Here is a 72,089-nt window from a genome sequence, read left to right as displayed (position 1 = left end):
CAAGACTTCCACTCTATTAACATTACTACTTTTATAAAACAAACAAATAATAACAACAAATAGCATGATGACTTCTCTCATTTAAAATCTATAAATGCACAAACTGCAAATGAGCACTGAGGAGCAAGGGGTTAAAACTGTTGGCATGTATTGTGTTGCTTCCTTGGGAAGGTGGGGAAACTCCTTTGAGGCAAGGGAAGAAAAGAGAACATGCATCTAGGCTAATATCCTTGTCAACTGCACTTCCAGGAAAGTAAATCGAGGGTATTTATTAGAAGGAAGGACATATCTATAGGATGTTCCCTGCCTAAAGTATATCTTATACTAAATAAACCTGAGACATGGCTCACTGGATAAAGTCATGTAAGCTATGCAATTGTCTATAATATAAAACAGATATGTTCCATTACGTAAATTCTGCCTGCTGTGTGAGGTGACATGCAGACCTCATTAGAGACTTCATTTATTATTCTGGGCCAGAGAGGGCATGTCTCGTACAGGAATATAGGACCAACATAGCTGTCCTCAACATCCTAGCTCTCTCACTAATTCTTCAGCCCTTCTTAACTGACTAATTACTTGAAATTATTAGCAAATCTTGATCTCTGATTCATGTAATTCTGGTTATGTGTCCTCTGATTTGGCTCATACACTTAATGTTTTACAGGAATCTTCCTTCACGTTAGTGAGTATATTTACTTCTGTACTTTCCAAAACAACCATTTTGCGTCCTCTCTTCCCTCTTTAAACGTCTAACCCACCAAAGGAAGCTTAAGGCTTTACTCTACACTAGTTTCAGAACAGGGATGTAATCAAGTGAGAATTCCATAATCCTCCATATTCAAATTTACCAACCCACCGGCAGCAGCAATTAAACCTTCTCCTTTTCCTCTTCCTAAAATGAAGAACACATTTCTGCATTTGTCTAAGCCTAACTCCTCTTTGTGCCCTAGATTCAATATATTCTAATCACTTTAGCATTTTGCTCTGACAAGTTTTCTTTCTTTTCTACATCATCAAATTAACTCTACTTGTTCATTTTCATTACCTAACAACGTGGTCTATTATTTTCTTAAGGTGTTCTTACATTTTCTATATGACCTCTTCATTTGCTACTAACCAGGTTTCTGCTCTTGTTCTAGATGACCCACTGAAAGAGTTGTCCCAACCAGCTCCCTGTAATCCCCTACCCCGAAGTCTCCCCTTAATCCGGAGCAACCAGACCTCTTACCTCATCATTCCACATCAATCCCTGAAATCTGTGTTGCAAACTATCCTCTATGCTCTTGATGCTTTCCTGTTTAATAGCTTCTCATTGAAGTAATCTTTCACATGTCTTTGAAAAACTTGTTTCATTTCACTTCTGTGACAATACAATCTGTTTTCTGTCTAGACCAGGCTGTCCCTTTTTTATTTCTTTTACTGAATATATTTTCTGTTTAATCTTATAATTTTGAGTACCCCAAGCCTTGTGCCTGTGCCTCCTTCTTTTCTGTGCTTTCTTCTCCAGATCCTTTCATTCAGTGCCGTCAACAAAATTCACATCACACATACGAAGATGATTTTGCTCCTAAGCTCTACACCTATATTTCAATTGCTGATTCATTTCCACTGGAATATCTGTTAAGATATTATACACTTAACCTGTCCAAGATCAAATTATTGTACTTGATTCCCAACTGGTTCCTCTCTCTTCCCAGTAATCCTTACCAGTACTAATCAACTGCTCAAGCTAGCATCTTTAATCTCTCTCTCTCTTATCAAGCCCTTTACTCTTGTAGTTCTCTCTGCTTTGAAATCTAACCACCTCCAACAACCCTAATTTCTTAACTCATATGTTAACGCTGTTGAGTGTTTCTCCTGTTAACTCTATTTTACTGTAAGCCTCCTTTCTCGTTACAATTTCTTAAATGATCTCATTTTGTTTTCTTTAGATAATTATCATTGTTGAAATTATCTTGTGTTTATTACCATGTTTATTTTCTCTCTCTCCTTACTAGAATATGTGAAGCAGCAGAGAAGGGGCCTTGTCTGTTTTGTTCAGGGATATTATATAGCACATATCTAGCATATGAAAATCACTTACTTAGGAATGAATTGATACATTTCCAGAAAATCTAAGTTTGACTCACAGATCCACCAATCGGTAGGTTCATGACCTTTTAAGGTTACTTAAGCACTGTGAACTTGTTTCCTTATCTGTCAAAATAAAGGTATTAATACAGCTTTGCTGCTTACTTACAGAATGCACGATATAGTACCAAGCACAGTGTCTTATACCTAGGATTAACACACATATTTTCATTTCCTTCCCATTCTTCTTAGGCAAAGTATACATAATGTAAACCGCCTAGTTGAAATATGGATATGGGTAATTCAAATTATTAGCTTATATGTAGAGATCTTTTAACATACTAGTCACTGTTCTAAGTGCTTTTCGCATATTAACACATATATTTTCATATAATAACCCTACAATATAAATCCTACTGTTATCCCCATTTTATAGACTAGGAAAATTGTGAGGTTTGATATTATCAAAGTTGACTTAGCTATTAAGGGATAGGTTTCCATTTGAGCAGTCTAGCTCTACAGAAGGTAGAGCTTACATTCAGGATATACTCTTTCCACTTAGAAATGAAGTGTTCATGCATCTTCATGCTCAGTGTGTGTGTGTATGTGTGTTTGCAAATGTGTGTTTGTTTGTAAGAGAGAGATGATAAATAAGATTGAAAATTACCAGATTTGTGTTTCATAAATTTTAAACACATGATTTAGTATTTTTTTGCTCCTTTAAATTTTCCAGAAACAAAAATGGTCATTGTTCTATGACCCCTCTTATTTGCAAAGGAAATAGAGAAGTGGTGGAAATAATAAAATTTCCAGTACTGTCAATCAGGAATCACCTGACCAGGTCTTGATATTAGCTGCTATATTCTTATTTAAATGTTCATGTCATTAAACTACACTTCTTCATTTTACTGCATGAGATGAAATTAAGTGGTGCCAAAACTTAGTCACAACGTCCAATTATGTGGGGCATTCTTTCTTTAAAACGTTATTCAACTGTTTTAGACTGTGCTTTTTTGGTAAAAATTAAGACTTTTTAAAATAGCAATTTTTTTTTTCTTATTGAAACAAAATAATACCTAAGTTGCCTAAGCAGTTTTATAGACATAAGTAGATGTGCAAAGGGCTTTCTGGGGGTGGAACTGTATGATCCCCATTACAGTCAGTGGAGATCATTGACTTTAACGGGAATCATGTAGCGAGAGGCTCATGCAACACATCACAAAATTTGAATTAGGGCCGTTTGATTTAAAAAAAAAAAGGAGCCATATTGTACTTTCAAAAATATACTTGGATTTTTTGTATTTTTATGTATTCATTTCCTGTATTACATCTTTAGAAAATTTTTAAATGAAGGAAAATACAAAACAATTAATTATGTCCCTTTTTTATAAGTGTATGTCTTTATAATCAGTAAAGATAACAGTGTTGTAAAATCAATTCCTATTGCAGCTGATTAGATATCTTTGTAAAAAATAGCACAATAGTATACTTTCTTCCCTGAAAGCAGTCACCCAATACAATAAAATAAACAAAAAGTTAATATAACTACTTAATGAAACAAAAGGTACAACATTTCATGAGAGGAAGCTAAATCAGAATATATATACATATGTGTATGCACACACCCAGCTCTGTGCTAATTGTTTTAATTGCCATAGAAACTAGGGTGTTTTTTAATACATTTTTGCAGTGGAAGAAACAGGAATTTACACAACTAGTTTCATATTACACCAAGTCTTCAGTTGTGCTCTCCAGAAACAGGCTCTGGGATGAAGATTCCTGTGCCAGGGTTTCTAAGTGGTTACAGGGAGAATCAATCAGAAAATGTGCAGAAGAAACAGGACAGGAAAGGGAGAGCACCGAGGTAAGGGTGAGATCTCAGGCAAAGTCCCACAGAAAGACATTTCAGCTTGATTCCTCCATTCTCTCTAGTCATTAATTTGGGACCCGGGAGGCTACAAATTCCCAGTAATGTCTGGGTCTCTCTGGATATGGGCAATGCAGGCTCAAGTTGCTTAAGAGCTGCAGTCTGACTGTTAGAACAAGAAAGCATACTGAAGTGTGTGCTCGAGGGGGAGAGGGAGAGACAGAAAATGGTAATAGGGATCTAGGAAGATCTGATCAGAATACCAATACTGTAAGCCAGGCATAGCCAATAAGCAGCAGAGCCAGGTTCTTAACCCAGGAATTCCATTCTTAGAGCCCAAAGCCTGATTTAAAAAATTAGAAGTGCTAAACTAGCCTTTTAATAATGCAGACAGAGGTTGTGTTCAGGCAACAGAAAAATCTGTGGGACTTTTTCCACACTTCAGAATGGCTGAGGAGGTAGTTGTAATTAACATACATGCCAGTGCTCCATCTTTGCAACAAGTCCACATTATTTTATGTAAATGTATTTCTGGTTGCTGGTCAAAGGGCACAAACTTTCAGTTATTAAATAAACAAATTCTGGGACCTAATGTACAGCATAGTGATTATAGTTAATACTGTATTGTGTACTTGAAATTTGCTAAGAAAGTGGATCTTAAGTGTTCTCACCACACAAAAGTAATTATATGCGGTGATAGATATATTAGTAACTTATTAAATGATAATGGTAATCATTTCATAACATATATGTCTATTAAGTCATCACATTTTTACACCTTAAAAAATCACATGTACAATCTAAGTATATATACAATCTTTTTTGTCAATCATATTTCAATAAAGCTGGAAAAATAAATAATAACAAACAAAAAAGTAAATATATTTTTGGAATCTTTATATTTCCTTTATTTACATGATTATTCTTGTGCTAATGACACTTTTAAAATTACTAAAGTCTCACAATACATCTTTATATCAGGTGGACCTACTTAGTCTCATTTGCTCTCAATAACATTGGCTATTCTTGGTCTTGTGAAATTGTGTACAAAAATTAGAATTGACCTTTTCAATTCTATACACATACATATTAAAATTTTTTCCACAAGATTTTTATCGGGATAACTTTGAATCTAAGGATCTGCTTGGAAATAATGGACATCATGATGGTATTTAATTTCCCAAACCATTAGTATATTGTATTACTACATTTATTTAGTGAATTCCCTATAATTTTTCTATTAATTATTCATTCTTTATGTTTTCCTCTGGACAATATTCCCAATAATTAATTATTTTTCTACCTGTATCTCTCCATTACAGTCATTTTTTGAGTTCTTAATTTTGCTTATTTTATATTTCAGGATTAGAATTTCACTTGATTTTCTTTTATCACGTTTCTCTTTTATAGCACCCATTTCTTTATAGCATCTGTTTCTCTATCTTGCCTTTTAATTCTTTGAACATAGCAAGCAGATATACTACAGTTTATTTAAAGAATTCCAATAACTGGACCCCTCGTTTTCTGTTTCTGTGGTCAGTTTCTTCCCTTACTTTTCATTCATGCTATATTATCTTCTTATATGCCTGGAATTTTTTATTGTGTGCTAGATACTGGGTTTGCAAAATTCTTTCAGTAAATAATTTGACGGCTAGGGTAAGTTTCTCTTCGTCCAGAAAGAATTCTATGTTTGTTTATGGATCTTACTTACCTTGAGGGTGAAGCACTTCAGGATTCCAACCAGGGTGTCAGGTTCTACTGAGCTCCCCCTGCAAATGCTTACCTCTCTGCGCCGTTGTTTGTACCTGGAACCTTGGGCAATGATTTTTTATATAGTTTTATTTCTTACACATCTTCAGTCAAAATATTAGTATTTATTCATTTTGTGTAGTGATCCTCAATGGTAAATTTTAGATAAAATTGAAAAAGAAAATGTGCTATTTTGAATCCTTGAGAAAAAATGGTGTTGGATCAACAAGCTGTATATTGACAAAAAACTTTTAAGGGATATTATTAAAAAATTAAAAATGATGTTATTTCCCACCTGTATTCAACATCTATTTCAAATGGAGCATAGATTTATATTCAGTTATAAAAATTTAAACCTGAAATGTTTTAGAAGAATACAAGAGTGATACAAAGCTAAAATCCCCCACTAAAAAATCAAATATTTATAAATTTCACTATATACAAATTAAAATCTTTCATATGATTAAAATATAAAGCTAAAAATCACTGGAGAAAATATTTGCAAGACATATTAAGAAATACAACATTACCAGCACCCACTCAATCATGGAAAAAGATATTCCATGAAAATGTAAACCAAAAGAAAGCTGGAGTAGCAATTCTCATATCAGACGAAATAGACTTTAAAATAAAGACTATTAGAAGAGACAAAGAAGGACACTACATAATAATCAAGGGATCGATCCAAGAAGAAGATATAACAATTGTAAATATTTATGCACCCAACATAGGAGCACCTCAATACATAAGGCAAATACTAACAGCCATAATAGGGGAAATTGACAGTAACACATACATAGTAGGGGACTTTAACACCCCACTTTCACGAATGGACAGATCAACCAAAATGAAAATCAATAAGGAAACACAAGCTTTAAATGATACATTAAACAAGATGGATTTAATTGATATTTATAGGACATTCCATCCAAAAACAACAGAATACACATTTTTCTCAAGTGCTCATGGAACATTCTCCAGGATAGATCATATCTTGGGTCACAAATGAAGCCTTGGTAAATTTAAGAAAATTGAAATTGTATCAAGTATCTTTTCCGACCACAACGCTATGAGACTAGATATCAATTACAGGGAAAGATCTGTAAAAAATAAAAACACATGGAGGCTAAACAATACACTACTTAATAACGAAGTGATCACTGAAGAAATCAGAGAGGAAATCAAAAAATACCTAGAAAAAAATGACAGTGGAGACACGACGACCCAAAACCTATGGGATGAAGCAAAAGCAGTTCTAAGAGTCAAGTTTATAGCAATACAAGCCTACCTTAAGAAACAGGGAACATCTCGAATAAACAACCTAACGTTGCACCTCAAGCAATTAGAGAAAGAAGAACAAAAAAACCCCATAGTTAGCAGAAGGAAAGAAATCATAAACATCAGATCAGAAATAAATGAAAAAGAAATAAAGGAAATGATAGCAAAGATCAATAAAACTAAAAGGTGGTTCTTTGAGAAGATAAACAAAATTGATAAACCATTAGCCAGACACATCAAGAAAAAAAAGGAGAAGACTCAAATCAATAGAATTAGAAATGAAAAAGAAGAAGTAACAACTGGCACTTCAGAACTACAAAAGATCATGAGAGATTACTACAAGCAACTCTATGCCAATAAAATGGACAACCTGGAAGAAATGGACAAATTCTTAGAAATGCACAACCTGCCAAGACTGAATCAGGAAGAAATAGAAAATATGAACAGACCGATCACAAGCCCTGAAATTGAAACTGTGATTAAAAATCTTCCAACAAACAAAAGCCCAGGACCAGATGGCTTCACAGGCAAATTCTATCAAACATTTAGAGAAGAGCTAACACCTATCCTTCTCAAACTCTTCCAAAATATAGCAGAGGGAGGAACACTCCCAGACTCATTCTACGAGGCCACCATCACCCTGATACCAAAACCAGACAAGGATGTCACAAAGAAAGAAAACTACAGGCCAATATCACTGATGAACATAGATGCAAAAATCCTCAACAAAATACTAGCAAACAGAATCCAACGGCACATTAAAAGGATCATACACCATGATCAAGTGGGTTTTATTCCAGGATGCAAGATTTCTTCAATATACGCAAATCAATCAACGTAATACACCATATTAACAAATTGAAGGAGAAAAAACATATGATCTTCTCAATAGATGCAGAGAAAGCTTTTGACAAAAATCAACACCCATTTATGATAAAAACTTTCACAAAAGTAGGCATAGAGGGAACTTTCCTCAACATAATAAAGGCCATATATGACAAACCCACAGCCAGCATCGTCCTGAATGGTGAAAAACTGAAAGCATTTCTACTAAGATCAGGAACAAGATAAGTTTGCCCACTCTCACCACTCTTATTCAACATAGTTTTGGAAGTTTTACCCACAGCAATCAGAGAAGAAAAGGAAATAAAAGGAATCCAAATCAGAAAAGAAGAAGTAAAGCTGTCACTGTTTGCAGATGACATGATACTATACATAGAGAATCCTAAGGAGGCTACCAGAAAACTACTAGAGCTAATCAATGAATTTGGTAAAGTAGCAGGATACAAAATTAATGCACAGAAATCTCTTGCATTCCTATACACTAATGATGAAAAATCTGAAAATGAAATCAAGAAAACACTCCCATTTACCATTGCAACAAAAATAATAAAATATCTAGGAATGAACCAATCAAAGGAGACACAAGACCTGTATGCAGAAAATTATAAGACACTGATGAAAGAAATTAAAGATGATACAAATAGATGGAGAGATATACCATGTTCTTGGATTGGAAGAATCAACATTGTGAAAATGACTCTACTACCCAAAGCAATCTACAGATTCAATGCAATCCCTATCAAACTACCACTGGCATTTTTCACAGAACTAGAACAAAAAATTTTACAATTTGTACAGAAACACAAAAGACCCCGAATAGCCAAAGCAATCTTGAGAACGAAAAATGGAGCTGGAGGAATCAGGCTCCCTGACTTCAGACTATACTACAAAGCTACAGTAATCAAGACAGTATGGTACTGGCACCAAAACAGAAAGATAGATCAATGGAACAGGATAGAAAGCCCAGAGTTAAACCCATGCACATATGTTCACCTTATCTTTGATAAAGGTGGCAGGAATGTACAGTGGAGAAAGGACAGCCTCTTCAATAAGTGGTGCTGGAAAACAGGACCAGTACATGTGAAGTATGAGATTAGATCACTCCCTAACACCATACACAAAAATAAGCTCAAAATGGATTAAAGACCTAAATGTAAGGCCAGAAACTTTCAAACTCTTAGAGGAAAACATAGGCAGAACACTCTATGACATAAATCACAGCAAGATCCTTTTTGACCCACCAGCTAGAGAAATGGAAATAAAAACAAAAATAAACAAATGGGACCTAATGAAACTTAAAAGCTTTTGCACAGCAAAGGAAACCATAAACAAGACCAAAAGACAACGCTCAGAATGGGAGAAAATATTTGCAAATGAAGCAACTGACAAAGGATTAATCTCCAAAATTTACAAGCAGCTCATGCAGCTCAATAACAAAAAAACAAACAACCCAATCTGAAAATGGGCAGAAGACCTACATAGACATTTCTCCAAAGAAGATATACAGATTGCCAACAAACACATGAAAGAATGCTCAACATCATTAATCATTAGAGAAATGCAAATCAAAACTACAATGAGATATCATCTCACACCAGTCAGAATGGCCATCATCAAAAAATCTAGAAACAATAAATTCTGGAGAGGGTATGGAGAAAAGGGAACACTCTTGCACTGCTGGTGGGAATGTGAGTTGGTACAGCCACTATGGAGAACAGTATGGAGGTTCCTTAAAAAACTACAAATAGAACTACCATATGACCCAGCAATCGTACTACTGGGCATATACCCTGAGAAAACCATAATTCAAAAAGAGTCATGTACCAAAATGTTCATTGCAGCTCTATTTACAATAGCCCGGAGATGGAAACAACCTAAGTGTCCATCATTAGGTGAATGGATAAAGAAGATGTGGCATATATAGACAATGGAATATTACTCAGCCATAAAATGATACGAAATTGAGCTATTTGTAATGAGGTGGATAGACCTAGAGTCTGTCCTACAGAGTGAAGTAAGTCAGAAAGAGAAAGACAAATGCCATATGCTAACACATATATATGGAATTTAAGAAAAAAAAAATGTCATGAAGAACTTAGGGGTAAGACAGGAATAAAGACACAGACCTACTAGAGAATGGACTTGAGGATATGGGGAGGGGGAAGGGTAAGCTGTGACAAAGCGAGAGAGTGGCATGGACATATATACACTACCAAACGTAAAATAGATAGCTAGTGGGAAGCAGCCGCATAGCACAGGGAGATCAGCTCGGTGCTTTGTGACCACCTAGAGGGGTGGGATAGTGAGGGTGTGAGGGAGGGAGATGCAAGAGGGAAGAGAGATGGGAACATATGTATATGTATAATTGATTCACTTTGCTATGAAGCAGAAACTAACATACCTTTGTAAAGACATTATACTCCAATAAACATGTAATAAATATATAAATAAATAAAATAAATTTGTATGGAAACACAAAGCTCCCCAAGGAGCCAAAACAATCTTGAGTAATAAGAATAGACTAGAGGAATCACACCTCTTGACTTCAGACTATATTACAAAACTACAGTAATCAAAACAGTATGGTATTGGCACAAAAACAGACACATAAATCAATGGAACAGAATAGAGAGCCCAGAAATAAACCCACACACTTATCGTCAATTAATCTACAGCAAAGGAGGCAAGAACTATACTTTCATAATACAGGAGATAACTCAGACTTACCCAGATATTACAGATTCTCTTCAGTGAGTGAACTAGAAAACACTTGTTCTTCAGAATTAACAGGGAATACTTAATTGACTGCTTTATCTTGGCTCTAGGTAGAAGGCAAGAAGTATAAGTTCAACAAAAAAGAACAAAATTTCCCTCTGGCCATTCCTAAATAAAGGACACTTTTCCATGAGTTTAAGCTATATTTAATGATATCTTTGCAGTTAAAATATAAACAATAATAAAAAATATCAACAACCATAAAAACAATAATAAAAATATCAACAACCTAGCAACCTAGAAATTTGACTTAAAGTTTAATGTGAAGCCTCAGTGCCTGGCAGAAACAGAAAGCAAATCTCTCTGGAGGAAAACAGTTTAAAGTTATTCCTCAAAAATCTGCCACATGTAATATTAGAGATAGTATGAGCAAATAATTTAAAAATATTACTAAAGACAAAGAGAAACATTGAAGGTTTAATAATATTTGAAATATAACCTCTATATTGTATCTACATATTGAAATTATTAAATAAAAATATAAATGACACATTTCATATGTTCTAAGGAATAAAAGGAGATGAGTGAAGTATAACAAAGGTAAAAGAAACTAACAAATAAAGCAATGTTGGAAAATAATCAATTGGAACTTGAAATATGATATATGACAATAAAAATTAGCACCTCAATGAACAGTGAGGAAAGACTTAGTAAATTGGAGGATAGAGCTGAAGATATTATCCTAAATTCAACAAAGAATATCATAGAACTAGAAAATATAGAAGTAAGTTTAGGAAAAATGGAGAAGAATGTAAAGCCCAACATTGGCCTAATTAGAGTTCCAGGAAAAATACTTTGAAGAACAAAGAAAATGTAATCATTCACAAAATAATAACAAATACATTTCCAGAATTAATCAGTGATACCTATTAAAAGATTCAGATAGTCCAAACTTTTCCAAATAGTAAGGTACAACACATACACACACACACGAACACATACACAACACTCATCTGGGTTATGAAGAGATCTATTTGAAATTATCTACTCATAGTTCAAACAGTGTTCCTTAGGAATATCTTCTCTAAACCTCGATGTCAGAGCAGTTCTCACTGCTTTAAATTTGATATCATCACATAGCACTTTCGTAATGCTTGCTGCAATTGTATATGCATGTTTATATTATTTGTTGTTTATTTCTTTTTCTAAACTTTGAGCTACATGAGAACAGACACTGGTTTTATCATCCTTATCATTTTATTCCCAGTGCTTAGCACAGAGCCTGATACATAGTAGGTAATAAAAAACATATGATTAATTAAAAATTGATAAGAAAGATTCTTTGAAAAAATGAGTAATACCTGAAATATTTTAATACTTTTATTACTGCTGTATTTGACACGAAATATGTCCCTACTATGAAACAATCACATGCCCCTGTCATTTAATGCTCTTGAATTAAGTATTATTATCCACATCACATGTATGAGGAAACTCAGAGTTTAAGAACCTTCCAGAACATTAAATAGCCAATATGTGAAAGAAAGATGGCATTTGAACACAGACAAAGCTTGTGCCACCACAGGGTGAACACTAACCTCAGGGGCACCGTACATTATCTGGATGCTGGCTTGTCCACCCAAGGGGGCCATATGTGAACACTGCTCCTGCTGTGTACCTTTAGCTTGCTTTCAGATCTGTCAGCTTGGTAGACTTGGTTCAGCTGGACCTCATATCTGATAGTTTTACTAATAAACTCTCAATATAAGCATACCCTTGATTCAGCTCTTCCACTATGGGAACCTAGCCAAAGGAAATAACTACTAGCAAATAATTAGAAAATCTCTCAATGACCAAAAATGGAGGACTGACTTCATATGCAATCACTGAAATGTGCTGACTGACATGAAAAGATAGTCACAATATATAGTGAAAAAAGGTTAGAAAAGTGTATGATATGAACAAATTCTATTTAAAAGATCACAATTACATCTGCAGATTTGGAAGAATGTACACCAGATGCTTAATTTGGGCTGTCTCTGTGCACATGAAATTTGGGGTGTTTGGTTTTTAGCTTATACATGTTTTCTGAGTCTCCTATTATTTCTGTCAGTTATTTACTGCCACAATGTGAAAGAAACAACAACAAGAACAAAACTCGTGGTTATACAAATATTGGATTGGCCAAAAAGTTCCTTCAGCTTTTAAGTAAAAATAAAAGACACATTTTTCATTTTCACGAACTTTATTGAAGAACTTATTCACCGTTTTGTTCCACTGCCTTCTGCCATTTTTCAGGCAACTTCATAATTCGATCTTCCCAAAACTTTTAGCCTTTTTGAACAAAGAACTGCATTTTACAGTCTTCTAGGGAATTGAAATTTTTTCCACTAAGAGAATTTTGTAAAGACCTAAATAAATGGAAATCAAAGGTGCAATGTTTTGTGAATACGGCAGATGAATGAGAACTTCCCAGCCAAGCTGTAACAGTTTTTGCCTGGTCATCAAAGAAACATGCGGCCTTGCATCATCCTGATGGAAGATTATGTGTTTTCTGTTGACTAATTCCGGACACTTTTTATGGAGTGCTGCTTTCAGTTGGTCTAATTGGGAGCAGTACTTGTTGTAATTAATCGTTTCGTTTTCCAGGAGGAGCTCGTAATAGAGAACTTCCTTCCAATCTCACCATATACACATCACCTTCTTTGGATCAAGACCAGCATTTGATGTGGTTGGTGGTAGTTCGTTTTGCTTGCCCCACAATCTCTTCCGTTCCACATTATCGTACAGTATCCATGTTTCATCGCCTGTCACAATTTGTTTTAAAAACGGAACGTTTTTGTTATGTTTAAGTAGAAAATCGCATGAGGAGATACAGTCAAGAAGGTTTTTTTTGCTAACTTATGTGGAACCCAAACATCAAAGCAATGAACATAACCAAGCTGGTGCAAATGATTTTCAGTGCTTGATTTGGATATTTTGAGTATCTCCCGCGTGATATAATGTTGATTGTTCTCAATTAAGATCACTGTCAACTTCAACTGGTCTACCCGACAGTGGAGCATTATCCAGCGAGAAATCTCCAGCACGAAACTTCACAAACCATTTTGGACATGTTCAATCAGTCAAAGCACCGTCTCCATACACTGCACAAATCTTTTGCATTTCAGTTGTGTTTTTACCTTTCTTGAAATAAGTAAGTATAGTATGCCAAAAATGTTGCTTTTTTTCATCTTCAGTATTAAAATGGCTACACAAGTATTCACCAATTTTGATAATTTTTTTTTTAATGCACGCTGATATGACAGCTGTCACAATACAATCTAACAAAATTGTTTTGAATGAAGTTAAAACAAATGAGCGCTACTAGAGCCATCTTATGGAAAAAACCAAACGAACCTTTTGGCCAATCCAATATAAGCATTTATCTAGCTCTTGTTACCATGGATGGACTGAAAGTCAGCTGATCCAGGATTGGGACATCTGTGGATTGTGCTGATCATAGCTAAATTTGCTCATGCTTTAGGCTAGGAGTGGGCTACTCTTCGGGGTCACCTGGGCATAAGGGCTCTGCTCTATTTATTATCCTCTTTTGAGAACACTGGACTAGTCTAGGTATGTCTTTTTATGATCGTGGCAGAAGCACAAAGCAGCTGAAGGGTAGCAGAATATGCCACCACAAAATATGCTTCTTTGGCATAAAGATTATTTCGAGAAACAGCAGACATAGGAGAAGCTTTGAAAACAGAGTAGAAATTACTCTTTTCTAAGAGACATTTACATTTACAAGGAAAATCTCCATTTGTGAGGGTGTCTCCATCTCTGTACCAGGAAGAGGAGGATGACCAAATCTCTAGAAACTCTTATCAAAGAAGATGGTACCGACTTAAATCTGCATAATAGCAAAATATCCTTGTTTACTGTGTTTTTCCTGTAACCTCCTGAAATCCTTCCCCCCCTCCCAACATCCTCTTATTATCTTTACCTGGAGATGGAATTAAGGTGGAGGCTTGGGCCATTTGGGGGAGTTACTCAGTTTTCCTGGGTATTTTCCATATAAACAGGAGGTATACAAGTTATTAAACTTCTATTTGTTTTTCTCCTGTTAATCTCTCTTTTATTACAGGAGAGTCTTATCCAAGAACCTAGAAGGGTAGGGGGAAAATTATTTTTCCTCTACAATTGTTTTCCAAAGACATTTAGAGTTTGTATTCCAAATTAGGGAATGCTTTCCCCCTTTACTAAGTTTAGTTTTATTTATCTACCATATAGTTTCAAGTTTATAATAATTTACATTCAGAGAAATCTAGATTCTCTAAATATAGAAATAGAACCTGTCTACTTCTCTCTGTTTCCTCCCTCTTATAAATTGAGAGGTGAAACCTTAAATTTGAATGGAATAATGGTCAAAATATGAATGCACAGTTTGATTAAAAGAAATACCAATAGCCTTAAATGTATAAAAGATGCTCAACCCCTTGCTCCTAATAAAATAAATAAAAAATCAGCATATACTGAGATACCATTTCTCACCTATCAGATTGATTAAAATTTAAAACATATTCTGTTGGTGAAGTTTGGAGAAATTGGAACTCTTATATCTTGCTTGTGAAGAGACAGAATGATACAAACTCTAGAAAGAGGAATTTGGCAATATCCATTTATCTACCTATTTATCTACCTGCCTACCTTCCTACGTATATACATTACTAAGCATAAATAATATGGAATATATTACAAAAATAGAAAATAATATATGTAAACTGTATTAACTGTGACATACATCTTGCTGATTCATGATTTTGAGCAAATATAAACCCCTAGACACTTTATGAATTTTTAAGGAATTTTAAGAGTCATGGGCTGTTCAGGTTCTGACATTATGTTCTTATCTAAATTAAATATTAGTTAATTATTAACCACATTATTAATTACATTCTCTTTCAATAAGTATATACTTTTGGAAAGACATATAACTCATAATGACAGATGAATGAACAATAAAACCAAATGAAACAAAAAACTAATTATAAAAACTGTTTCAATTAAAATAATCTTTGAAAAATAACATATATAAAGGAAAAGGAGGGTAAAATGTCATATTTTATTCTTATTGATGCAATATCAACTGGCTTCATGGTATCTCTGTATTACATGATTTTTGGTTACTGTTTGGATTATATAAGAATAGTAATTAATAAATCTTCAGTTGTCTTTAGATATTTTTTAGTTTTATCTCTCTAAAAATCATCAAAATATTAAAAAGCAAAATTATATATGTGTGTGTCTATATGTGTATGTATACATGTGTGTACAGTACCTATAAACTTATAATAACTTAAAAACAGACATAGTTAACTGAGAAAGTAATACTAAGTCAGAAAATAATCAGTAAGATTGAGATCATATTGTGTTTCTATGTTATTATTGTAAGAATATTGAGGTATTGAGTTCTATTAGTTTGAAATGGATGCCCTAACAAATACCACAGACTGGGTGGTGAATAGAAGAAGAATTTTTCTCACAGTTGTAGAGGCTAGTAGTCAAGGTGTTTGGTTTCTTCTGAGCCCTCTTTCCTTGACTTACAGATGGCTGACTTCTTGCTGTGTCCTCATATGGTCGCTCTCTGTTATTTGTGTCCTGATATCCTTTTTCTGATAAGGACACCAGTCCTATTGGATTAGGGCCCACCCAAATGACCTCATTTTACCTTAATTATCTCTTTAAAGGCCCCATCTCCAAATACAGTCACATTCTGAGGTACTGAGGGTTAGAACTTCTTCATATGAATTTGGGGGGAACACTGTTCAGTCCATGATGTAAATAAGTATTTTTCTCAAAAACACAATTTCTAGAATTTTTTGCTTTCCCACAAAGGTTAATAAAATTGTGTTTATGAAAGGAACTGTGCTTGTTTATTAAATTAAAATTAACTCAAATACTTGAAACAAATGGACTTTAGAAAGAGTTAAAGCTGTTAGATAAAATGAAGAAACATAGCTGATTTCCTTATTAGTGTATACTTAAATTTATCCCTGTTTTGTCTTTTAAAAGAAATGAGTTTTCAATGAGTGCATATAAAAAGTATAATCTAAATCAGGGGTCCCCAACCCCCAGGCTGTGGACCAGTACCAGTCCGCAGCCTGTTAGGAACCAGGCCGCACAGCAGGAGGTGAATCATCAGTCACCTCTGGTCCATGGAAAAATTGTCTTCCATGAAACCGGTCCCTGGTGCCAAAAAGGTTGGAGACTGCTGGTCTAAGTGAATGATATTGAAATTATAAATAATTTAAGCAGAGAGCACTATATTTTCATATAAAATTACATATTAATACAATGCTATTAGGCACATTTATTTCTCTTACATTTTGAAAAATATTTTACTTTATATATTACAATATCATTAGGTGTATTTATTTCTTTTACTTTAAATGGTTCTAAGACTATAAAATAAATTTAGATAACATAACTTCTGGTGTTTTTCTTTCCTTTCTGTGGATTCAAGTTACCATCTGACATCATTTCAACAATTTTTCCTTAAAAATTTCTTGTATGTAGGTCTGCTTGCAAATTCTCTCTCACTGTTGGTTTGTCTAGAAATGTCTTTATTTCACTTAATTTTTGAAGAATAGTTACAATGTATGAAGAATTTTTGTTTGACAGATTTTGTCTTTCAACATTTGAATATGTCATTCCATTGTTTTCTGGCTTCTGTTATTTCTGATGAAAGCTCAACCATTATTTGATTCATTGTTTTGTGTATGTGAGGTATCATTTTTCTCTTGCAGCATTCAATCTTTTCTCTTTAGCTTTGGCTTTATGCAGTGTTGTTATAATGTGTCTCCATGTGATTTCCTTTGGTTTGATTTTATTTGGAGTTGAATGGACTTCTTGGAGGTATAAGTTAATGTTTTTTCTCAAATTTGAGAAATTTATAGCCATTATTTATGCAGATCTTTTCTCATGAATCTTTATGCTTATTGTTGTCATCTGGATTCATTTAACATTCCTTCTGATCCTTATTATCTATTTAAATTGTGAAATCGGCTACTTTTCTCTTTTAAAATAAACTTTTTAAACTATGGATAACCATAAATGATTTTCTCTATGTGAGCAAATCTTTTCAATCATACTTCCACAATTATGATAAACTTTTTTTCTTTGCTTTAAAAATGAAATAAGGATAAAACTTACATTTAAAAAATGAGACATTGGATTCCTAAACATAGTTCTTAATATTTACCCCAGGATTCAAATAGTTAGGCTTACCATCTCTTTCCATTCTCTCTGTTCGAAACAAATAAAGACATATTTTGCCTAGAGTAAAAATGAAAGTGAAGCTTTTGCTGTAGAATGACAATTATTGTCTAGGATGAGTCATGTAGTTTAAACAGCAAATTCATCCTTTTGGCTGTAGGCATAAATAAACAAGATAATCACACACTATTAAAAGCAGTAAATTTTTCCTGTGTTCAAGTTGAAGGACAGTTTATTGTAAAATAGATGAAAAGGGAGTTAGAATTATATCGTGGGAAAAAAATCCATGATTTATAAAGTAAAGACATCAATGTAATGACTGATTTAGGTTAATAAATGTGGCTCAAATTTAAATACAAATATTGTGTTTATATTTGCCATGGGACTTAATATCATGAAGATATAATAAATTCTGTCATGGATCACAACTTTTCTGAGCAATTTACTAAGAAATCAGTTCTCTGTGTAGTTCATTTTTAGATATGTAAACAAATGATTAGTGAATATTCCAGTGTTAAAGACAGAACATAATTATAATTTTCATATTATAATCATTTTATGTATTTATTTAATGTCCATAAAAATCTATTTCATATTTATTATTATCATACCTTCATGATACAAATACTGAGTCACAGAGAAATTAAGTGACATAAAGAGAAGGTGTCAAGCTAGGATTTAAACTCAGCTTGTTTCCAGACCCTACACTCTCAGGCCTCTCTGCTTTAGTATACAAGAATTTTGAAAATTAATTGTAATATGAGCATGAAGATGTCTTCACAACAACATTAACTCTTGTTAATGCTAATAATGTGTATGATTTTTCATTTTTAATATCAACAACTTATATGTATTCACCAATTATATTTAATTGGTTAATGTAGTTGATAATTCTGTTTTAAAATTGTGAAATGCGAGGAGGACATTCAGGAATCATACATTCAAGCTCACTTTTCACTATTGAATTATTTAAATTTATTCATTTGCAAATGTATTGATTGTGCTAGTCACTGGAGATATAACAGTAATGAGGATTAAAAAATGTTGCCTTTATGAACCTTAAATTCTGATGGCAAAATCAGAATAAAACATGTAAACCTACATGTTTCTTCTACAAAGAAGAAAACTACAGATTCTAATAGAGTCTTTGCAGGATGATTAAAGGGTGATATGAAAGACCACACAGGGGGAGGATGCTAATTTCAACAGAGTAATTTACCTGTGAAATTTCAGCATACAGAAAAAGATCCCCCCTGATCCCCTAGGTTAAGTGTGGCAATAAGCATAGAAGGACATATACCAGTTAGAAGAAACAAGTGAAAAGCCCACAGCTGAGAAAATAGTTGCATATGGTTAAGAAACTGGGAGACCAGAATATCTGCAGAGTGGTGCGACTTGGAAACTATGATACAAAGGTGAGATAATAGTCAGAAAAAGACTCATGGATATGTATTAGAAGAAACCAGTATGTAATTGCTGGAAAAGTCTGCCGTATTCACAATAATGGCTTCCTCTCATATTCCTGATGTTGGACCTGGTCTCCCAGAACCAATTGATTGGTTCACCTTGAACATTCATATTTACCTTTCTAGGAATTAAGATTAAAAATACAGCGCACAACATTTGGGCATCACAGAGAGCTGAGCCATATCATCAGTGGCATCCATTCCATGAGCCTCTTCAGCTGAGAACCCTGGAACAGGTGGAAGTATGATTTTTGGATTTTAGGCATTAAAAGGAAGTTAGGAGGAAATAACATGATAATTAATTTCCCTCCCAAAGCCCTCACACTGAAAATATCAAGATAGTTTCCAGTTATATTTTTAAATGAGATTATAATAATCCATAAGGCATCTGAGAATGAGTATATTCTCCCCCTTAAGATTCTTTTTTGGTAACTTCCAGACGTATGGAATGGATGTCTTCTAGATATGATATATTTATGTAAATTAATAGCATTACTTTTACTCTTCTTATAATTTAACTATAATTTTTAGAGTGCTTATGATTCAGGTATTGGCTATTTTGCCATACAAATTATATTGATCACTACTTTTCATCTATTATTACCTTATAACTCATCTCATTTCTTTTACATCATTCTTGTATCACATCACATTTTTAAAAATCATTAGCTACACTCCTTAAACTTATTTCATAGAGTAAGAAGAAATTAATTTTCTACCTTAAGCTGACAACTTTTGTAAAGAACATTTTGTTTCTAAATATCTAGAGATAGAGCAAAGTTAGCTTTGGAGTTAGAATAGTTACACAGCAGGCAAGTTCCCAGGTTTTATACAATGCTTTATACAAGAAAATTTAAATAAAAGGAGGTAAGACCACTGGACTTGGGATAAATCCATTGCCTTCACGTTTTCATGCTCAGGATATATATTTTATTTGTTAATGATTCCAATCCTAAAGATTAGCACAAATGAACAGTCCTGGATAAGGATGATTGATTTTATGTTTGGTATTCTAATTATTATTTCCTTGCCTAGGCATTCAAACTCAATTAAAATATGCTCTTACAAAAAAATAACCAGAGCCCTGTGCATGCAATTATTTATATTAATCTTAAAATAAGAATTCCCAGTACATCAAATGGGCAGTGACTTTATATGTATAGAAAAACCACCATAAAAGTTAACGGTGCCTCATGAAATAATAATAGTACTTATTAAACTATAAACAGAGAATTACACATATTTATATAGTCATTTAAAGCTTTGCTTGTATCGTTGTTTTATTATGGCTGGAGAGAAAACTAAATGTTTTTTTTTTTTTAATTTTTAAACAGTGGCAAGTTTTACAACCTTTCATATTTTAAGTGCACAAATTATTTGACCACATCAATAGTGCAGAAACTATAAGATATACAGTAGCATTTACAATTAGAACTTCAGTCAAGAAATATTTCTTAAACTAGATATTATACTAGGCATGTGATATATAAAGAAAAATTTTAAAATAAGTAATCCTTTTCTCTAAGGAGTTTATTATACAACAGAAAGTGTGTGTGGGGGGGATGTATATCATACATAAAGCATATGTATATGATGATATACTTGTTTGATTCAACTCTGCTTAATTTTAAGCACTATTGTTTTCTTAAATAGACATATATGTATGTATACACACAATTATATATGCAAAAATGGCATCGAATTTTATTTTCTGAATCAGATAATTTAAGTACATTTCTTCATAGAAAAATTATAAGAAGGAAAATCCCTTTGAGCTGAAAATAGGAATTGATACTAATCATATTTAGCATATTTTTGTAGAATTTCTTCTAGACATAATGCATATTGAATACATGCAGGATGCAGGATTGTATAGTCTTCTTTAGGTGGGGCATAATGAAATATTTCTAACCATTCTGACATGCATAAATATTGTTCAAAGCAAGCCTCATAGTCATATCTGATTTGAGGGGAGTAAAGGAGTGTAATTCTACAATTGCAGAGAAAGAAGCCATAATTATTTAATTGAAACTCTGATGTATATAACATATACACAAGAAATAGAAATATAGGTAAGAAGGAAAAAAATGATCATTACTCATCAAAAAAATTATTTGATTTACTAAGCACAAAGCATAGGAAGATGAAAACCACTGGAAAATTCTGAGATTTAGTAAGGTGGTCAGTTGCACCAATAAATGTGAGAGAAGAAATATTTTTCTTAAATTTTAATAGCACATAGCAGTATAATTATTTTTAAATTCCCACTTACATTTTTAAAACATAAAATCTAGAAATATAAACTTCTTTAGAAATGTATAGAACTTATATAAATAAAATTATAAAAGTCTATTTTAAGACCTAGGATAAAATTGGTTTATTTTCAATTTTGTGAAGAATTTTAATGTCTCTAAATGTATCCATATATGTAGTGTAGTCACAATACAAATATTAGAACAATATTTTTTAGAGATGGAAAAATGCTCTAAAAGGTGTAATGAATATAGCTAGGAAATTTTATCTAGAGAAAAATTGAATAATTGTAAAGAATTGGTCTCGTGTACTATCCAAAATACATGGCTTGGGCTTTAGCGTTCTGAGTAGACACAGGAACTAAACCATAAAACTAGAGCAGAGTTCTGGACACTTCCTACCATGCTAAGTTTCAGTCCTCTAATTTTTGGGTCACAAGAAAATCTAGAGGTCCTGAGAGAGGAAAAGGGAGCATATCAGGACTTGGAGTAGTGACCAACCAGTATAGAAGTATTGAAATTCAACATTTACACAAGTGGTTTAGATGTACAAGACAATAGCTATATACCAGCCCTGACTGTGGTTTTGGTGCCATATCTAAAATACACAGGAGGAATTTGCTAAAACGTATAGAAACTCATCAAGTTATTTTAAGATGCATGACAAATATGACTTCTTATAATCAGATGGATTATGAAATAACCAACTTCCTAATCAAACCCCCCCATCATTATAGTAATAATCGTGAATTGCAAAGGGATCAAAGAATTACCTTGTTCATCAGCCACATACATTCAATCTATCATTTTAAATCTCTCTGTTGTACTCTCAGATTATATTTTTAACCTATGTTTTTAATCTAATTCACTTTCTTTTCACCTCCCCAATCAGCAAAATTCCAATCAACCACCCATGAAAGCAACTTTTCCCTGCTTATCTTCTGCTGGTTTCATACTCCCTTCTCCATTTAGCACAGAATGACTTTATTTTTAAAATTTTAAATCATATTTCCTTACAAAAAATCCAGTAGATTTTTCTTTCTCATACTTAAAAGTCTAAATTCCATACCATAGAGATAAGGATATTTATGATCTGATCCCTGTTGAGCTTTCCCCTTCACCTCATGCTAGTTTCTCATCATAATCTGGTCACACTGGTCTCTATAGTCCGTCTTTGCATAGTTTGTTCATTCTGCGTGGAAAACATTCCATCAAAGTGTAGCAAAGTGACTTTGTCTCATCTTCATATCTGTACTTAAATGTTACGCTCTCCAGGAGGCTGTCTCTGAACATTGCATGAAGGAGGGGCATACCTTTCATAATATTTGTGTATTTCCCCAATGGCATTCATCTCAATATGTACTTAACTTTCTTTTTTAGGGGATCGTTAATGGTTTAATGACTCTAATTTAAATTTTTCAATTGAGTTATAGATGACATGCAATAAACCATGTATATTTAAAATGCACAATTTGATAAATATTTGACATATGTACATGCCAGTGAAACCATTACCACAGTCAAGACAGTAAACATGCATATCTCCCTCAACAGTTCCACCACACCCCCTTGCAATCCCTCCCTCCTGCATCCGCCATCTCCGAGCAACTATGGCCTGCTGTCTGTGACTCCATCAGTTTGTGTTTTATAGAATTTTGTGCAACTGGAATTTTATAGTATATATATATTTTTTTTTCCAGTCTGGCTCAGCAACAAAGAGCCAGAGCTAGGGATTCACACAGCAACATGGAAGAGTCCCAAAATAAATATAGCGCTTACTTTATACGTTCATGTCTTTTGTATTTAGTTGTCTGTGTCTCAAACTGGAATACTAACTGTTGACTGGTAATAATATGTTTAGATTCAAATAAATGAACAAGATAGGGAATAGCTTGGTCAAAGATTGTTTACAGAAGGAAATGTCACCTATTCTGCTTGCTACCTTTTATGCTTAAAATTATGAAAGATTATAAAATGAGACCGTAACTATGAACTTATTCATCAATAATGTACCTGGGTGAAAAAATATGATCAGAAAATGAAATATTTGAGATTCCAGTATACTAAATGAGTTTGTATGTTTCCAGTATGAGTACTAGATGGTACACTGCTAAGCATTGCCATGTTTTATAATGAATATAAGTAGATACCTATATTTTTATATATATGCTCCAATTCAAGTTGAGAAACATGTGTAAACAGTTATGAGAAAAATAATTTCACATGACTGGTTTTGGATTCGACTCTAACTTTGATGACCATTATATACTGGACCAAAAAATAAAATGATTATTTGATGGAATTGGAATGACCTAAATCACACAGAATCTGGAAGAGTTCAGTCCTTGAAAGAAGTGAACTGCAGAGGGTGAAGTCCACATTTATGTGGCTTGGCCCCTAACACCACTCTCCAGTTGATTAGCAAGGGGTGGTAAGAGCTCTCTGGGAAATCTTCATTGTCACTGGCTTAAGGTGTCAGAGGGATTCAGAGCTGTCACTGGGGGGAGAAACCTGGAAAGGAAGGTGTCATATAATGTGAATACAAAAGCTCTGAGTATAAACCCCCTCACATCCTTGGCTGGATGTGCATGTGCACAAGATACTCCAGTGAGCCCAGGGTAGAACAGCTGAGGTCCCACTCCCTGTGCTTTGATCTGGGATTCTTCCAGGCAATAAACTGAGACAGACACTGGGCTCCACTTGCTTATTTTTGCTCTCTCAGTGATCAGTGCCTTGTGCTGCTTGTTACCTTGTTTCTAAAAACAATTTTTCCATATATTTTTCCTGGATTTTTAGTTATTTCAGGCAAGAATTGTTACTTCATTGTGGCTGGAAGTGGCAGTCCTCCACATTATGCCTTTAACATTGCATAAGAAAGAGTTTTAGGAAGTTTTTGAGTAAATTTCGTAATATTCTCCACCTATGTTACAGGTTATTTTAAAACTACATTCAACATATTATACACATACCAGGAGAGTTTATCATGTAAGCAAAGAAGATGCATACTTTTACAAGATCAAAAGTAAAGTGATTCCTTTTATTTCAAAGTTTTGTTAAAATATGAACTTTTGACTTTTTGGAAACTAGTTTGGGATCATTTCCTAAGTAACACTTTTATATTCTTTTTACTGGAGCCAAACAAATCAACAAGTGGTTATTGTGTAGCATGAAAATTTATCTCTAATTCCCTTCCAAATGACCTTGCTGAGGTTACGGACAAGAATTTACAGAGTACAAGCATATATGAAACTGGGACCATTGAATGGAAGACTGTCCGGTTAAATTACAAAAATATATACATAATAACCTGCCAAAAATGAGTCCAGTGATATTCTTGATGCCTAGGGGATACCTAAATTTTAACATTTTCTCAGCCCTCAAAGTGAAATAGATTAGAAGGGAAAAAGTCAGAAAAAAGATTATAACATATTCATCTACCACTGGAAATAGATGGAATGAATAGTGCCTCCCCAGGTAGCCTGGAAGGTTCCCCTTTTACCTTTGTTTCTGAGCTGTTTGGAAAGTCCTGACTACCCAGGCAGGCATGCCTTTTGTTCTTTCAGCGTCTTGAAGTGAAAGCTCTGGAAGACTCCCTTAGTTTCTATGGATTATCACAGAATTGAACGCCAAACATCAGAGACACTGGGGATGTGTTTAAGATACACATTTCAGCTTCTAAGGAATCAGTGATTTCACTTGCTCTAAGTAAAGAGTAAATCAAGGGCTTCACTATCACCTTCCAGGGATCAGCAATTCACAAGAGTCGTGGGCCTTGTCTCTCTCTGAAACATGCAGGAGTCGTTCAAAAATTAGTGAAAATAGACTGCATTGCCTCTGAGTTCCCTCTTCTGACAAACAACATTTATTGGCTCTCCAGACCAGTGTTCTAATTTTCTTTTGTTTTCTCTCCTTCTGGGAGGTTGTTTCACATCTTTCTTCCAATATTTCTACTAAGTATTAGTTACTGCCATCATACTTTTAACTTCCATTTTTTTTTTTGGTAAATAATTATTACAGCATTTTTTTCTTTTATTAGGGATACTCAAAAGGCTAAAAATATTACTGGTGATCTTTTAAGTTTGATTACTCCAGCTTTATCTAAGCTGTTTCCTTCAATTTACATTTGTTTCTTGTTTTTCTTTTGTTTCTGCATTTAATTTTAGATAATTTTCTTAAGATATTTTCCTTAGATTATTTTTTTCTTAAACGTGTGGTGATCCTTACGGGTCACTTTGTATTTGTGATAGAAAACTAAGAATCTGATTGAAAAAGACCACTCCCCATCAATTCAACATACACACACTCCATTAGAATATCTTTCTGAATTTTCTTTTGGGTTCATCACATTTCAGAGAGGAGACTATTCCAATATCATATATGGATTGTAAACCACCTGGTTACCAATTTTGTGCTTAGCACATGGGGAAAGTAAGTAGTGGTCTATACATTCTGTAAACATTCCTTTAATGTCCAGTCTGGGTCCTTCATTGTGCCTGATGTCCAGAAATATTTTCTCTCACCTTCTGCAGAGATTAAATCTCCAGACTTCTCCCAAGGGGTAGAGGAATATTGGGGTTCAACACAGGGTTGTAGAATTAACCTGGTAGATACATTGGTCTTTTTCTTAAAAGACTGCCACATAATCCTATCATGCTTATTCCTCCATCACATCTCCCCACTCATATCTTCTTCAATCTTCTGACGTATTTATGATATGAATTGGTTTTCTTTTTTTGTTTGTTTTGTTTAGATTAGAGATTTTGGTTCAGGTAAGCCCAGTTTCCATTCATCTAACGTCAAACCAGATCTCAAGATATATACTGCTGTTCTTTCCTTTGTTATGTCTTTGTGGGAAATACCTTTAAAAACTCCATTATGGTCATTTGGGGATTTGCAGACATAGTGGAACTTAATGTTCAATTCACTGATTTTAATCAGAAGTTTTACTTTTCTTAAGTACTTTTGATTTTCATGTTACACTAAGTAAAAATAATTCAAATGTGGTAAAAAAAAAAAGAAGTGTAACACTTTATAGCTATAGCATAACTACTACACATATGCATATAAAGGAATACATTATGAAAATGACTCTCAGACACACTATAAGCTCATCCAGCTATAAGAAGCCCGCTAAATGGAAGGTTAAATAGAAAATTTCTTTGTTATTCTTTTCATAGCATATTTTTAGCACAGTGGGTCAATCTGTAGTAGTATCTTACCAGCATAGATTTAAAAATAAAAAGAACAATGTGCAGGGCTTCCCTGGTGGCGCAGTGGTTTAGAGTCCGCCTGCCGATGCAGGGGACACGGGTTCGTGCCCCGGTCCGGGAAGATCCCACATACTGCGGAGCGGCTGGGCCCGTAAGCTATGGCCGCTGAGCCTGCGCGTCCGGAGCCTGTGCTCCGCAGCGGGAGAGGCCACAGCAGTGAGAGGCCCGCGTACTGCAAAAAAAAAAAAAAAAAAAAGAACAATGTGCTGAAATAGAAAATGGAGGTTCCCTATTTATTTTCCAACAATACACAGTAGAAAACTTATTTTAAATGTGTTGTTATATTTTCACTGTTATTATTCTGAGACAATCATTACAAAGAGCCAAAGGATATATATATATTTCTGGAAGTTTACATTTTCTTTGTAAAGAATTGCCCGATTTTATGCTTACCATTTACTAGACACAGGCACTATATCCTGACTCTAGAAGAGAGAACTAATTTATTATTAATAGAGCTTTATACAAACAAGCATTCATGACATCAGTTTGCCCTTTTTAAGTGTACCTCTGGGCACCACGTGAATCGTTTATGAGGTAGCTGTATGTCACACGATTGAAAAGATTGCAAATTTACAAAGTATACCACGGCATATACACACACACACACACACACACACACACACACACACATATTATGTGAATTCCTTTTCATGAGAAGCAGTTCCTCATTTGTATGAGAATAAGTATTGCCCTATTAATTAGGAAAGGTTTTCCCAGTTAAATAGATTTTAGCCTAATAGCAGGGAGATAATTATATTGAGACATCATGATTGGTTATAGATTGTATTAATGATAAAATACTATAAGAGGCTTAATCTTTAAAAACAAGAAGAATGCTAGCAAAATATCAGATTATCAGACCCGACTATCATATGTCATGGATATAATGGAAAAAATCTGGAAGTATTAAATCAGGCAAGCCATTCTTACCAAATTTAGAACACTAAAAAATACATCAGTGACTACTATCTTGCCTCACCACACAATGTTTATTACACCTGACATAGGAATGCACCTTGTGAAGGAACAGCCACATGTTAATTGTTATAAAAGTTGACTAAATATTAAGAACATATTTTATTTTAGAATTTTGTTTCTTTTTAATTCTATTCATGAACTTCAGATGTATATACAGAGCAAGGCATGTAACAGAATGAATCACACTGCTAGACTTCAGAACTCTGCTCAGCTAAGTCTTAACGTCCTATATTGTTCATAATGTAATCTGGCAAAGTACGATAATGGCAGTAGTAGATAACAGTAATTTAATACTCATTTCTGTCTGCTCTAAATGTGAGATATATTTGCTGTACATGAAAACAATAGTTGTTTAGATTGACTAAATATATAATTAAGTCAATCTACATATCCTATCTCCCTCAGAAACTTTTTAAAATGTAATTTATCATTGCCAGTAAAAATAAATTTTTCTCATTAGATGTTTGCTGTCTTGAGAGAATATTACAATAATCATTTTTCTAGTTCTTTAGCAGGAGAATAATTTTAATGGAGACATCACAATAAAATGTCTCATGAAAAAATAGAGTGCATTGAAAAAATTAACATTAATAATTCTTAAAATGAGCAAACAATGGCAGAACTATCTTCTAAATGATCCAATGTGAGGAACACTTTTTATGTCTAAGTATTTTCAGACAACTGCATGATACCGTTTATGCTCTAAGTATTCATTGATTTAGAATGTACTTAATTTAATGGAAACAATAGGAATTTACTTTGAAAAAAATGATTAATCACAGCTACCTCTACATATGAAAAATAGCAAAACAAATATCTGTAAGATTATTCAGAACATAGACAAAATTTTACAGTTATATAGCTTAAAAGCATTATAGTAATTCAATGGTCCCCTCATTGTCCACTGCCCATAAAAGATGTCCCTTTCTTAGCCAATAAAAAATTCAAATTTTTTAGAAAGCTTAATTGACAAAGTTTACCAGGATATTAAAATATGTAATTAATCAATATCATTAGATAATTTAATTAAGCCTATAATTAATACTTTTATGTTTATTAGAAATATAATTCTATAAAAGAAAAAATCATAGCAAATAAAACTACATGCATTAACATATAGTAAAAAATATAAGGGCATTTTTATTTATTTATTTATTTTTGGCTGTGTTGGGTCTTCGTTTATGTGCGAGGGCTTTCTCTAGCTGCTGCGAGCGGGGGCCACTCTCCATCACGGCGCGCGGGCCTCTCACTATTGCGGCCTCTCTTGTTGCGGAGCACAAGCTCCAGACGCACAGGCTCAGTAGTTGTGGCTCACGGGCCCAGTTGCTCCGCAGCATGTGGGATCCTCCCAGACCAGGGCTCGAACCCGTGTCCCCTGCATTAGCAGGCAGACTCTCAACCACTGCGCCACCAGGGAAGCCCAAGGGCATTTTTAAGAGAAATTTATTTTGCATCAACTTTAAGTGAGAGAGATTTGTTTGATTTCTAAATAACGTTTCTGTTCAATTCAGCTTTTAAAATTGACATATTTTAAATATCTAAATTATGCATTAGGGCTTCATTGTTAAGATTGATCAAAAAAAATTGAGCAGGCGGCTTCCCTGGTGGCGCAGTGGTTGAGAGCTGCTTACGGCTAGTTGGGCCAGAGTGGGGTATTATCAGGGAAGTCCCAGCAGCTGCTGAAACTATTCGTTCCTGGGATGCTCCCTGTCTCTCCTCTGCTCAGCACCAGCTGCCCATTTTCACTTTCAGTTGGTGGAGATGGGAACATGCATTTGGATGAACTGACAAGCTTCAGGACCAGGTTTTCCCATTGGAGCATGCCCAGGCAGCCTCCTTCTATGGCCAGTTGATTCTGATGTGCATCTGCCATTGAGAATCATTTGTGGGCACCAGGCACCATTTGGGTAAGGGGTGCTCTTTTGGGCCAGTTGGTTCTGACGTGCATAAGCCATTGAGAGACACTTGTATTTAAGGGAGTGTCTGATTAGGGCCTCTACTGGTCAACCTGTGATGGCTGTGCATGTGTACTTTGTGTTCTGTGTTGTGACTAAGTTTTTAAAGTGAAGCTATGAGACCTCTAGTTTTGTCTGTTTATATGTCAGTGTACACATTATACATACGCCATGTCTCTACCCCTGGAAAATATTATCAGAATTGAACTTATAAAAGAGCCCTATTTAATTGACTTAAAAATAAGCACTTACAAACTAAACTCTAAAAAATATAGCGGGAACTAGACAGAATGAGTTTCAGGTTTATGTGAACTGGGAAATATTCAATATTAAGTTAATACCTGGTATTAAAGTTAGTTTCTTGATCTAATTAATACAGACATGTCTTTAGAGTCATCACTATTAAATATAATACTTTTATTGTACTTAGGTTTAGTAGAAGTCAAATGAGATCTTTTTATTTCTGTTACAAATTTGTCAGCAAGAAAAATAATTTGGTATGATGAAATTCTTATAAGTAAATTGAATGCAAATGAGATAAGAGCTTTTGGGACAAAATAATATGGATACAGAAAGTGATGGAAGCTTCGAGTTTGGTAACAAATATAATGTTGCAAAAAGAGCCAAAAAGCCTGATTGATTATTCCCCACGTGTTTTACTTTGTTTTTTTTCAAAACATTAAAAGCACAGAAACTAATATTATAGACACAAGTTGTACACAGCACTCAAAATTAATGTGTATTTTTCCCCTGCTCCAGCCCCCATCAGATATTTCCAGGAAAAAAAAAAAAGTGTGTATTGTTCCAGTGCATATTTCTATATATTGAATATATGTATAGCCATAAACTTTATGATGATACTTTTTATGAACATTTGTAATTCACATGAGTTCTGTCCTATTATCCTGCCTCATAGAAATTTGCTGTTTTCATTTAACATAATGAAAACACATCCATGTTGATACTTGTAGATCAAGGAATTTTTCTCTTTTTGCTCCACAGAATCTCATTATATGATTATGAGGAACTCTTCCTTTGATCATTTTTTTTTTTCATAAATTGCTTGTCATAATTTTACACTGATTAATTTTATACCCATTTTTATACTCATATGTCTTTTGCTTATTTGAACATTTAGAATGTCTTTTGTTTCACAAAATATTTATTTTTAATATGGTAAAATTTATCAGATCTTTAATATACTTGCTTTTTGCTTTTTAAGATATATATCCATATACCAAGATAAGAAATTTTTCTCTAAGTTTTAACTGTTATCATGTTTATATAATTTTGAGTGATTTGATATCTAATGTGTGCTTTTCATATATTTAGTTTTTCTAACTTTTGGAAAATTTACTAAGTAATCTTTTCTTGATTACTTATAAGGCTTCCTCTCTCAAATTAGAGCAAAATATATGTATATTTTGTCCTCCGACTCTGTAGTCTTGTCCACTAATCTATTTCCATAATTTTGTATAAAACTACTAGATTTTAATTAGTATATTTTATAATATGTCTTGATTTCTAGACAATGTGAAAAACTGCCTTCCATTCTTTGTGTTTCTCATAAGAGACTTAGCTTTGAATACCATTTGTTATAACACTATTGTGTTTTCTTTTGCTTCAAATGAAAATCTACTATGTCTTTCAATCATGGTTTTCAATTTTCTTTCAATTGTGTTTTGTGTAATTTTTGTTAGATTCATTCTTAAATATCTTTTAATTTTGTTGCTATTTTAAGTGATGTCTCTACAGTCTTACTTTATTTTGGAATAAGTTAATATTGTTTTTCTTGTATAACTACTTCCTTCTCCCATCCTTTTCTTCCTTCTTATCCTTGCACTATCTCTCTCCCCCTCTGTCTTTCTCTCATCTTATTGCCTCTGAGATTCAATAGTGTAGTGATGGTGGGCAAATTGTCTTGGTGGCAATATTCTTGTGATTGGGATCTCTCTTTTTTTCTTCCTACTTCACCTCACTCGACTCCACACCAAGAGAGTTTACTGTGTTTTAAGAGCTCATGTAATTATATTGGACTCATCTTGATAATCTATGCTCTTCTACCTATTTTAAGAGCCTTAACCTTAATCTCAACTGCAAATTTTTTTTTGCCATGTAAGGTAACATACTCACAGCTTCCAGTGATTAGGGCACTGACAGTTCTAAGGGGAATTCTGCCCACTGCACATAGCATAAGAGAGGGAATCATAGCTCTTGACTCACAATATAAGGTACAGAAGTTTATACTTGAATGTTTCATAAGAAGTTGATAAGGATATGAAAAAATAATGTTACAACACTTAAATAACACTACTGTGAAAGACACTGTTGAAAACATTTCATTTTTAAAAATTATAATTGTGTGAAGTATGATTGGTGTCCCAGTTTTATACATGAGTAAACTGAGGCACAGAGTGTTAACATATACAGCACTAAAAAGGAAGAAAGAGAGAGAAGGAAAGAAGGAAGAAAGGAAGGGAGAAAGAAAGGAAGGGAGGGAGGATGAGGGAGGAAGGGAGAAAAAGAAAGAGAAAGAAAGAAAGAAAAAGAAGAAAGAAAGAAAAAAGAAAGAAAGAAAAGAAAGGAAGGAAAGAAGAAAAAGTTGGTTTTGATTTTGCTGAAAGAGATGACAAAAATAAATTGTTTCATAAACTGTATGGTTCAGCTCTTTAGTATTTGTCTACCTTCAAGAGACAATATGTCTCAAATTGATATAATTTCTCTAGCAAGGTTACATTTATAATCTCCAGTACTATTCATTTTCATCTATACTGGGTTGCAGACAATTCCCTTTCACCAATGACGCTTATCAATAAAACAGGCAGATGTGGAAGAAATTGCTGTCTTAAATTATAGGAAACTGTCATGAAGGATTATTTTTCACATGCATGAGTCCTCAAAAGGCTGTGCAAGATCATTCTGAGTGACAGGAGACATCCTATCAGACATCCTATCAGTATGAAATATCACAAAAGCTATGATAAAAACTTTATGCTACAGCAGACTACTGCACTTGAATTAGGTATACAGTGTATCAGAGGGAGGAAATATTATTTAAATATTATATAATTCTTGACTAAATACATTATTTTTAAAACATAAATTCATTACAAAAGTGGAAAATTAGCATAGGAATTTCTAAAGCAATATCTTTTGAGAATGCAAAGCTAGTCTTTCTTGACTTATATTTTCCGATTTTTCTATCAATGATTCATAGTTGAATTTATTCCTTACAAAGGAATAAATATTAGATAGGAAATTCTCACCACATTTCTTGGTATATTGTATCTAATTTTTCCTTTAATGCTTTTTGGGTCAAAATTAAATTTAACCCTCTAGATGTTTATATGTTATTTAGAATGACTTCCTCTCTATGCTTGAATTCATTATATATCTGTCTTCCCATCCAAATAGTAAGTTCTTCGGGAATAAGTGTTTTATTATCATTTGCAAAGTGCTGGCACACAGGAGCCATTTAATACATGCTTGTTGGCTGACTGAATAAATCAATGGAAATTTATTACCTTCTGTATTATGAAGAGAAAATGAGACAGAATGAGCAGTTGAGTAGAACAATATTTGGATAAGAAGGTGTCCAAAAGGAAATGGTCAACATTGCTAAATCCTACAAAAATGATTAAGGAGAACAAAGACCAAGAGGATATAGCTGCCAGATTATAATGAGAAAGAGTGTGAAAGCAAGGTAAAGAGAGAGCAGTAGTAGGTGTAAAAAGCAAAATAATATATCTTGTCGAAAATAGAAGTAAAAAACTGGTTATAGATACAGTGCACAGCAAGGGCAAATAAGTTTGTTTGTGAGAGAGGGACTTAGGTTAATGGAAAAGGAAGGAAATAGTATATATGCAGTCAGCATTGAAATAAATAGAAAGAACTTGTTAAATTTACTTTTATGGCAATTCTGTGAAGTATTCTTATACTTTAATTATATTCTTTATAAAGTGGCATTCTCCTAATTGAATCAATAATTTTATAAAAATTGGCACTGCATATGTTTAAAAAGGAAGGAAAAAACATTTATAAATTAAATTTAGTGATCAATTTTTTGTTTGTTTATTATGCGTCATTTCACAAAGCAATTCAGATGGTCAGCCACAGCTAATAAGGACACATCATATTTCTCTTTATAAAATATTTTACATGAATGATATTTTGATCTAGTGAAAGGTTATCAATGTTAGAAGCAAGTAAAAGAAAACTATTTTGCAAACTGGAAGTCAGTTCAGGGCAGAAAATACATATGGAACATATACTTTTTGATTGCAGACTCTGTGCTAGGTAATATACTACAGAGGTGCCTAAGAATTACTGTCCGGGATAAGCATATACTTTAATGAGAGAGACAAAGGAATAAATGGGTCCACTCCAATATAGGCATTAAAATAAAAGCATGTATGGTGTAATATGATGACAAAGAGGGGAAGGGCATTTTAGAGATATTTTCTCGAGGTGTCGATAATTGATTGGAAGTGGGAGGAGATGAAGAATTACAGGATAGACCCTAGGTTACAGATTCATGTACCTGGGATAAATTTTTGCCATTAAATTAACAGATATATGCCATTAAATATATATATGAAGTTTAAGTGACATCATAATAAGTATTCAGTTATAATTTGAACTGTATAAGCTTAAGACATCTTTGAGACATACAGACCTGACTTATAAGCAGGTAAATAGATGAGTTAGAAATGCAGGTTGAGGGCTAAAGAGAGGCATTGGGAATCATTAGCATATTGATGGAATATTCAGTCAGGAGAGTAAATTAAAACAAAGAGAAAGAAAAAGAAGTACAGTGGACTAGTTTACAACTCCTTCGGAGATTCAGTGTTTAAGGATCAAGTATAAAAGTGGATACAAAGGACTGGGGATGAAAAATCAGACAAAATAGTGTCATTAAACTAGAAGGAACAAAGAGTTTAAAAACTGACCATTAAACAGTATTAGAGAGTCTCAGTAAAATATGCATGCAGGGATCCATGTTAGAAAAACAGCTTTAATAGAGTGGAAGAAATAGAAGCTGTGTTAATATATCTGAGGGTGGGAAATGTATAGTAAAGCAATGAGTGACTGGATAATTTTTACAATACTTGGCTGAGAGAGAAGTCAAAAATCCCAGAAAACCTAAAATAAAAATGTAGGGAGGCTATAAAGAGACAATTTAGACAAGAACCCCAAATGACTCATGTATATAATGGATGCACTGAATGAGTTGACTTTAATGGGGCACAAATAAGCAATGGCTTTATTTTTATTCTACTCCTGTGTTCAGTTAGGCTCTGCCAGTTCTCTCACATCTACTCTTTGATGATCTCAGTGAATCCCAGAGATTTCCTTTTATTTTTGTTTTGCAATTGGTCTAATTTTGGTGGTTGCTATTTATCTTAAGATATTATAAAGTCCTGTCCAATGCTCTGTCAAACTTTAATCTAACAGCAAATACAACAACTTATTTTATTCTGGGCTCACAGTAGAACTGTGGCTTAGCATCCTTCCCAAGAGAAAGTATGGGAGCATGATTTATTCTTCTTTATACGCTTTCAGTCATCTTCCCTTCCCTACCCTGAAGCTTGTGTTTCTTACAGAGTTGTATGATGGGTGTAGTTAATAGAAAATGGGAAAAAGCATTTCATTTATGTGGTGTAAGTAGTAGTTCTTTCTGTGGATATTGATGCTCTTTGTGAACAGGAAATACAATTTCCTGTGTGATACAATTTGAGGGCTCATTCAGATAAGCCTATAAGGTTCAGCAGATAATCAGCTAAGTCTCCTCTCTTCATAGTCATGGCAGACTTCACCAAGGAGCTGTCTCGCAGACCCTGTGCGAGGCTTGCTTGAGTTGCCAGTAGCAAGAACCCTGAGGGGTAGGATCACAAGAAGTCAACTTTCATGAAAATGCACTTCCCACATAAGGTATCTGTCTTTCTATGCCTTAATAAGGCCTCCCAAAAATGTAAATTGAAGAAGGGGATCCTAGAAACAGCAACATTCAAATGCCTGTGATAGAGCTCTCATTGAAGTCTAAATTAAAGTAGTGGCAGTCTTATAAGGATTTTACCTGTTTACATCATCCCTTAACCTTTCATCCCAACTTATAGAAGAGCCACTAGTGCGGGAATGGATGGAGGCGGTGAGAGAGAAGGAATAACGAGAAAGCAGCTTGTGCTTCTCTTCCTGCTGCAGGTTCTTGAGCTTAAGATCAAGTTTCAAACTGGATTTGGAAGCTTTGAATTGGATGTGAGATTGATATCTTAAATTGAACTAGACTGAAAGTTTTAATGCTTGAGAATGTACTTAAATTATCAAATGAGACATTTAATAACAGAAAGTGACTAATGGGCTAAATACAGGATCAGACTGTTCAGTCAGTTAAAATCAGAGATCCCACTGGGTGTCAAGCTTTACTAAATAAATTCAAGGACATAGGCAAGCAAGAAGGTGCAGTGAAGCAGAAAGAGGTCAGGGAAACTGAGGCAGTTCCCCAGGCCCTCACCTTTCTGTGTCAGATATGCATCTCTGGCACAGGAGAGATGAGGTTCCTAATGAGTTTATAGAGTGCTTGCTTGCTTCACACAGCAAGAATTGCAATTATGACACACCTCCATTTTATATCAGAGATTGCATAGCTTACACAGAATTCTCCAGGGTATCAAGTCTCAGAGAACCTAAGTTCTACTTAGTACAGGTTATTCTTAGGCAGAGTCATCCTATGAAGCGCATTTTAATGATAAGTTCTCTTCCCCTCAGCAGATATCTTTTTTTTTTTTTTCCTATTTACTTGAGAATACATTTACAAGGAAACTAGTCTGGTTGACCTGTTTTATGTATTTTTTCCTCTGGAGGTGCTCCCCCTGTTTAACAGAATGAATGACATTCAGATAAGCTATTTTAGTTTCTCAACTGGAAAGCTCTGGAATCTTCCCAAGATGTCATTAAAAGGAAAAAAAAAAAAAACACATTAACAACATAGTGTTGAATGAATAACAAGGGCAGAATAGCAAAATGCCATTCACATATACTTAACATGTGTAGTATACACATAAAACAGCAGTATGCATTTTGCAAGGGCACATCGTTTTTCAAATATATACATATGTGTTTAAGTAAATGCCAATGGGGATCAGAGTATCCATGGATATAAAAGGAATACAATTAATATTAAATATTATAACAAGAGGGGCATTCTACTGATGGTGATAAAGTGCTTTACACTAATGAAAATGGTTACTCAATCTTTTATACCTGTGGTCTAAAAATAAATTTAGGGAGGAAGAGGAAGAGAACAATAGGATAGTCTATTCCAAAGTGTAGATGGTGAATCTGAGAACGGTTTTATTTTTGGAGTGTAGATATAATTGTTACTGTTTTGTTTTGTTTTCCTAAGGATGGGAAATATAATGACATGTTTAGAATGAGAGAAATGGACCAGTAGGGAAAGCAGTCACAGCATAGAAAGTTTCTCAGAGAGCTAAAGTAGGTAAAAAGCTAATGATTGGACATATGAAAATGGAAACCCCAAAATTCTGATTTCAAGTTCAGTATTTTTTGTAGCATATTTGTAATTTTGTCCATGAAAATGTAAAATCATTCAATCTATTAGATACATGGAATTATCTCATGTTCAATCCTGATCTGTTTATAAAGTATCAATTTCTGTGTTTATTTTGACTTATTGTACAAGTTGAAATGTTTACTCAAATATGCTTTTAACATGTACATCAGGCTATGTTATGACTATGCTGTGAAAACTCTGGAAAAGAGTATAGGTATATTGAAAAGTTGTATCAGATTTAAGGCTAGACATCTTCAGCAAAAATTTACGTTCGAGTCACCATATTTCAAATTATTTTTATGATATGTACTGACTTTTACTCAATTACGGTACATATTTTTATTTTTATAGTTAACTCACTGTATACATTAGACATTTTACAAACAGTTAAACAGAATTATAAAACCAGTATTAATTATTGCATGTGCTTTAATTTCTTTTATATTACTTAGCAACTTAGAAATATTATGTCTTCTTAATTCAGTAAAGGCTTATTCTTGGTAGCATTTACTATTATGAAAGTGCATAGTTTGATATTCTATGGTATGAGTAAGCCTATCTCCAGTGTCTAAACTCTCAGATATGAAATTTTATTTTTAAATGAAGACTATCCCATAAAATGTTCATATTTTTCCATAACTACACTATAATAATCCCTATAATTTCACATTCAATCTGTAGTCATTTTTCATAAATATACAATAATTATAATAGAAAATTCATCTATAATCTCAAATATCTATATTGACTTAAATATAAATTCTAAATCCCTTCTTACAATAAAAATTGAGTGATTAATCTTCATATAGGCATAGTTCAACTCTGTATATGAATATACAGGTAAGACTATCATCATTCCTAGAAAAACCTACAAGTAATCTTATTGGTGACATCCAAACATGTTTTAAGAAATTCTCCTTTCTTAGTATGACAAACGTGGTATAAAGATGATGAGTTTACTACAATGTATATCTTTCCTTCCTTTCTTCCATCTTCTCTAGTTTTAGTTTTCTTTTTTTTTTCCATCATTAAAACTGCTAACTGCTTAATGAATGATCAGAAGCAATGATACAAGAAATGAAGAAAGCAATAATGGTCAGAGAAGAAAATTATTTAAAAAAAAGTAGCATCATGTAAAGTTACTTTATCACTGAACTGGACTTCTACTAAAAAAAAAAAAAACAAGTGGGGGAAACAAAAGAGGTTTGATAAATGGATGCAATCAACTACAGATAAATGACCACAATGATCTGACTTGTTCACTTATGAGCTTCTGAGAAACAGTTAATCTCAATGAAGCCTGCTGGGTTTTTCTTTGCTTTTGGTCAAATCTTCATATAATTTATTCTTTCCTTGAACACAACTAGTAAAAGTGAACAAGAATACAAATTAACCATTTAATAAAGAGTTTCCAGAAACACACACACAGGTAAACACTTCTTTTTTTCCTCATTTTAATACAAGTATGTCATCATTATACTGTTTTCTATATTAATGATTTTATATTTCTGATGTAGCTCTGTTTCCCTATCTACCTACCTATCTATCTAATAGAATTGCTGTCCATGTTATGAATATCTACTTTTAATCAAGTTTCTTTTCTTATGCTGCAGATAAATATTGCCATTTAAAATTACTTTCTCAAACTAGTTACTATTTCATCCACATTAGTTCATCTGCTACTTTCCTTTATTATTCACTCTTCCTGACTTTGTGCGAGTTTTACCATTTAAAAAGCCTTTCCCTACTTTTTCTCCTCTTCACCTTTGTATTCATTACATTATTGAGCCTTCTCAAAAAACTTCTAGATTAAATGTACCTTACCATGATTATGCCTTTATTTTCTTTCTGTTTAGAATGTATGACCCATATAATTTATTACTTAGAATTATAGTATTTTAAATGTACTAATGCCAATCAAATGTGCTTATGTTGTTTAAAATCAAGGATTTTTGAAATCAAGGATCAACATTTCTGCCTTTTTCTATTAATTTTCTTTCTTCCCCCCGAATGCCTAGCCGACACCAAGAACACATTAAGGACATTCAATAACTGCTTGTTAAATGAAAGAAAGAATGAATATTTGACAATTGCCTAGAAAACCATGAGAGTATCCTTTGGACCTAAAAACATTATACTAGCATCTTCCAGGAATGCCAGAGTTAAGAATATAATTACTAATATCAACAAAAATTTATTTTTTCTGGATAATGTTTTGTTTTCTGAGCAAAATCCTGATGTACTTTGAAAGTTAGGCCTGATGTTAACCTCAAGAGTATATGATAGATAGAGAACCAAGTTTATGGAACCAAGTTTGAACCCAGGAACCCAAACTACCCATTCTTATGTCAGACCATCCTTTTTTATTTTTGAGTTCTTAACTCCCTTAGCTTTATCCCCCTTTTCTGTGAAATTAAGGGTTTGAGTAGACAATCTTTAAGGCCGCTTCTAGTTCTAAACTCTTATACTTTATTAACCACAACTTGTTGCCTCAGTTGGCTCAGAGGTTCAGCTTAAACATCTACTGGGGACATTCTAGCTTTTAACACGGAGCAGAGGTAAAGGAAAAGGAAAAGTGGGTAGGCGTGTTAACAAAAGCAAGCTGAGAACAAGAAAAGGTAAGGGCAATTAAAACTCCCAGAATAACCACATGGTAGTTTGTTTCAGTTCAATTTCTTTTCTGTTGTATTTTGTTGGCAAATATGGCCGTTAATGAAACATAAAGACCAAGCTTTATTTTAATAGTTTTCCCCCTCTTTTCTCTCAAGTCTCTCTGTCTCTCTTTTATATACCATAGCTCAATCTAATATTCCACCCTCTTTTCTTCCCCTCTCTAAAAGGAGGCAAACTATACTGACAGAAGAAAAGATTAAAATGTTGCTAAGTGGAATGGTCAAAAAATTTACAATTACCTGGACATTTTAAGAAAGATGAAATTAGTTGTTGATACAGATGACATGAATTACAGATAATTCATTTGTCCAATACCTAAGCCCTATATAGGCATCCTGGATCTTGGCAGGTGAAAGGGGTGTTTATATCTCAGGAAGCCATGAGAGTGTCAAGTGCCTAGGAATATTAATTTTCTTCCTCTGACAAATATTTCCTCTGACAATAATGTTGTGAACTTTAGTTCAAATTATTTTCCTAACATTCATATACTCACTGCATTTTTTTTGTTTTACTTCCAAAAAATATGAAAGTTGAATTGCTAAACAAAAGCAATGAGTTCCATTATACTTTTATATCAATGAGGGTCCAGTTAAGAGACAAAAAATACACTAGTAATTTAAACAAGGAATCTTTATTATAAAGAATCATTAACTTATACAAAGCCTTTAACTACTAAAAGAGATATAAGGAACTCTATGGAGTCCAGAATTTGCAAGTGCAAATAAACACGTTATACTATTACTAAGTTGAAGGATACTGGACAGTGAAAGAAACTGAGGACTTAGGAGAGGTTCCTCCACCCAAGGCTGAGATTTCAAACTCTTTGCAGAAGGCATGGCTAGAGAGAGACAAGCAGTCTTCCAGTGGCAACAAAGCTTTCTGGAGGATGCAGGCCAGTGCTGATCTACAGAAACGGTCTGCCATTGCCAGAGGAAGTGGGCAGATGTGAGCTGGTCTGTAGAAGTAAGTTACGTGTTGGTGAGGCAGTTGCCTGAGGTCTCAGCTGGACCTTCTTTAGAAGCAACCTCATAAAGGATAGTCAGTTGCTTGATGATGGATGAAGTTCATCTGTAAAAGCAGCCAGCCAGGTAGGAAGAGCATGGCTTAAAAGTAAGGGCACAGCTCCTGTGAAAGACAGTGAGGCTAGAAACTGTCTATAAAGTCTCATGAAGTGAGAGCCACCAAGCCTCACCTCCTGCACTTGATAAAATATGGAGGCAGCACCCAACCTGAGGGAAGTGGCTTCTTGTCACTATCACCTCACTATGTCGCTCCAGCACTCGTTATTGAAACAAAAGCCCAACAACGTACCAGCTAGAGAAACAGAAATACGTACAGGGTCCACAAAACTGGGAAAAAGAAGGTTGGGTTTGGAGCGGAGAGACTATAAATGATAGCTGGCCCAATCTTTTATCACTGAACACCTTGCCTTAAAAAAATTGAACTTATTATCCCTAGAGCTTACCGGAGAGGGAATCTAGATCAGTGCTTTATTCTACCATTTACTTTGCCATTTATTGTACCTTTTATGTTCCTCATTTAAAGTAATCTGGAGGCATGCTAGCATCATTTCAATACCAAAACATATGATGACAGTCTATTAGGTTGAAAGAAGAAACCTGTGTTTACTTGATTTCAACCAAATATTTTAATAAAATGCTTATTTTGGCAGGTTCAGGTACCTCACTAACCAATAAAATCTGTGCACGTATGCCTTTCTAAATTTCTTCCCCAAAATATATGTTTATATTAGTGGGGACATGGGATTAGAAATAGGAAAAACATATATACGTATACATATAAAACATATATACATGTATACATATAATGAAAAATCATTCCCAAATGTGATTTTAGCCTATATTTTGGTCTTATTCTCAAGAGATTAAAGTTAAAGACATTACTGATTATAGAATTTCAGATATTGTTCATTGCATGTATTCAGTGAAAAGAAGATTTATCAATGTCCAGAGACACTTGTTCACTCACTAATATTTCATAACTGGATGGTGGCAGATTGGTCTAGAACTAAAGTCTTATTCTTTAAATCTCAGTTCTTTCTTCATATTGTGTGCATTAGAAAGAGCTAATAATAGGTACAGAGTTTACCATACCATCCTTTCAGAATTAAATAATACTGCCTCTCACCGGCAGGGATACAGTGACATAATAAAACATTACTTAAAGCTCCATATTATGTACATTTTACTTCACATAAAATAGTTTATTTTAATCTAAGTAATATAAAATCTCTAGCTCAGATATCTTTAAAAATTAGCAGAACATGTAACCTGATGAGGAAACATTTAAAGGGGACATAATATGTCAGGCCTATCTTCTAAAATTTAAGCCACTTCATTTTTCCTTTTTTTTTTAAACTTTCTTTGCTAAATATAGGTTATTTGATCTTATTTTCACATTCCCTTGAGATTTTAAGAAAATAATTTTTTCTTTTCTTTGGTTCATGAAGAAATGGCAGGAGAAAATTAAGACTGATAGCACAATACATCAGAGGCTCAAGAAATTACCTGAGATATCTCTGCACAGCTGTGTGACAAATGCCACTCACCTCCCTTGCCTCCTTTAAAATGTTTCTTTGTTTGATATAAATGATATAGTAGTCACTATGTAAGGACAGACTATGACCAGAAGTCAACTGCATTAATGTAGCAGACACTTTATTCCTAGGATATATGATTTACCTCTTCTAAAGAAAAAAAAAAATTGCCATATTCTGGCATACTTTAATCTGTCAGATTTCTGGGTCAGATGACTTCCTTAAAGTGGATGGGAACAATTTATTCATAGGAAGCCAGTGTACTGGACTTTAAGGTAGGGTGATCCATTCATATTTTTAAAAGTTTTAAAGTTACATTCAGATAGGAAAACGGCCAGCGTAGAGTATAGGAAAGACATTTCAGGTACGAATGTTAGAAAAAATTTTCTTCAGAGAATGTTATACTTTCTCTCAAGAATAAGCATACTTAAATATCAATCAAATATATAACCCAACTTCAGAGAAACATTATAAGATCATTGTCTATTCCCTACCAAGGCAACACTTCCAGGCACTGTAAGTGATGTCAGGATCATATAGCATCAATAATCACACTCTTTGGTTAATGTGAATTGGAGACTTTGAAGCTGAGAAAATTAAATAGGGTATATTGATTTAGTATTTTTGAGCCTATATTCCCCAGAATTTAGAGGAAGAATGGAGCCCATAACTTTTATTTGGTGCTATTTTTGGTCAGTATTTTATACACACATGCATATATATATATATGTATATATATGTATATGTATATATATAACCATAATATTCCAGGAATTGTGCCAATACCACAGACATTTATATAGAGAACTGTTCTTGTGTTAATACAATTGCCTATGAAAGGATCTTTAGGAAATGCTAGCTATAGGCAAAATACCATTTTTCCCCTTCTAATCCAAACAGGGTATTGGAACCTTCATATTTGAAGCATCGACACGTACCTAGATACAGACTCATTAAAAGTCATTCTTAGTTCTGTCAAAGCTGTCAACATAGCATCTTACTCACGAAGTATTTTTTGATCACTCATAGTGTAACCTTAAACGCTTCAACAGAAAGTTACAGAAATAAAGCCAATAAGTTTGATTCATTCAATGCAGAATGCATTTAATGAAGCACTGTGATCATAAACTCTAGCTATTATCTACCTCTTCAAGTGGGTGAAAACTAATACAACTTTCACCCAATATGTGCCAAACAAAAGGTGCAATGAAAACTGGCATTGAAGTGTATGAGCTTTCTGACAACAGTATTAGTCATATCTTACACACTGACCTTTGTAGTGGCAGGCATATTCAGTAAGCTGTTATAAGGAGTTGGCATTTTCAGATGTAATGAATCTCTTTGATGTCTGTCACCTGCTTAACAGGACTACCATCTCTTGACTGATGAGTTTCCAGTGATGTAAAAATCCACTCAACTGCTTTATGGATTTTGCCACTATTCAGAAGACACAGTGGCTATCTCAAAGAGTTAATAATGATATTATTTGCAGCCCCAAGACACAATTATCTGTAAGAAGACAATGGAAAGAAGTGATGATTGACTAAGTTAAACTCTTTAGGTATAAGTGCCAAAGAAACATGGCTATTATTCAGAACAAGTGCTTCATATGAATAAAACTTCATTCTCAGGGGGGCTCCAAAAGTTCAGAGGCTAGCATGTTTAAATTAGGCTCTCTCTCAGTTCAATGTCAGCTCCTAATCCTGTTTTTGATTGAAAGGTATATGGCTTTCAGCGTTCATCTTTATTCTGATTTATCTTAATATGCTCAAATTCTTGAATTTAATGAAATGGATTAATGGTGGACAATTGTGCTCTTCATTCCTCCTCTGGCTTATCTGAGCAACTATCCACAGTTTTCATTAAAACTTTTCTAAGTTGGAAATTAGGTTATAATATCTGACTGTATTATCTAACATACCTCAATAGTAAGATGTGCTGTTTGTTAATTCATGTCCTTCTTTTGTATCAGTGCTTTAGCACAATATGGAATTAATGAAACCTCAATGTGATACATCCTTTCGCTCACCATAATAAGTTGCTCTAGCACATACTTACTGCATGAGAGATTGTAAAGTGATTTATTTTTAAATTTCTTTACAATCACTCTTGGAAACCCAAAGATTAGGCATGTATGCACATGTATTTGTAGATAACTATAGCTCAGAAGTAAAATTTGAAAGAAAAATACTACAGGTTCATTATATACACAAAAGAATGATTGCCAAGTCAGAACGTGGTTTTTTAACATATTTTAAATTTATCACCATGTGTAGCACTCAAGCTTTGTTCATTTCTCCCAACACTACAAAATAAATAACAGTATAGATATATTTTTAGATGGGGGTCTAGGAAGGATAATTAAAATGCAAAATTTACAATTTATTTATGATGAGAACAATCCACAGATCTTTATATACATCATAACTTTTCATGTTATTTTAACTCTTCATGGTTCTTGTTACTTTTTTTTTTTTTAACATCTTTATTGGGGTATAATTGCTTTACAATGGTGTGTTAGTTTCTGCTTTATAACAAAGTGAATCAGTCATACATAAACATATGTTCCCATATGTCTTCCCTCTTGCGTCTCCCTCCCTCCCACCCTCCCTAGGTTCTTGTTACTTTGATCTATTGTTAATTTTACAAAAAAAATCTTAAGGCTTGAAGAGACCTTAAGGATTTTCATAGGGGCTAACAAGTATATTTCCTAGATGAGGACTTTGTGGTTAATAGAGGCTACACAGCTTATCTACAACAAAAGGAAAGCAGCATGTGCAGGCCAAAGACTAGAACCCAGACCTTCAAACTTTCCACTATTTCTTTTCCTCTGCATTACATCCTTTTCTGTGGAATGGTATGGAAGATATATTATGTTATTCTTTAGTCACTATGCTAAAGACTGAATATGTATGCCCCGTCCCCACTGCCCAAGTTCATATGTTGAAACCTGATACCCAATGTGATGGTATTTAGAGATGGGACCTTTGATTAGGTCATTAGGTCCCATGTCAAAATACCATCACATTGAATGAGATCAAAAGACACTCTGAAGAGACTCTTACAAAAGAGATTCCAGAGAGTTCCCACTCCCCTGTTACCATGTGAGGACACAATGAAAAGACTGTGTATGAACCAAGAAGCTGGCTCTCACCAGGCATATCTGCTGGTACCTTGATCTTGGACTTGCCAGTCTCCAGAAGTATAAGAAATAAATTTATTTTGTTTAAAAGTTACCCAATCTATGATATTTTTGTTAGAGCAGCTGAAACAGACTAGAAATACACTATCAGACATTTAATTTTCATTTCGCTTATCTTGTTCTGTCCCATAAACCTAATATTTTTCTATTTACTGTGTACATATACAAACCTAACAAATGCTCTTAACTATTCCTCTCCTGATAAATGTGTTGACTGTGGGTTTGCATTCAGTAAGTCAAAGGAATAATTTGTGTATCAAGTAGTAATATTACCCTGGTCCCAACTTAATTCTGAGTCACAAAACCTTAACAGGAGATATAATAGGAAAATAGTTTTGTCACTATTGAAAATGTGTGTGATTTTTAGATTTTAAAATAGTATATATCTTTAAAAATATATCTTATGCTAAAGAAATTGCAGAAACTTAAAAACATAAATATGCTTAAAACGAAAAGAATTATAGGGCGATTGTCCTGGGGCACAGAAGGAGGGAGCCACGGTTCGGCTGCTGTGTGGCAGCGCACTGTTAAGAAGAAACTTCCCAATTTGCCTGTCTTCCTGGAAAAATCCTCCTGATGTCTTAAAATCTTCCCAGCTTTGAGAAGCTGGACTCAAAGCAACAAATAATGGCCTACCCTATGCCCCTCTGCAAACATTTACAGATGAAGAGAGGATGATAAAGAGCACGGTTAAAAAATTTGTCCAGGAACAAATTGCTCCTTTGGTTTCAAAAATGGATGAAAATTCAAAAATGGAAAAATCAGTAATATGAGGATTATTTCAACAAGGGTTGATGGGTATTGAAATTGACAGAAAATATGGAGGAACAGGAGCTTCATTTTTTCCTCTATCCTAGTGATAGAGGAATTAGCCAAAGTTGATGCGTCTTTGGCTCTGGTATGTGACATCCAGAACACAGTAATTAGGAAAATATGGAACAGAAGAACAGAAGGCTATCTATTTGCCCAAGCTAGCTACGGAACAAATGGGAAGTTTCTGCCTTTCAGAGGCTGGAGCAGGTAGCGATTCATTTGCTTTGAAGACCAAACCTGATAAAAAGGGAAATTATTATGTCATCAATGGGTCAAAGATGTGGATTAGCAACGGCAAGGATGCCAAGCTCTTCATGGTGATGGAAAATGTAGACCTTACTCTTGGGTATACAGGAATTACCTGTTTCTTGGTAGATTGTCATACTGAGGGCCTTCATATAGGGAAACCAGAGAACAAAATGGGAAGCAGAGCTTCTTTTACTTGCCCATTAACATTTGAAAATGTCAAGGTTCCAGAAGCCAATATCCTGGGACAAATTGGACATGGCTATAAGTAAACCATTGGGGGTCTTAATGAAAGTAGAATAGGAATGGCTGCACAGATGCTGGGACTGGCTCAAGGATGTTTTGACTACACTATTCCATATATTAAAGAAAGGGAACAGTTTGGCAAAAGAATATTTGATTTTCAGGGATGCCAACACCAAGTGGCTCACATGGCCACCCAGCTAGAAGCTGCAAGATTACTCACATACAACGCTGCAAGGTTTTTAGAAGCTGGAAGGCCATTCATTAAAGAATCATCTATGGCCAAGTACTATGCATCAGAGATTGAGGGCCTAATAACTGGCAAATGTATCAAGTGGATGGGAGGAGTAGGCTACAACAAAAATTACCCTGTGGAAAAATACTTCCGAGATGTAAGATTGGTACAGTATATGAAGGAACTTCAAACATCTAGCTGAACACCATCCCAAAGCGCATTGATTTGGAATACTGACAGCCATGGGAGTGGGACCCCTCCCTGGTGTCACTGGTGTAAAATTTTAAACTATTGTGCCTTGTTGGGGGCTGTGTTGAATGATTTTATTTAGGCCCTTCACCTTGGATCTGGAGGTAGACCTTTCCTGTTTCCTCTTTCCAATCTGCTTAACTTAGATGCAGAAGATCATTTTTAATACTTGGAAAGAAATGCATCCATATTTTCTCCAAAACTATTTTTAAAACTCTATATGCATTATCATTCTAGCTTCAGGGTATACAGAATTTCACTCTATTAGAATTTGGAAAAATAAAGACAATATAAGTATTTCTTGCAGACATGGCTATTTTATATTCTTGTCATTGTGCATCAGTCAGAGAGATGTTTGTGCTAGTTGGCAATTCTATAGAAGAAATATATTCAATTCTAAGTTACTAAACTAGGTGAAACTGATAAAAATTTATTTAGGAAAATCTAAAAGTTTTAGTTCTGAATATCTGAAAATGAGTGGATTACATAATCGAAGAAAACATTTCAACAAAGGAAAGCAATATAATTTGTTATTATAATTTACCAGTATGAAAGGTGCATTTCATTATGATTTCAGTAGATCATTTTAAAAACAAGTCTCTACATTAGTTTTCAAGAATGAAGTTTAAATAATTTGGTTTAATAATTAGAATATACTCAATATTATAATATTCATTTTATCAATGATACAGTATTTTTCCGTCTTTAAATTGAATACTGTTTTCTCAAACTTAGTTATTGAACCTTATCATGAATAGTAATTCAGAAATTATATTTTGGTTCAGTGATTCTCAAGGGGGGATGTCTTTTCCCCATAAAGGAGTGTATTAAAATCTTGTAAGGAATGAGGGATAGAAGGGAGCTGTAGAGTTCGAAAAGCATATTTGGTAATATAAAAAATGATGTTTCTGGGAAGGCAAAAATAAATCTGTTGTTTTACAGTCAAATTATGGAAAGGCAAAGCTCAGCAAATATATGGCTGGTGATGCCATTTCTTCAGTATCAGGGATTCTCAATCAGGAGAAGAGACCTTGTAGGGTAAAAATCCTCAGTCCCCTCAGGAGGGAGGAGGACAGTGAAGGGTGTTTTATATTTTCTGGAAGGGGGCACGGGTTAGAGATGTTGGAAAATGTTTCAAGGCTCATAGAGTTGCTTAAAGTAATCACTGCTGTCAAAGGGGAAGCACTTTAATGAAAAAATAATGTTTATTAAGGAAACGACATTTTCAAAGTAATTTTGCTTTGCACATTCATGTTCATCGAATTGGATTAATTTCTATAATGGATACTGTAGTTAAATATTCAGAACTGTGTAAATACAATTGAGATAGGAATTACATTAAAATATTAGGAAGAAATACGGACAAATTTATTCCTTAGATTAAAAAAGATAAAGTCTACTTGATTTTCAGATAGGGAGCTGATGGAAGCCAGTCATTCAGTGTTTTAGAACAAAAAGACAGTAATCTGATAAGGAAAGTAGGAGATGGAGGAAATGCCCTAAAGGGGGGCTTGGACATCTTTAATTTCTGTGATTATGTGAGAGAGGTGGGCTTTTCAGATAATGGAATAGAAGCCAATGTTAGTAAAAAGAATCCCAGCTTCCTCCTGCAGAGTTACAAACACGTGAAACTACAATAAGCCTCCTTCAGATTAGCAGCATGAGGGAGGCTCCCGTGTACATCTAGACCGTGAATTTATAGTTCATATTGATACAGTTCTAATTGTGTGTATATTTTTTGTGCAGGTTCACAAATAACAGTTGAAAACTATGTATTGTAGTTAATATCTGTACCTGCCTTCTTCTATTAGTGAATTGTGTTATTGTACCATTTACCAAAGAGGATGGTGTGGGTTTCCCGCATAGTTCTTCCATTATAGCTTTTCTTAATAACCATGACTTTGGGGGTCTTGAGTTTGTGTCTAGTGGAGGACAAGCTTGTTTACCTCTTGAAGCTTGTCATTACTGTTTATTAATCTGAGGATAGGGCTGTCATGGGGCTCAGAAGGAAGAGACTTGAACACAAGCAACAAGTTGTATTTGTGTGGTAGAGCTGGACTCAACCCAACTGCCAAGTTAGTATTGTTAGACATTTCACTTTACAACACAAAAATGAATCGGTGTCAAAGATTTTAGAATTATGGAAAGCTAAATCTATAAAGAGTTTAGAGAACCATCCAGCCAACTCTCTCATTTTAAGAGTGAATGATTCATATAGCCCAGAATACTTGCCCAAGGTCATCCATCCAGGGCCAAAGATAAGACAAGGATCCAAATGTACTAGCTCCCAATTCAGTGCTCTTCCTACTGTTTACTACTGTCTCTGTTCAACAAATTTTGGATTTCCTCCTTGTTATGTCTCAATACTCTTATTGATTTATTTTAAGTTTAACTGATAAAGAATTAACACTTCAGAAGTGTTAAGATTGATCAGTGTCATTACTTACATATTTTAATCACCTGCCAAACACACTGGCTCTGCTAGGATGTAACTGGTATGTCAAATGTAAAGATTATTGTGTGTGATCACTTGGTTTTATGATTATGATGTGTTTTAGTAAATGCACTAGTTATATCCTTGCTGATGTATTTTTGCTGATCTTTCTTTTTTTTTTATTAGCAAATCTCATTTTTAATTCCAATCACACATACCCATCATTTTGGCATTCAGTGCTACATATATATTTTACATAAAAATCCCATTTCTTGAAGAGGATGAACAAATCCTTACATGCCTCTGGTAATATCATTTTCCACTAAAAGTTTGATGTCTTTTGAAGAACATTATTTTCCACTTGTTAAAAAAAATATATCTTTCAAAGCACTTTAAAAATACAAAAATTTTACATGTGTTAAGATGTTATAATTTATGGGGTTAAATAAATGCAGTGTACTCTTCAAAAAAACACTTAAAAAAAACTTTAAAACTATTATAAGGAGAGAGGGCATTTTATAACAGCAAAGTCAGAAATTCCCCATCACTCAGATAATTTAAATTTATCCTAGGCACATAATAATGCAGCTCAAAACAACCTTAACAAAAACAGCCAAAACTTCTACTATCCCCTCCCCCTTCACTCGTATGTCCTAACAACTAAACTTTAACAAAAGGAGGGAAGGAAAAAGATCACGATCTCACAGTCCCAGAATTTTCCATTTCCCCCAAACTTAAAAGCCAACAGTAGCCATAAAAAAGTGAGAAAGTGAGGGGTTCTATATGAAGTTACAGATTAAACTGAATGACAGATGTAAAAAATAAACTGAAAAGTTTAACAATGCTTAAAATGAAATCTGCTTATTACAAAGGACAGACTTTAAAAACGTTTAACATCATTTTAGCTTCATCCTTATGAAGCAACCAAGTTAAAACAATGAAAACAATGACTCATTATATTTTTCCTTATTAAACTCCTGATCATTGTTGACTCCCATCCATTTCTAGTATTCGAATAATGATCTAAACACAGCTTAGATAGAAATAATGTACTTACATTGGCACAACAGGAGACTTCCCAATATTTTATATTTGAAATAACCATTTTTAATAAGCCTATTAAGAATTTTAAAACTAATGTTCACATTTTCAATTCAACAAGTCTGTGGGTTAGTTTGCTTTTTGGTTTGTTTGTTGGTTTTGGGGTGGAGGCATCAATAAGCAGCTTTTTATAGAAGGACTGAAAGAATTAAATAGAAGGCACAGTAGCACTGTAAAGCTTTTTCAGATCATGGTAATCTTTTTGTGTGTATATATGGAACCCAAACTTTCTTTTTTGTTGTTAAAAATGTCTGATGAACAATCAGAAAATCCTTATTTGTCCTCTTTCCCTTTAGTTTTTCTGTATACCATCTCTCGAAAACTGGCCAGAATCTTGTTTTCTCTCTTTCTTCTCTCTTCTTGGTTAAAGGATGCAAGGGCTCTCTTCTCATCAGCACTATAGATCTGGTTCTCTTTTCGCAGTCGCACAGCCTCCATTCGGCGATGCCTGCTACCACTCATTACGTAACCCGAGCATTCAAATGATGCAATTTCTTCACTTGTCAAGCCAATTTCACCTCTTCGTGGGATACGTTTTCCAGCTTTTACATATTCAGCCATAGCTGCACCTTCACCAGGTAACAGAGCATGGCCATAGTTCAAAGGTTTATCATCTTGAGAGGCAAGTGTTTTGGGAGCCTCTGGACCAATCAAATCTGAGGGTTCTTCAGGCTTTGATCGATCCTTCCAGGGATTCTCCAGAAACTCTTCTTGGGACTCTTTAGAACATGAATCACTGGAATCTTTTCTGCTCTTCTTAGACTTATTTTTCTTATATTTCTTCCATCTGCGTTTCTTCTTCTTTTCCTTTTTCTTGGCTTTCTTTGCTCTCCTTTTTGTATCTTCATCACTGGAGTCTGTTTCAGAATCAGAGTCACTGTCACTATCATTAGAATACTTCTTGTGTTTTCTTTTAGACGACTTTTTCTTCCTCCTTTTCTTGGACCTTTCTTTTAAATGACTAGACTTCTTCTTTTCTTCTTCTGAAGTAGAAGCTGAAGTGGTGCTTTTCTTTGGCTCCTCGTCCTCTACTGGTGTATGTTCATCAGAGTCTGGTTCTGGATTCTTTGGAGAAAGTCCCCATACTTCAGGAGCTCCTAAGTCTCCAATCCTCTCTCTCTCACTTAATCTCTTCTGCCGCAGGCTCTCTTCCCTCTCCTTGTCCAGGAGGCTAGGCCATGGCTTGTCGCTCCCGCAGGGGCGTGAGTAGCCGCCATAATAGGCGGACGAGGAGGCAGAAGCGAAAGGGGCGCCCCGCGGCGCGGAGGGCCGCTCTTGAGAGCGTGACCGCGAGCGGCAGCGGTAGGACTGGTTTTGGGAGCCTTGGCTGGGGCCACTCAGTTGATGGCTAAAGCCATTCCGGTCCCCGGACCGAGAGCAAGAGTGCGAGCGAGAGCGGCGGCCCCGCGGGGAGCGAGAGGTTTTGCTGGGCTTAGGGCTCTTTGACGAACTGCGACGCTTCCCCCCGGAGCCCGAGACCTCCCAGTCCGGGCTGCGGGAGCCAGACACCGGATCCATAGCTGTTGCTGGGTCCCCGAAGCCGTGGGAGAAGGGCGCGCTCTCGCGAGCTGGGAGAATCTCCGTTGCCTTGGCTCCCAGGACCAGCAGCCGCGACACAAACCCGAGCCCGAGAAAACCTTGGAAACAGTTCCGAGTACGTCGGCAAATTCCTTCCCCGTACCTAGGCGGTCCTGCCAATGGGACGGGATGTGTGTATCCGTATCTGATCTTTCATAAAGTGAAACTTTTGTTGTAATGGTACATATCAAACTGTAATCAATGTTACAAAATCAGCATTCTATGGAGAATGAAAAAATAAAGCACTAACTGGAAAAAAAAAAAGAATTATAGAGCACTCCTGCTGCAGTATTTTATGACATATTTTGGAAAACCAGAAGCAGAGTCAGAATCAACTTTGAAGACTAAGAGAGTGAAAGCTTAGATTTTCAGAAGAACAAATAGCCTACATCCTCCAATCCCCTCATTTTAATGCTAAAAATAAGGAAATGATCCTGATCCTAAATTGCTATGGTCATGATGCTGGACCCTGACATACATGCCAATCTTCCAAGAGTCAACAAAGTCAATAAAACTTCTTAAAGTGTTAAAAGTGTTCAAATATTTTAGACTTGGTCTGACATTGGTATACTTATTTTGAATTTGGCTTTGATAAATTCATATTAAGTTTAAAAGACAATTATTTAGTTAAGTGGTACAAAAGAAATCAACAATGATTAGTTTTTAAAAAGAAGGAAGGAAAACTGTTCTTTTGTTATTACATCTGAAATATATGGCAAATACGTAAGTCTGGTACTTTAATAACTTTCTACCCTGATGTGAATTTCTTCACTTTCAATAGCGCTTTACTACGTCATCTTTAAAATGAACATAAAATAAAATAGAAAGCAAGTTTTACGGGAGATCACAACATATTCCCATGAGACTCCAAATCCACATAGGCTACTGAAACACCTAAAACAAGTACTAAGAAAATAGAGAAAAACAAAAGGCACTCCACAAGTAGGCGATGATCTTGAACCAAACTGAAGCCCTCTGGGAGGACTATACTAAAAATTAAATATTAAGCAATAATTTAAAATGAAGTTTGGCTTCATTTGATTCTGATGTATTATTTCAAGTTTATTCCTCTTTTTCTAAATTGAATGTTCTTGATTCTATCATTACAGCTAATTCAATTAGTAAACCTAAAGTCAGGTAGTAAAGAGATACATGTAAGGGATGTTAAGTAGAAAAAAAAAATTTGGTTGAATTGTTCATGGAAAAGCAGTATTAGTTGAAAGCCTTTTATTCTATGATGAAATTTGGTGGGCTTAAAATTAATCCTAGCAGAAATCTGTTTCCTACAGAGATCTCCTCAGAACCATATACCCAGTATATAAATCCTCAAGAGCAACATCTAATAATTCAATTTTAAAAAAACAAAAAACAGAACAAAGCAAAGCACAACACTGTAATATCTACTTTCAATCCAGCCATTATGGCCAAAAGAGGATGGGCCAGTTTTCCATCCTAAAATCAGCAAAATAGAAGGAAAGAAATATGAGTGTGTCTGTGTGTGAGTGTGTGATACAAACCTTGCACTGCAAAGATTGAAAGTTAAGCAACTCTAAACATAATTAAGAATTATATCTGCCATGATTCAAGTCATTTACACACCAACGGATATTCAGAAATCAATATTGGCAGTGCACAGACTTGAAACACATGAACAGACATGAGAAAAGAAGGAGCAAAACACCAACATCATCCCAAACAGTCCGCAGTAACCTCTGTCTAGGAGGAGTAAAAAAGAGACTGATAATCAACACTAAAAAACAATTGTAGTTATAATGGCTATATATGTAGCAATTTGATTAAATGTAGGTCTATATTATTCTTTATGAATATACAGAAAATTCTGAATTTTGTTGATTCAGAGGTCCTTTATTTTGGTATACTTTTCCATGATGTAAATATTTATAATAATCCAAATATTTAATTCTACACTTATCATATGAGTGAATAGATACATATTTATTTATATGATTTAGGTTTACCTTTCCTGTCAAAAAGTAATCATCTTAAGGGAAAAAACTCTCCTATTCATCTTGTTTTAGTACTTAGTAAAATGTCTGACATATATAGTATGTGTTAAGTGAATGTGAAATATTAATGGAATCCATTATATAATACAAGATTGTATAACATACTTATATCCATTTTATATAAATCATTACCTAATATGGAATCTGTTCTTTTCACCTAATCAATTTTTTTCATAAATAAAAAGAAGTAAGCATCATCATTTTTGCAGGTTGTTGCCTGTACATTATCTATCCATTTAAAGCATTGCATTTACTCGCTTAATCAGGCCATCCTCTGCACTAATAATCATAATAATCATTGTTGCATATTTATCATATTTTAATTTTCACACTGGTTTTAACAACTTCTAGTAAATCTATTCTAAATATCCCTTCTTTGGGAAAAAACATTCTTTAGTGTGCTACATTAGTGTTGGTACATTCACTTTCAAAATCTTGACATTTTAATAATGTTTTAAATACAACATCAGCATAGCAAACTTCCTAGCAAGAACAAATACTGCTGTTTCTACAAAGCAATTAAAATCAGTACTCAAAAACATGTTGCCACAAATATTTCTTTCACAGAATAAAAAAATAAATTATATTTTTGAAAGAAGCATTTAGAAAATTATTTCTGTCCAAATTTGAATTTACATTTTAGTAATGCCCTAATTAGATACAGTTGCCTAATGTTACGTTTAAACTGCTCCTTCAACTCTTCCTGCTACATTTCAAATTTTGAGCACACACCTAAGTTAAAAGCTCTATCATAGTCATCGTTGCTTCTACTTTCAACAGTTCTGTAAAATAATTTAGCTTTTTGTCAATATGGTTATTAAATCAGGGTCATACTAAAGGCTGATCTAGCCCCAGGAAACACTCGAATGTACTAGATTCAAAGCTGCGTAATTCATGTGTCCTCGTGGAATTTTTAATTGATAAGAAAAAAATCCAGTCTCAGGTATTAGTTTCAGTATTATTTAATATATTTATATATCACATTATCATTAACTGTCAATTGGGGTCATATACAATTTGACATGAATTATTACTATATTAAATATCATGTAACAAATGATTAAAGATAGGTTTTTGATAATCATTGCTTATAGGCTGCCTTTCTTAAAATAATTTATCCTCCCTGAGAAATTGTTGAAATCAAAAGCATGTGCTAAACATAATACAATGTGTGATTAAATCTTTACATTTATCTATGTCTGAAAGTTAATAAAACTCTAGAAAAATAATAAGATTGCTTTCATTAAAAGTAGAGACTTCAGCCATTTCCGCAGAAGCCAATAATCTGTCATACTGCAAATAAGAGGAGCACAATTAGCAGCAGAGGAGTCCTATAGGCTTTATGCAGAGTGTGCTTTGTTCAATGACAGAAAGGAAAAACTACAGCTTCTCCTAGACAGACGCTCCATATTCATTCCTATAGGGCATGCCAATTGAGAAACACATTTCTGAACTTTCTCACTCTTAACTCTGCCTTGCCATCTCTGGAACCTACTTTATTTGGGGTATATATCACATATAAATTATAAATACTCTATGCACATAATCATTCACTAGTGTTTTTTTTTATTACTATTTTTGTCATGGCCTGGGTCTCTAAGAAAACTTCATTGCTTGACAACTAAAGTTTAACTGTTTAAACGCCACTTCTTAAATATAAACATTTTAAGGGAAATATATTTAAATTATTAGATTTCTCTGGTTCTTTTCTTTTTGGATTCTGTGTTCATTTTAATATTTTTTAATATCTTTATTGGAGTATAATTGCTTTACAATTATGCTTTACAATGGTGTGTTAGTTTCTACTTTATAACAAAGTGAATAAGCTGTACATATACATATATCCCCATATCTCCTCCTTCTTGCATCTCCCTCCCACCCTCCCTACCCCACCCCTCTAGGTGGTCACAAAGCACCGAGCTGATCTCCCTGTGTTAGGCGGATGCTTCCCACTAGCTATCTATTTTACATTTGGTCGTGTATATATGTCCATGCCACTCTCTCACTTTGTCCCAGCTTACCCTTCCCCATCCCCGTATCCTCAAGTCCATTCTCTATGTCTGCGTCTTTATTCCTGTTCTGCCCCTAGGTTCTTCAGAACCTTTTTTTTCTTTCCGTTTTAGATTCCATATATATGTGTTAGTATACGATATTTGTTTTTCTCTTTCTGACTTACTTTATTCTGTATGACAGACTCTAGGTCCATCCACCTCATTACAAATAGCTCAATTTCGTTTCTTTTTATGGCTGAGTAATATTCCATTGTATATATGTGCCACATCTTCTTTATCCATTCATCTGTCAGTGGACATTTAGGTTGCTTCCATGTTCTGGCTATTGTAAATAGAGCTGAAATGAACATTGTGGTACAAGACTCTTTTTGAATGATGGTTTTCTCAGGGTATATGCACAGTAGTGGGATTGCTGAGTCATATGGTAGTTCTAATTTTAGTTTTTTAAGGAACCTCCATGCTGTTCTCCATAGTGGCTGTATCAATTTACATTCCCACCAACAGTGCAAGAGGGTTCCCTTTTCCCCACACACTCTACAGCATTTATTGTTTCTAGATTTTTTGATGATGGCTATTCTGACCGGTGTGAGATGATACCTCATTGTAGTTTTGATTTGCATGTCTCTAAGGATTAGTGATGTTGAGCATCCTTTCATGTGTTTGTTGGTGATCTGTATATCTTCTTTGGAGAAATGTCTATTTAGGTCTTCTGACCATTTTTGGATTGGGTTGTTTGTTTTTTGATATTGAGCTGCATGAGCTGCTTGTAAGTTTTGGAGATTAATCCTTTGTCAGTTGCTTCATTTGCAAATATTTTCTCCCATTCTGAGGGTTGTCTATTCGTCTTGTTTATGGTTTCTTTTGCTGTGCAAAAGCTTTTAAGTTTCATTAGGTCCCATTTGGTTATTTTTGTTCTTTTTTCCATTCCTTTAGGAGGTGGGTCAAAAAGGATCTTGCTGTGATTAATGTCATAGAGTGTTCTGCCTATGTTTTCCTCTAAGAGTTTTATAGTGTCTGGCCTTACATTTAGGTCTTTAATCCATTTAGAGTTTATTTTTGTGTATGGCATTAGGGGTGTTCTAATTTCATTCTTTTACATGTAACTGTCCAGTTTTCCCAGCACCCCTTATTGAGGAGGCTGTCTTTTCTCCATTTATATTCTTGCCTCCTTTATCAAAGATAAGGTGACCATATGTGCATGGGTTTATCTCTGGGCTTTCTATCCTGTTCCATTAATCTATATTTCTGTTTTTGTGCCAGTACCATACTCTCTTGATTACTGTAGCTTTATAGTATAGTCTGAAGTCAGGGAGCCTGATTCCTCCAGCTCCATTTTTCTTTCTTAAGATTGCTTTGGCTATTTGGGGTCTTTTGTGTTTCCATACAAATTGTGAAAAAATTTTTTCTAGTTCTGTGAAAAGTGCCATTGGTAGTTTGACAGGGATTGCACTGAATTTGTAGATTGCTTTGGGTAGTCTAGTCATTTTCACAATGCTGATTCTTCCAATCCAAGGACATGGTATATCTCTCCATCTGTTTCTATCATCTTTAATTTCTTTCATCAGTGTCTTATAATTTTCTGCATACAGGTCTTTTGTCTCCTTAGGTAGGTTTCTTCCTAGGTATTTTATTCTTTTTCTTGTAATCGTAAATGGGATTGTTTCCTTAATTTCACTTTCAGATTTTTCATCAGTAGTGTATAGGAATGCAAGAGATTTCTGTGTATTAATTTTGTATCCTGCTACTTTACCAAATTCATTCATTAGCTCTAGTAGTTTTCTGGTAGCATCTTTATGATTCTCTATGTATAGTATCATGTCATCTGCAAACAGTGACAGCTTTACTTCTTCTTTTCTGATTTGGATTACTTTTATTTATTTTTCTTCTCTGATTGCTGTGGTTAAAACTTCCAAAACTATGTTGAATAACTTCTCTGTTTCTTAAACAGAGTGTGTGGAACTTAATTTAGTCTTTCCTTATTACTCCACTACTATGTAAGAAAATCGCTGCAGATTTAATAATCTCTTGTGATACGTATTTAGTGGGGTCATACTATGAATCTTGGATTCCTGAAAAATCCTCTAATGATGGCTTATCTGTTTTTCTTGCTTGCAGTTCACAAAGGTGAATTTCACTTCTTGGTAATAGAACATAGAACTTCTCCTAGATCCATGACTAAATCAAATATCATATCAATGTCTTACCCTTCAGGAAATCTTTTTCACTATTTCTATTACTTTTAAAACTTGAGACTAGCATTTAAAACTTCACATATTTTTCATGAAGAATTAATGAAATACAAACACCCCTTCAACTTACTTTAACTAGAATTGTTCCAAGTTTTGTTTTGTTTTTGTTATTATCAGAGCAAAAACATCTGGACCTAAATTTAACTGAAAGCCCAACATTGAAAGCTTTGGAGTTAATGGTATCCAAGATGCAATCTGATATCAATATTTTGATTATTGCACTATTTCTATTGTCTTGATTTCTATTTTCTTGATCAAAAGAAGTCAAATTTTGATATGGTGAGGCCTAGAATCCACCTCAGTTACTGTGGAGTATAAGAAGCCAAGGTTTTCACCATGTAGTGACTGATAAAGAAGCAAGCAGATGCAGTCCGTAATTGATAACTATGTCTGTTGATAGCAAATAAAGTGGACTAAAACCACAGTGCTTTTAATCAGACCAAAGGCTTACACTGATCTCAGCAGAAATTTCATTTACAATATCTAGACTGCTGGGTTTCAATTTTGGCAAATCTGTATAGTTTAAAAGGATTGGAGAGCAAATTATTCTGAACAGTACTTGAGACATAGGAGATCAGTTAAATGGCTGCTTTCCTATTGTTTTCTTTTTGGTATTACTTAAAGGAAATCATAAAATCCTTTGCTTTTCTCAATAAATCTGTGTGGAAAACAGATGTTTATGTGGACAAGGTAAACCATCTGGCCAAGAGTTTTCATTGTGGGAAAGATTTAATTAGGAATTAAATTATATTAGGGCCATAATGGTAATCAGACTTCCTATTTCTTCTTGAGTCACTTTGGGTAATTTCTTTCTTTCAAGGAAGTTGTCCATTTGTAATAGAGAGGCTAACACTAATTTGGTCTAATAGCTTATAAAACTCAACCCTCTCACTTTGCTTTCTGCCCCATATCTATGCAAGTTGATATGAAAGCTCAGATGAAAGCTGGATTTTGTTGACATTATCTACTATTTCTGTTTCATTGATTTCCATTATTATCTGTACTATTTCCTTTTTTTTTCCTTAATTAAGGGTTAATTTGTCTCCTTCTTCTGACATATTAAGATGGGTGTTTACACAATGTATTTAATAATTTTATCTCTCTAATTTGAAAGCATTTGAATAAGAGTAATAATTTGTGGCATTTGAAGTAACTAATCTTCCCTGAAAACCACTTTAGCTGCATCCCTAAATTTGAATAGGTTATGTGTTCATTTTCATTCAGTTTCAAAATACTTTCTAATTTCCCTGTGATTTTGCAATTAAAAGTTATGGTTGTGGTGGTGGTAAAGGTTTATTTATTTTAAAATGTCTCGGGTTTTTCTAGAGATTTTGTAATTAAATAACATTATGGAGAGACACATCCTTTATATGATTTTTTAAATGTTGAAAATTTGTTGATACATGTTTTATGACTCATTTTATGGTTTAATTTGTTGAATGCTCTATTAATATTTGAAAACAATGTTAGCTTTTTTAATGGAGTGTTCTATAAATCATTTTAATTAATTTTTTCAATTATTTTATATTTATTAACATACTCAACATGTCCAATCATCATTTGTTTGTGTCAATCTCTATTTCTATCTGGTATCATTTCCCTTTGGCCTGAGAATCTTTTTTTTTTTTTCAACATTTATTATTTAAAAAATCTTAAAATCCTACTTTTCCTTAACATATATTGAATTGCAGAACTATTGGTGACAAATTCTCTTTGCTTTTATTTTTGGAAATATTTTTCTTTGCTTTAAAGGATATTCTCACTGGATATAATATTCTCTGTTGACAGTATTTTTTTTTTCTTTCATCACTCTAAGAAACTTGTTGTATTGTCTTCTGGTTTGCATAGTCTGGAGTCATCCCTATATGTGTTCCTCTGTACAAAAAAAAAATCTATTTTTCATTTCTTTAAAGACTTTATCACTTGTTTTTAAAGCAATCTTATTGTGATATGTTTTGTTGCAGAATTTTTTAATTTCTTTTTTGAATGAGTTCCTTGATATTTATGTATTTGTGGACATATTTTTCAATGAATTTGGGAAAGTATCACTCAGTATTTTTTTTTTTTTTTTTTTGCGGTACGCATGCCTCTCACTGTTGTGGCCTCTCCCATTGTGGAGCACAGGCTCCGGATGCGCAGGCTTAGCAGCCATGGCTCATGGGCCTAGCCACTCTGCGGCATGTGAGATCTTCCCAGACCGGGGCACAAACCCATGTCCCCTGCATCGGCAGGCGGACTCTCAACCACTGCGCCACCAGGGAAGCCCTCACTCAGTATTTTTATAAGCACCTACACTCATGTGTTAGATCACTCAAAATCAATCTACAGATCACTGAGGCTCTTTTTTTAAAAGCTTTTTTTTTCAGTCATTTTTCTTTCTCTGTTTCAATCTGAATACATTTCATTGCTATGTTTTTAAATTCCCCGATACTTTCTTTATGCAGTGTTTAATCCACTGTCATATGCAGTAAGATTTTAAATTCAGATATCATATGTTTTACCTCTAGGAGTTTTACTTGAGTCTTGTTTTATATTTTCCATTTGTTTGCTCATTATGTTCATTTTTTCCTTTAAGTACTTGTAAATAGTTTTTAACAGCAGTTTTAACATCTGTGCTAATTTCTTATTCCTAGTTTTCTAAGGACTGAATTTTATCTCGATGATTTTGCTTTTTGTTATATCTATTGATATTTGATTAGATGCTAGAGTCTGTAATTTTGATTTTCTGAATGTCTTTATCAATGTATTGATAAAGTTTTTTTTAATCTGTATTATTTGTTAGGTTAAATAAGAATAACCCATTTAAAAAATATTTCCACTACTTCTTATTAATACAAAGATGAGAATAAAAACAAATTCATCATATCAAAATATTCCTCACAGTGTGAGATTTTTCTACCAAGTAAACAAGTTGTGCCATTTTCTAGGAGTTTACTATTACAAGTTTATTTAATTGCTAAGAAGTGAAGTTTCATTTCTCAGTAAGGAGCAGTTCAGGGCCACCTGGACATCCAAATCAGTTTATTATTGTTTTCTGTAAAGCTCAATTTCTCTAACAAGTTGCAGGGAGTCATTGCCCAAAAATTGTCAGAACCACCACTGCAACTTCTAGGCCAGGAAATTAGGTAATTCTCTCCTAGAGGAATTTTTTTTTTTTTAATGCAAGTCAATACATGAAGACTTATAGGGATTTCTCACAAAACACATTAGAAAGTTTGAGTCTTGTACAGGAGATACCTTCTCAGGGAGTGTTGGAGAAAGGAATACTCTCAGTTTTTGAACATGCAAGTGGGAGACTTATCCCTCTAGTGAAGTTGGTGGAATAAGAAAAAGGGAGGCCTAGAATATAGCTCTTATCCAAACTCTGTGAACCCAATTGGATATATGGATTGAGATCTGTGTATCACTTATTAGGAGACATTAGTAACTGGAGTACACCAAAGTGAGAATTCCTAGCATTGTAACATCTTGAAAATTTTTACTACATTTATTCTGCATAACATTTGTGGGTAAAATTTGATCAAAAACCTCACATTTTTTCTTCTGGAGCCCTTCATCTACTATGTATACTGCCTCACAACCTATCCTAAACGCCTACTCTTTGCCGTTTCAGAGGAGAAAAACCTCATTCTCTCCCTGACTTTGATGACATGTTAGCTACTGTATAAAGCAGAAAAGGGGCATGGGGCATGCCATATATTAATGGACTTAATTTAGTTGGAGTGAAGGCAATATTAAGGCAGGAGAGAAGGACGTTAAGATGGGTACAAGCATAGGTAAATATCCCTCATCTCACTGCTTCTTTAAATTAGGTCTTACATAAATAATGTTTTTTGTAAATTCAGAGGTTCGATTATCTATTGGGAATAAGGAGAAAAGGGGAAATTTAGTAAATAAAATTTGAAATAAATGTTATGGAAAATGGGAGATTAAACTAAATGAGAAATATAGTAGGATTGCCAAACATTTTTGATAGTCTATTGGAGTCGTTAATCATTAATTTAGAGTAGAACCAATTTTCCTCGTATATTACTTTCTCTCAGTGTTCTCTCATCTTCTCAGGTAAACTGTCCAATACAGTGACACAAAGACACAGCAAATGAATATTAAAATATGGGTTAAAATTGACTTCTTTTCATTCTAGCCCATATGTTTAACAACTTTGTACTAAAATATATGTGTATATAACATATATGTGTATATACTTAGAAGTTACAGCCCTTATAGTGAAGAGTATTATTCAAGTATGTTAATCTTATATCAATTAATAAAAAAAACCTAGACACATTTAGAAACTCTCACCATCCATCAAGTTTTCTTTAGTACACCTTCCTTTATATACATTAAATACTAAAAAGGCTTTTTACAAAAACAAAATATTTTATAATTCTTCTTACCTTTAAGGTTTAATGTTTACTATTGGAGTTACAGAAAAATTATGAAAATGCTTGAAACTTTGCACCAAAGGCAATGGCTGCAAAAGCTTGTTATTGAAATGGAGCAATGGGTTGCAAAAAAAAAAAAAAAAAAAAAAAAAAACGAATTGAAAATCAATCAGCATCTCTTTCTCTCCACCTTCCCCCAGGCTTGTAGAAGATAGAGTTTGAGAATTACCTACCCTTTCTTTAACATGTTTTGTATAGCATGTATGAAAAGAAATCATCTGAATATCATTATGAATTATTTATTCTCTCTAATCCAAATTTAAACTGAGACCAACTATAATTTACCTAAAAATACTAAGAACTCGTGAGTAATAAATTACACAAAAATCCCATGTAAATGTGAATACTTTTAAAAAAGAAACCTATGGAGGGGGCACTGTGGAAAAGACTTCTAAACAAATGTCAGCAAATTTTTGACTAGAGGAGGGATTGATAAAAATGGAATACTCAAAAGCAGTTTCCAAAAGCAGATGGAGATTCAAATTAATAAAAACCAAAACTATCTATTAATTTGAACTCTACAATAGAAAATAAATTGCTTTGCAGAATTCATACTCCCAGCTAGCCAAAATATTCATGCAGAAGCCAGAGAAACTGGCTGGAACCTTTAAAGTAGATACCTGCTTTAGATAAGAGTTGAGAAGAGAAAATTAACCCTAATACTTCATGCCTTTCTAAATTGACTTTTCAGTAATGAAAAATGATTCTGGAATATCAATGTCTGTGTAGGGTATAGAAAAAAACTTTAAGAGGAAAAGACTTACAGCAGGAAAACCAACAAAAGTGCTCATTGTTATTTAAATTAATTAAGTCATTAAAAATAATCATGTCCCCCGATTTGGAAATCTGAATTGTGATCACAGCTTTGTGAAAATCAGTCACGTTAGTGTATTATTGATGGTTCGAACTCCCAATTATGAAAGACTCAGAAGACAGCTAATGGCTCCTATCACATGAATTTGTAGAGAAAATTAAATATAATATATTACTTAATGAAGCATAGAGGCTATTAGTGCTATTACCTGTAAACACTTGCAGAAAATGAAAAAGAGGATTAGTTTTGTGTTGCTCCAAACCCTCAAGTGACATATAGCAAGGTCAACTGGAAAGGATGAGGAATATTAGAATGTTGTGAACAGACAGTAATAGAGTTGAATTGTAAACAGAAACAACCCTTAAAAAGAAGGAAATATAATTCTACTTAGGACATTCTTTTTAAAGAGAGTACATATTCAAAGATTACCATGAATATTTCCATGATTTCAGACATAAGAAAAAAATAGCATCATGACTTTAATTTTATCTTGGGTCATTCTAAACTTTATATTACTTAAAGAAGGTAAAATGGATAGTATATTAGTCAAGATTCTCCTGAGAAACAGAACCAATAGGAGATATACAGATCTTCCTTGACTTATGAGAGGGTTACATTCTAATAAGGCCATCATAAATTGAAAATATTGTAAGTCAAAAATGCATTTAATACACCTAACCTACTGAACATTATAGCTTAGCCTAACCTACCTTAAACATGCTCAGAACATTTCCATTAGCCTACCGTCGGGCAAAATTATCTAGCACAAAGCCTATTTCATAGAAAAGAATATCTCACATAATTTATTGGATACTGTACTGAAAGTGAAAAACAGAATGGTTTTATGGGTACAGAATGGGTTTGAGTGTATCATTTGTTTACTATTGCGATCACATTGCTGACTGGTAGCTGCCGCTCACTGCCAGTGCCCAGCATCATGAGAGTAGCATAATGCATATTGCTAGCCCAGGAAAACATCAAATTCAAAGTACAGTTTCTACTAAATGCATATCATTTTTGCATCTTCATAAAGTTGAAAGATCATTAAGTCAGGGATCATCTGTCTAGATATCTCCAAGTATTAATAAATATATTTATTTATAATTGGCTCACACAATTATGAAGACCAAGAAGTTTCATGATCTGCAGTCTTCGAGCTGGAGAACCAGGAAAGCCAGTGGTGTAATTAAATCCGAGACCATAGTCTTGAGAACCAAGATGCCTATGTCTGAAGGCAGGGGAAGATGGATGTCTCTACTCAAAGAAAGATCGAATTTGCCCTTCTATCACCTTTTGTTCTATTCAGACCCTGAATGGATTGTTTGATGCCCATCCACATTGGTCAGAGTGATCTCTTTACTTAGTTTACCAATTCAAATGCTAATCTATTCCAGAAACCCCCTCACAGACACATTCAGAAATGTTTTACCAGCTATCTGGGTGCCTCTCAGTCCAGTCAGGTTGACGCGTAAAATCACATCATAGGTAGTTAAGTCAGAACATAGACTTTTAATCTGGATCAACCTGAATCGAACTCATGTCCTGGTACTGGGATGCTGGCCAGTTGAATACATCTCAATAGATCACTTTTAAACAATAATGATGGTAGCTTCTATAAAATGAGAATAATAAAGTGTTTGAACTGACACCTTTATTGAAGAGACAATAAAGAGACTATAAAAGTCATCTCAGCAATAAACAACAAGTTTCATCTTTATTGGGAACTCTAAATAATTGATACTGATGGCCCAGAGCATTGTATGGAAAGTTTGAGTCACTATTGAAACTTAACAATGAAAAATATAATCATCAATTAACAGTGTCTGTCCTGGACACAGGATAGGAAGGTGTGTGTACTATGGATTTACCAATCCCAATCTCTTGTAAGGGTCTCTCTCCTTTGAAACTTCTCACCTCTGTCTTAGAAAACAAAAAACTGAAACCTAGAGAGATCATATGTCTGATAAGAAGGAATGTGGGACTAGCTGTTAAACTTTCTATTATTATCATAGTTTATTCCATTTTTGTTGCTACTTCTTGGATTCTTAAAGTAATAAATTTATTTTTGTATGTATTCCTCTAGAATTCAATCTTATCACTCAATTTCTCTCTATTCCAGTATTATCAATTTAAATTGAATAAGCACATTTTATTTATTATTATGCTATTGTAAAAAAAAGAAATATAACTACTAAGGGTTGAATGTTTAAGTTAAAACGCTTATGTTTAGTAATAATGTCAATAAGGCACTATGATTATAAGAACACTTAAAAATCAAATGGAGAGATGAGACATAAGAGACTTGAACTTATCTTTTTAAAAATATTTGATATTTACAACAAGCTAACAAGAAACAATTTCATTTTGACAAAATCACATTATTTCAACCTATATTTAATTTGAGTAACTCCTTTGAGTTAGCTACCATTCCAACAAATTTAAATTCATGATATGGTGTCCCACAGATAGAGCATAACTATAACACATTGGTTATTTCACCTTTTCCTAGGATCAGTCTATGGGTGCCTTCTGCTCTTGCTTTATTGGCAAGTACACTATCCCTTGAAATCCAATAGGAACCATATCTCCTTATGGGCCAAATGGCTGATTTTTAAAGTGTTAAGTGGCAACTTCTTTCATCATATCCTGAATGACAACCTGTGTTTCCCTTCTCTTATTCCATAATATTCCCTCTGTTCTTAAACACGTATATTTTCTTGTGTTATCCCAGTCTTTTCTGTGGATCTTCTACCATGTATATTGTGAAGTCATAAGGAACCCTCCCTTTTGCCAAACAGTTAAAGCAGTGATCTCTGGGGGGAGATTGGAAAAAAATAATAATTTTTAATTTTGACTTTGTTTTATACAATTTATATACTTATATTATATTATTTTATTTTATTTTATTTTATTTATTTATTTATTTTTTTTCTGTACGCGGGCCTCTCACTGTTGCGGCCTCTCCCGTTGTGGAGCACAGGCTCCAGACGCGCAGGCTCAGCAGCCATGGCTCACGAGCCCAGCCGCTCCGCGGCATGTGGGATCTTCGCGGACCGGGGCACGAACCCGTGTCCCCTGCATCGGCAGGCGGACTCCCAACCACTGCGCCACCAGGGAAGCCCACTTATATTATTTTAAAATAATATAGTATATTTACTTTGAGAAAAATGGAATATTTTTATAAAGTTTGCCTTTGTACTTTAAATTTCTATGCAGTTTTTCTTGGCTCTTTATGGAAATATTAATGAAACATCACAATGAATGGTACATAATATTATTCATGAGATTCTAATGAGAAGCATGATATATCTATTACTTATTTGATATTAAAAAGATATTTTATAGACTTATATTCAGAGCTTAACATAATTTTGTTATTTCATTTTCATATCTCTTAGCTTTACACTTAGGCAATTTCTTTTAGATTTTGCTCTCAGAATCATAATATGCATCTTTAATTTATCATAATATATTTAACGTTAGTACTGTACTATTTCATGTAAAATGTAAGAAACTTGCAAAAGCAGTTTTAATATGCTCTATTCATAGTACTTTGTCATACATATTACATCAACATATGTTACAAACCTAATACAATATTGTAATTCTTTCTGAAAGCAGTACTATATTTTTAAGAATAGAGAAAAAATCTACATTATGCATATCACTATGTAATATTTACCATTTTGGGTGTTCTTTACTCTTTCTTATAGATCTGAGTTTTCATCTGGCTATTTTCTTTTAGCCGAAATCCCTTCATTTAGTACTTCTTATGTGCAGATTTGCCAGCAAAGAATTATCTCACTTTTCCTTTATAGGAAAATGCCTTTATTTTACCTTCATTTCCAAAGGATACGTTTGCAGGATATAGAATTTTTCAATGACAGGACTCTGATCCCTTTCAACACATTAAAGTTGTGATTCTACCATTTTCTGTTATACATGTTGTCTAGTGAAAATTCAGCCATTATCTTTACGTCCTCTATGTAATGTCTTTTTGTCTCTGGTTGCTTTTAAGATATTTACTTTTTAATCTTCAGTTTTATATTACTTGACTATGATGTGCCCAGGTATGGTTTTCTTTGTTTTTCTTCTGTAATGGTGCCTTGAAAATCTCAGATCGCAAGTTGTAGTCTTTGAATAATTTATGTAGAACTTTTTCTTTAGGTTTAGAGGTTACTTGTCTTCTGTACATGGAAGACAAAATAATACCCTAACTCCATACCTACCATTCACACTCTGTTTTCTAAGGTAACCACCACCTGGTGAATATATTTTCTAACTTTTTTTTTAATGCTCATAAAAACACATATGTTTGTTTTAAAAAATTAATATTACACTTATTGCTCTGTACTTGGTGCTCATCATTTAATGAAATATTATAACTATCATTCCAGGTAAATAGTTAATACTTAAGTAATGTCTAGACCATTTTATTAAATAGTGGCATGCTGTTCCATATTAGATAATTAGCATAATTAATTAAACCATTCCTTTATGAATATTCAAGTGGTTTCCAGTTTGTTACCACTTTGTTTAATTATAAGTAAAGTATGACTATACTTGTGTTTTAAAAAGACCACTCCATATCCAGAAGACAGGAAATCTTAAACAAAGAAAAGTCAGCTGTATAAAAATTATTTACAAAGTGGCTTAAAGATTTGAAGAAATCATTTGGAAGGAAATAATATGTACAGTAAGACTAGCTGGGACAGAAAGGCAAAGGAACATTCTAGAAAAATACTTCTGTATGGGCACATTTGTGTGGGTGAGTACAGACAGTTCATTATTGAAAACTTGAAACTGGAGACAAGAAACGATAGAAGATGACATCTAACTAATATTCATGGTCCAGACAGTAAAAGTCCCACAAGTGAGTTTGTTCCAAGGACTACAGTTTTTTGCTGACTTTTTCTGTTTCAAATATATCAAAATAATACTGTTATTTAAACTTGTATGTTTTCATTTTTTTCCTTAGTCTGTGAAAGGAGCATAATTCAACTCAGTTTTACTTTTCTTCAGATTCCTAAGGGTATTCTCATTTATAAAGCAGAAAAGAAAATGAATGTGGGTTAAATAATAATCATTTAATGTGAAATACAACTATCAATTACAGAAATTCATTAATTAAAGTAAATATTTGCCAACAGTTCTATATCCTTGCATTATTTTCAAGATTTTCTATCAAACACACTCATTAAATTTTATATGTTAATCAGAATGTTTACTGTTTAATTTTGCCCATCATTGCTTTATATTTAGATTTTGAAATCTTTTTCCACTATAATTTTGAAGCAATTAGCTCACAAGAAAAAAAAATAATTTGCAGGTTTGTGTAACTGCACAGATGTTAGTCTGCTACACTAGGAAGAAAACAATAGCAGGATTCTACGATTTTCCTTCAAAGAGAAAATAAAGAGACAAGAACATGCACACATTAAGTTGTTCTTCACTTGATAATTCCTATAAATCTATTTAAAAGTTGCATACAGTAGACTGAGCTTAATAAAAGTGTGGTACTGAAAATTGTTTCTGAGCTCCTGAGATTAGTCTAAGCAACTTTTAGAAAACTAATTAGTATATGGGAAAAAATGTAATTAAAAGAGACATACTAAGCCATTGTGTATGGTTTACTCTTTTTATTTCTTACTCTTACATGAACTTAAAGGCAGAAAATCAAAAATAAAGAAATTATTTTTCATTCAGCTGTACCAAAGTTTAAGAACTTAAATTTGAAACAGCTTTATCAGTTGACTTTTCTCTGTTGAGAGGGTTTTAAATAAGTTCAGTTGTGAAGACCATTACAAAGGTGGACATAAACCTCAAATTTTATACAAATATTTAATTACTCCTAACCAAACTGCCCCTCAACTTGTTCTGAAACATTCTTATGCAAAGGATACTGTAAATTACATATATACATTTATATTAGAGAGAGGCTCCATTAAGTATTTTAATTTAATATTCGTTGAAATTATCTGCATGTGTAAAATTAAATAATTTTTAGTGTGTATATTATTTTATTATTCTGCATATCTGCTCTTCCAAGTACTGATCTACTGACATTACTGGTCTGTACACATAAAAATATCAATTCTGTTGACAAAATTACATTTAACTAATTGGTATCATTATTACTTTATCTAATAAATAGTTTTGAAATGTACTAGATGAATTGCATGACCTTATACTACCTAGTCATTATTAAGACATCTTCCCACTTCTTTCCATCATTGATTCTTAAGGAGTTTTCCTCTCAGCCTGCTCTTATGTCATATTTTTAATAAAGTGGCGAATACATGACCTTATTCATCCTTGACTGTGAGGTACAATGGCAAACCAGGATTTCCACTGGGATGCTATGGCTGGCATCTTCACAAGTAAGGTCAGATTACCAATGACGGAGCTTTAGAAGTTTCAGAATTCAAGTTCACCCTGGATAAGTTTGGATGCTTATCTGAAGCTTATTCAAACCTTCTGAATCAGTAAAATTGAGCTGTAAATGTCACAAAGCAGACTTTCTCATGAGATTTACTATACTTTAACTTCTGTTCCAAACCAGGAAAACCAAGAGGATATTTTCTCTTGCAATGTCCTTGTGGCTCTTTTTCAATCCATAAATCAAAGGGTGAGAATGGAAATGCAAGGGAAAAAACAGACAGAATCTAAATTTACTTTCATATGTATATATATGTGTGTGTGTGTGTGTGTGTGTGTGTGTGTGTGTGTGTGTGTGTGTGTGTATTTACATGTATGGAGATTTTATAAAATGCAGTTGGCAAAATTGGAAAACATTCTATTCTTATTGAATTTTTCAAACCTAAAATGTGTCTGGGTCCAGTTTTCTCATTCAATGAGTATGTGGAATTAATAGAATTTATGTCATTAATGGATTTTCAAGATCAGTCAGAGAATCAGTCTATGAAACTGCACTTCTAATCTCTAAAAAGCCATCCCACAAATGTGGATATTGAGCAAATCTAGAAGGAACATTTAATACCTAATCTCCTTCAAATCTTATGCCAAGAAGAAATAATATAAATTCAGGACCAATGTCATATGTCTATAATTTTAGTTATCTATCTACATAAAGTTTACATTTTTACATATTTTTATTTCAAATACTGGTAATTAAATGGAATGCTTGGCATAGTGACTGATAGTAGTAACATAAAGGTAAGTAAATCAGCTAGTGGGCACACTTCCTGCATTTGCCTGTCAAGTTTGTCACTTTTTTGCCCTTGTATCTTGGCAGCCAACAGAATCTAAGAGCCTCTGGTTCCTAATCTGTAAATACAGATAATGATAACACTTAATTCATTAGTGTTGGTGAATTTAAGAGATAAGCGCTAATCTCCTAGCACAGTGCCAAGCGTAAAATTAGTATTAATGTCATTATTATTATTTATCTAAACTTATTTCTCTATGCTTATATTAAATATTGTACCCTATGTGTCATGAAGTGTAGAGTAGGGTTTATAATATTTTAACTTCCTACATTCAGAATATTACATTTTCTACAAAATATCTTTCTTTGAGAGTCTTGTCATCTCTCTACTACTCTCTACTATTCCACTTTTCTGTCTTTCAATATCGTTCCAGTTATTCCCTACTCATTCATCAAGGACATAAACTTGTGTACCAATTCATACATAAATTCTTACAGATACCCTGTGAAATGTGTCAACAACAGGAACTCTCCCAATTTTGAAATCAATGCTGATTGTATATGGTGAGCAATTCCTTCTCAAACTAGATACGGAAAGATAACCTAAGAATGGGTTAAATTAGAGTAGCTTATTTCCCTCTATTGTGAAAATTAAAATGTAAGCCTCATTTGTTAAAAAAAAAAATCAGGAAATGTGTTATTATTTTCCAGGAGTACTATTGCTAAGTTTTACTATTCTATTTGATATTTTGTAAATAACCCCACAG

At 33.8% G+C, this 72,089-nt stretch overlaps 1 protein-coding gene and 1 pseudogene across 1 annotated transcript; one reads left to right on the top strand and one right to left on the bottom strand.

Moving 5' to 3' along the window:
* The first annotated feature begins 35,841 nt into the window (after nt 1-35,841).
* LOC101290440 (short/branched chain specific acyl-CoA dehydrogenase, mitochondrial-like) lies at nt 35,842-47,482 on the top strand (annotated as a pseudogene).
* A 2,601-nt stretch (nt 47,483-50,083) lies between these two features.
* LOC101277739 (NF-kappa-B-activating protein-like) lies at nt 50,084-52,617 on the bottom strand. Its single transcript, XM_033421630.2, has one exon. It carries the CDS (start codon nt 52,545-52,547, stop codon nt 51,303-51,305), a length of 1,245 nt encoding a protein of 414 aa, XP_033277521.2. The 5' UTR covers nt 52,548-52,617; the 3' UTR covers nt 50,084-51,302.
* Between the last annotated feature and the right edge of the window lie 19,472 nt (nt 52,618-72,089).

Source organism: Orcinus orca, chromosome 4 (assembly GCF_937001465.1).
Source record: "Orcinus orca chromosome 4, mOrcOrc1.1, whole genome shotgun sequence".
NCBI lineage: Eukaryota > Metazoa > Chordata > Mammalia > Artiodactyla > Delphinidae > Orcinus > Orcinus orca.
This window is presented reverse-complemented; position numbering and strand designations above follow the sequence as displayed.

Coding starts and splice junctions, on each gene's coding strand:
- LOC101277739 (XM_033421630.2), bottom strand. CDS start 52,547: ATGGATCCGGTGTCTGGCTCCCGCAGCCCGGACTGGGAGGTCTCGGGC.